We start from the raw sequence: 72,089 nt of genomic DNA, 5'->3' as shown, positions 1-72,089 counted from the left end.
CGGCATAGGCCCATGTCCTCATAGAACGGTTACCTCTGATTTTCGGTATTTTGAAGGCTGTGGCCTCAATACCACCCGAAATGGCTGAAATTTAGTATGCAGTCTTCGTTTCCTCCGGAAATTTGTCGGTATTGGTCAACGTCTTCATATAGCCCCTCCCGATTTTTGGTATTTTCAGGGTTTTAGCCTTAATATGCCACTGAAATGGCTGGAATTTAAAAATTAGTTTTCTTTGGGGATTAAAACTTTCCACCTGAAATTTGTCGGTATAAATCAATGTCTTAGTATAGCCTCCATAGAACAGTACCTCCCGATTTTCTGTATTTTGAAGGTTGTGTCTACAATATACTACTGAAATGGTTGAAATTTGGCATTTCATATTCGTTGGGGGTATAAAACATCCACCGGAAATTTATCGGTATAGGACAACGACTTCATATAGCCCCCCATAGAATGATAACTTCGGATTTTCGGTATTTTCACGGTTTTAGCTATAATATGCCACTGAAATGGCTGGAATTTGTTGTTTAGTCTTCGTTACGGGAAAACACTTTCCATCTGAAGTGTGTCTGTATAGGTCCACGTCTTCATATAGTCCCCATAGAACGGTAGCTTGCGATTTTCGGAATTTTGAAGGTTGTGGACTCAATATCCCCCGAAATGGCTGAAATTTCGTATGCAGTCTTCAGACAGTTCAACGTCTTTATATAGCCCCCACAGAATGGTACCTCCTGACTTTCGATATTTTCAGGGTTTTTGAATTAATATACCATTGAAATGGCTGGAATTTGGTATTTAGTCTTCGTTGAGGGTATATAACTTTTCACCTTTTCTTTCGCCGGTTTTCGGTATTTTGAAGGTTTTAGGCTCATTCGGTATTTAGAGTTCGTCGGAGGTGTTCAACTTTCCACCTGAAACTTGTCGGTATAGGTTAACGTTTTCATGTAGCCCCCTAGAACAGTAACTCCCGACTCTCGGTATTTTGAAGGTTGTGGTCTCAATACTCCACCGAAATGCCTAAAATTTGGTATTTAGTCTTTGTTCGGGGTATAAAACTAAAATTTGCCGGTATTGATCCACGCCTTCATCCCAATTCACATCTTTCGGTATTTTGAAGTGAGTGGTACCATCGAAATTACAGAAATTTGACATTTTGTCTTCGTGGAGGGTCAAAAACTTTCGACTTGAAATTTGTCGGTATATGTCTACATTTTTATATAGCGCCCATAGAGCGACACCTCCCGATTTTCGGTAGTATGAAGTTTGTGGCCTCAATATCCCTCCAAAATTGCTGATATTGGGTATTTAGTTTTCATTGTGGGTATAAAACTTACCATCAGAGATTTGTCGGTATAGCCCCACTAACCCCCATAGAACGGTTCCTCCCGATTTTCGGTATTTTCAATATATCACTGAAATGGGTGGAATTTGGTATTTAGTCTTCTTTGGGTGTATACAACTTTCCACCTGATATTCGGCGGTATAGGTCAACATCTTAATACAGTCCCCATAGAACGGTACCTTCCGATTTTCGGTATTTTCAGGGTTGTGACCGCAATATCCCTTGAAATAGCCGAAATTTAGTATTTAGCCTCCTTTCGGGGTATACAACTTTCATCCTGAAATTTGTCGGCCTCAACATCCCACCGAAATGGCTGAAATTTTGTATTTAGTCTTCGTTGGGTGTAGAAAACTTTCCATCAGAAATTTTGGTATTCTTTGCTTTCTGTGTTTAAGCATGTGGTCTAGATGAATATGGTTGTAGAGTCACCGGCATTTGCAGCTTTCATACTTTTAATTAAATTTTAGTTTGCCATTACAGTAATACGAATTCTAACTTTGACTATAAAATTGCCAACTTTACACTCGATCCTCGGTTTTGCTTTTATGTGATTGATATATATATATTATGGTGTAATTTTCCAAAAAGTGGATATTACAAGCCTATTGAAAACTGAGTTACACAAATTCGCCTATTTGCTATATACCTACGTAAAATGCCTAATTTTGCGGCTCGGAAAATCTTGCCATTATATGTATGTTAAAGGATGACAATGCTGAAATCCCGAATCCCGAAATCCCGCATTTTTGGGATTTCTCAAATCCCAAATTCCGGGATTTATTTTTTGCCGATCCCGGGATTTTTTAAGCTACTTTTTTAAGTAAGTTACCTATGAAAAAATAATCCTCTGTTAAATGAGTTGCTGAAATTATAATTGAAATATAATTGACCAATTACGCCACAAAGGGTATAATTTTAAAAACATATAGAACAGAGATAAGCACGGAGAGATTATTACTCTATGTTCGTGTATAGTGAGACTTAGTTTAAATGTTCCGTAAATAAATATGTTAAAGAGGGTTTCTTAAGACGAGTATTGTAAGTTTGAAAATAAATTGTTTGTTTTTTTTGCAGGAAATTTTTGCACAAAACTATTTTTTTGAAGCTTCAAAATTTTAATTTGGTTTTGCGCAGAATAATAAAAAACACTTAAAATCGACCGAAAATAATTTGTTTTCGGTAAATACCGTGAGTTGCCGTTAGTTGGTCAAATTTAGCACTTTTTTGTATAAAAATAAAAAAGATTTTGTGTTGTAAAATATACTCTTCTTGTTGTGTTGTTACATAAATATACAGAATTGAGACCAAAGTTATTATGAATCGCGAAGCTGATGGTGACTACTTTCATAATATTTAAAAAAAGAACGAAGAAATTTTTAAATTTAGCATAGTAAAATCATTGTTTGTATGTGTATTAAAATTATTTTTTACAAACATTTTTTAAATATATTTAAACTTTATAAAATGTCCAAATATGTCCACCGCTAAATCTATTTCGAAAACTAGCTGGGGTGTCTACTAATAAATTCAGCAGTCATTTCTTGCTCAAATTTGCCACAGTTAAAATAAAGTGATTTTTTGTATTTTAATATGGGAGATTTTTATAAATACCTGTTGTGATTGTATGTAGTAACCAATTGAAATATAACGGTAATACCCATATATATCAACCGATTTTCGTTCAAATTCATATCTAATGGTTTGAGCGTGTAGAAAAAGTCTGTGTAATTTTTTGAAAATATATCTACTTTTTGTCATAGCTTCCATATAACGGTACCACCCGATTTAAGATATTCTGGAGGTTTGTGCTATCATTTGGTATTTTTACGTCTTGGAAGGTAAAAATCCTTTGTACTAAAAATTACACTGTGCTACAAAAGTTGACAACATTTTTTGCAGGGGTTCTGATGCATATATTCAGTCCATGGAAGACGAAAATACTTTGGTTTCTTTGGGTCAATTCGTTTTTTGATTTTATAACGGCAAAGGAAGTGAAAAACTTGGTTTCTTGGATTTTCAATAACTTCTTTTTCAACAAAGGACTTTTACAGATTATTTTTTATTTAAAAGGTGAAAATCATGCCTTTCTAACAAGCCAAAAGCGCATTAAAAACAGGAAAATGCTTTCCCTCGTGCTCTAGGCTGCGTAGAAGACACCCAACTGCGTAATTATTTACTTTTATCAAGAAGGAAATTTAGTAAGCTTTACAAAATGGGGAAAGTAAATTATTGCCCAATTTGGTGGCTTCTACGCAGCCTAGAGCACGAGGAAAAGCATTTTCCTGTTTTTTAATGCGTTTTTGTCCCACTTAAATCACTATAAATTAACCATATGTTACACATTTTTAAAAATTATGGCTTGTTCGAAAGACTTTATTTTCACCTTTTAAATAATAAATAAGCTGTAAACGTCGGTTGTGGAAAACAGAAGCTATGTCCGTTTTAAATTGAAAATCCATGAAACCCCGTTATTTACAACATTTACCGTTCTAAAATCAAAAAACGAAGTGACCCAAAGAAACCAAAGGTATTTTCGTATTCCATGGACTCCCACAATACCGAATTTATGCATCAGAACCCCTTCAAATTTTCACTGTAGCACAGTGTTATTAAAATATGTCAATGATTTGGTTAAGACCCCATACAATGGGACCAACCTGTTCAACGAATTTTGACCATTTTTGGTAATGTTTGGTGAAAAATTGACTATCTCCGCTTCTATATGGGGCATATCAAAAGCAAAACCTGCTAATGAAAATAGAAAATATCGCCTTTGCAATGATGTTGTAAATATCACCTTTGCAACGATGTGAAGTATGTTGTCATAAGTGGTCAAACAACAGAGATATCGCAATAGTCGGTAATGCATCCCTTTTTCCATTTTTTGTGCAAACTCACTACAGGTCGGAATTTTTATCGGAACCTCACGAAATTTTGCGTGTTGATGGGGGTTTCACAGAGAAAGAAGCACATTAATGGTTGTCGTACATCCCACTTTTCCATTTTTTATTTGAGTTGTACTGACGATGCACTTGAATGCGTTTCAACAAAATTGACCTGTATTAATGAAGACATTCAGAGCAAAGGCGCTAAGCTATCCCAATTTTAATATTTTGAATTTTACCAGTCAAAAGCTTATGTACTGGGGTAGTGGTGTAGGGTATCACATAGTCGGCCCCGACCCGACTATAGCCTTGGCTCGCTTGTTTAATTATAATAATTCGTCTGTTTCAGAACTGCAAGAATATAGTAACTTTTTCAATTTTTTCGATATCATGAAAGAAAAATTTTTATCGTGGTAAAAATTTTGTTGATTCTTGCACGTTCTGGAACGGAAATACTATTTATTTTATTGTTTTAATTTATTTGCTTCAATTTATTTCATTTTTCAAAATATCCTATAGCGGCAAGTTCCGACAAACCCCGCAGTCCCGTTAAGGAATTTCAAAATCCCGAATCCCGGGATTTTTGAAAACCTGTCCCGTTCGATATCCCTAGTATGTTTTATCATTTCCATACTACAAAATAATTAACAACATTTTTATTGATAATATTTATTTTTAAAACTAGGTTTGAATCTTATCAACTAATCAACAACATGTTCGGTGCTCGTATCCATCGGCTTTTTTGCCTCTTCTGCAAATGAAGTTATTGTGCGGTATTAAACTCTACGAAAATCAGTGGTGGACAAAACCATGATAACCATGGCCGTAAATGCCACCAAAAGCTCCGGCTCCACTATAACCAGCAAATCCATTATTTACATTAGCTACTTTCACAACTTTGAAAATTTTGACATTATGTCCAGGATAACTGCCGGTAAAACTGCCATGACCACCAGCCAGCTCTGAATCTGCCTTAATAACTTTGAAAATCTTTACATCTGGAACACTGGAGGCAAATCCACTACCAAAACCACTGGAGTAACCACTGCCATAGCTGCCAGCGATCCCACCAGCATAGCTGTTGGCAAAACCACCATCAGCACTCTGAGAGATGACTTTGATAACTTTAACAGGCGCAACAACACCAAGGCCGCCGTTATAACCACCATTGAAGCTCCCACCAAAACCACTTCCAAAAGCGCCGTCATGGACACCATAAGGAGCGTATATACCACTTTTACCGAGAACATTTACTGCGGCGCCACTATTGGCGAATGCATTCGAACCGAAACCACCGCCGTAATCGCCACCGATTCCACCAGCACCACCGAATGCACCGGCATAGGCGTTAGAACTACTAACACCGCCACCGATGAAACCAGCATTAGCTACAGCTAATACAGTAACAAAGCAAACAAAAACCTGAAAGTATATAGAAGAAAAATATAGAGAGAGCGATAGAAACCAGAAGTAAATAAACAATTTTTTTAAGCACTCGCATTAGAAAATAAACATCACCGCCAAGGTTAGGTCAATGCCAACTCACCTTCATGATGCTGTTAGTTTAGTTTGGTGATTTCAAACACAAGGTATAATTTAGTTTAAAGTTTGTTGACCTACGGTTCTGAACTATGAGCTCAGTAGACTGACTGTTGATTGATAGGCGTAGAAACTTTGATATTTATACGATCTTCGTCAAATGATCTACGATGGTCCCCTTTACTGTCCCTTCAAATTAGACAATAGTTGAATGTAATGGGATTATTATGCGATTTGACAATTGATCTATATTTTCATAAGAAAATAAAATCCATCAAAATACGCAATTCGTTGATGGGTTAAGTGTGCAAAACTATTATCACATATTATTAAAGAAATGAACAAAATGTATAAATCACGCATCTCATTAATACAAAGGGACTTGTTTCCTATTGATATGAAAACATGGTTGTGTTTTTAAAGTTTATTTGTTCACAGAATTGTAAACCCAGTATAAAAACATTTTAGCAATCTATGTTTTTGGATGCAAAATACGCAATGGTTAGCAAGAAGGCCCTCCATAAGTATATTTGGGTAGCGGTAATTGAACCCCCCGCCACGACAACCATTGGGGAACAAACTATATAAAGTATACACTCGGCGAAGATAATATTTGTCTGTAATCAAACGATTCACCTCACAAATCCCTTTCTCTGTAACGCGGGATATTTGGTTGCAAATCGCCAACTTATTTTCGAAATTGTTGACGTCTGATAACGCATATTGGAAAACTGACACGAATATGTAGACGCTCGTAAAGACTCTCCGAGAAACTTCAACCAGCTAATGAGGGAAAATGTCAAGATTGCTTATTTTAAACTAATATTTGCTATCTTGAATATGTGCCTCTACCACAGGACGTTGACGCTAGTTAGACTATAGTTGGGCGGTGTCGACCTTTCAGCATCCGACACCATTACTTTTGGGCATTAACTTTCGGCGGATAAAAAAAAATATTTCAAAATACGTAAAAGCACCTTGTAAAAACTTTTAGATCATCATACAAGATAAGGCACTGTTTTTAATAATCTCAAGTCGAAAAAAATATTTGTCGATTTTTCAATCTTTTTTATTTATACAAAAAAATTTTACTTCATATCTCACTTCTAATTCAACGACAAGGGACGTTCGATCATTCAAAATATAAGATAAGAAATCTCAAGTCGAACAAGTAAAAAGGATCATTCGGCTTTGCCGACAGAGATATACACTCCGCCTACCTATGTGAATTGAAACTTTCATCTACGGTCACATCGAAAGTATTTATGGTCTTTTCATTATTTTGAGCCCTTTTTGGACATTTGAACTTGCCAACGAAGATATGGATTAGGATTAAAGTTCAAAAAGGGATGCAGATTAGGTACTTAAAGGAATGGACCGACATAGTCCATTATGGAAGTGGATCTTATTTTGGGAGTCATATATTTTCGATACATATCGCGCCCACTAGTCATTTCAGTTGGTCATTGTATAACTTTTGGGCCAGTATGCCAGGAAGCATGGACTTGTCCACGAAAACATAATACCGCTGTAAGCAGGACAACAACGAACAGCATCGGTATACATTTCCAAAGGATCTTCGAGCAGATCTAAAACTGCACATAGCCACAAATGTTGAACTTTTGTGGGGGAGGTACCTGAAGAAGTGGACCGATATTGCTTATGTTCGAACTTAAACTAAGTTTGGACAAAATATTATGAAGGCCAAATTTTGGATCGATTCGGCAGATCCGTTCGAGAGTTATCTTGCGCTCCAACCACTCCACACGGTGTCATAGGGGTTTTCTGCATCTTTCAGGTTATTTTCTCAGGAAGTATGGACTTGCCCCTAATGAGACATGTACCATACAAGTTGTTAAAACAAAAATCAGAGCGATTCGAGATTCAACCGATTTAAACAAATTCGCGAATTATATGGTTTTTAACTTCTATGTTTTTTCTTTGATTGTAATTTCAATATTACTCTCTACTTCTTATTTCTATTGCTTATCACAGAAAGCAAATATACTTTCACGATGACTAATTACTTTTCTCGTAGAAGTTTAAGCAAAATACTTCAGGATTTGGATCGAAATTTAGCGAAATAATAGAATAAATCCCAACATTTATTTTTCAAATTTTTCGTATTTAACCAATAATATATTTTTGAAATAATTTCCAACAATAAGTTTCCGTTCTTTGTTGTTTCTGTAATATGCAAGTTATAAACGCGATCTTTATAATTTTGGTCTCACATTTTTCTACGCGTTGTCTAGATTCTGTACGTATTTTTAAATTATTTTTTTAGAGATTTTTTGGACTCTGATTATAATAATAAAATAAATAAAATCTATATATATAAAAAAGGATGATGTTAGTTACTACGCTTATAACTCAAGAAAGGCTGAACAGATTTTGACAATTCGCACCAATTAGGAACGGTATCATGGCAGAAAAGGATAAAACCTAAAAAAATCGCGGAAATTTGCGAAAAATTTGCAAAAATATTTTTTCAAGAAAGTCAATTTTTCCCGAAATTTCTATCGAGCTTCGCGTTTTGAGTATACCTTGACACTTATTTGGACAGTTTTTGGCGAAGATTGTATATGCACCAACTGTGAGGCTCCATTGTACGCCTCTGTTTTGTCAATTTTTGAAAGTTGTATAGAATTTTTTATTCCGAATCAAATCGATTTTCATTTATTTTCAAGCGTCTTTTTAGGAAATTAAGAGCGATAAGGGTTAAAAGGATTCGTTCCATAGTTTTGAGGAATAAGGTACAAATCCACAAAATTGGTGGCTTATTTGAAAAATCAAGAGCTCCGAGGTAATTTTATTGAAAGTGAAGTTATGGCATATAAGTATACCTTTAAACTGTAAGTAAAAACATATTCGAAAGATCAACTTCCGATTTATGCGGTAAAAAATTTAAGCTGTATATTGATATTGTTCAGATCCTGTCATGATACTAAAACATGATGTATCCACTGGAAAGGCGTATGAATTCAATAAGTTTAGTTCCCGCAGAGCTGGAAGACAATTACAAATGGCCAAATACATACATATGTACACTGGTACTGTTGGTACACTGTATGTCTGTACATCGAAAAAGGATGATATTCAAAATTTTAAAGAAAAAAACAAGAAATCCGAGGTACTGGATATTTTTTGTTCGAATTATTTGACAAATATTCTTTATCAGGCGACATAAGTAGGTAAATACTTATTAAACGTTAATTAGTTTGTGATATTAATTTGACTATGTTATTCACGTCGGAAGTAAATATAGGGTGACGAAGTAATTGACAACAGTTACCAGAGCCATTGCATCTAATTCCGAACTTGCGATGCAAGTAGAATTCGGGAGATCACGTTAAACAGAGAAGTCAGAAAAAAGCAGATAACGATCGGATCCCTCTGCTCAAAATAGGTTAATTGATTAAAACGCAAATTTATAAAAGCACTATATTCAGCATTAAATTCAAATTCCTACGATGGCACTTGACCACGGCCACCTTTTATTTATGTTACATCTACAAAACTACTAAACCGATTTTCCTAAAATGTTCAGGGAATGTCCCCCGGTGAAAATAGGATATATATTTCCTTGAATTTCGAAGTTGGCAGGGTATTTCCAGATATTTAAAAAACCCTATATCTTTATGAATAAAAATCAAATGCCGTCATAACCCAACTTAGCTTTTTATGGAATAAAAATTGTATCACGTCCACTTTTTTCAACTGAACCGATTTTCCTGAAATTGTCAGGGAATGTACAGATTTTATTGAATTCCAGAGGGGGCGGGATAACTCCCCTATGCGATATTTTAAAAAAAACGATATTTTTGCAAAACTTACGCATGTATCGGTCAAATATTTATGGACTAATTTACAATCTAGGTACATTTTTGGGGCCTAAAGATCCGACCAAGCCAGCTTTTTTAATATTTTATATCACCAATAATATTGAAAAGTTTCCATTAAATATGCAGCAAAAGCTCATTGATTGCCGTTGGTATGTTTATTTTATGAATTTCCCCACGCCTTTCTTTTAAACGCTATATCTATAAGTCAAACTTATGATTATATAGGTTTCAGCATAAATTTTGGGAGGCAATGGGGTTGTGTGTGCCCTAGGTACATATTTGTAGCCAAAATAGCGGGCCACACCCACTTTTAAAATACTTTATATCGTAAAAAGTGATGATCACTCCCACTCTTTTCAATACATTTTTTTTTCAAAACTACTGAACCAAATTTCATGCAATTTTCAATGCAATACTATAAATTTGTAAACAATTTCGTTTGTTTTATAATCGCTATATTTGCTATACTTATGAGTGCATCGGCTTGCAAATTAATTTTCTACAGAGCGGCTGCTGCGCTCCCGGTCAAGAAAAACGATATATTTAAAAATTTCCTTAAATGGTGAGGTTCAACGGCCATGAAAAACTAACTTTTAACTTAACTTTTATAATTAGATCGCTTTAGGATAAAGACAGGGGACATGGACGATAATAAATCCTTAACAGCATCAATGGGCGAACAAATCCGACAAAGTCTGTGAGAAAGGTTACAGTCAAAATATGTTGAAAAATTTTAAATCCTCCTCGGTTTGGCAATTTACCAAAGAAGTAAGGTAGAAAATATGTCAAGCATAAAGTTCATAAAAATTGTCATTAAAGCTCATTACTACGGGCCAGCAACGCGGCCCGGGTCTGCTAGTAAATAATAAAATAAATAACAAATAAAATTTATTCCAAGATTTCTTCAATATTTTTTGATTTTTCGCGAAAATAAAAATAAATTTAGCAACTATTTTAGCATCTACGGATAGATATCAAATGCTGCTAACGATTCATATATACATGTTCTTATTACAACACAATAGGAATTTTTAAATATTTTTTCTTTACAAGAAAGTAAAACCGCATATAACTTTTGAGTGCAGCATTCAATTTTGTGAACGCGAACAAATTTGAAACCACGATTTTTTTCGTAACCCATGTACCAAAAATGGCGGATGTGCTCGTCAAAAAAGTTTTTAATTTTTTTCTATGTAATTGTAAAGGAAATTTGAAATTTACCATATACCCTCGCTAGCATAAATGCTGAGGGCATAAAAAAATATTTTTTTCGACTTTTATACCCTCAGCATTTAAGGTATATACACTTTCATACGGGCACAATGGGTCTCATCGAAATAATGGTTTTAGACCCCAAGTGTCTTAGAACGAAACCCGTTTCAGACAATTTGAAGTCGATTTAGCAATGTCCGTCCGTCTGTCTGGCTGGCTGGTGCGCACGATAACTCTCAAACGGATCAACCGATTCGAACCAAATTTTGGGTATCGTAATATTTTGCCTAAAGTTAGTTTGAGTTCGAAGATGGTCCATAGCTGTCCACTCCTTCGGGTACCTCCCCCACAAAAGTTCGAAAATGTTCGTAAAATTTGTTGGCACGATAACTCTTGAAGAGAGTAACCGATTTAGTCTATACTGTGCACATCATGAAATTTCTACCAGACTTAGATGAGGTTCCAATATGGACCCAATCGGTCCACTCCTTCGGGTACCTCCTACACAAAATTTCGTTTTTTTCAGGAGCAAGCCCACACTTCCTGACAAATGTTGCCAAAACCCCCTATGACACCGGGTGTAGTTGTTGGATCGCAATATAACACTCGAACGGATCTGCCAATTCGGTCCAACATTTGGCATTCGTAATATTTTGTCCTTTGTTTAAGTTCGAAGATTAGCCATATCAGTCCACTCCTTCAGGTACCTCCACCACAAAAGTTCAAAAATGTTCGGAAAAATTGTGCGCACTATAAATGTTGAAGGGAGTGACCGATTTGATTTAGTCCATACTTTACACATCCTAATATATCTACCAAGTATAGATCAGGTTCGAATATGGACTATATTTGTCCACTCCTTTCGGTACCTCCCACACAAAATTTCGGATAAATTCACTTGAAGACCTGCTCTCGAATCACTTTAATTTTTGTTTAATCAACTTGCATTCACTGATCTCTTTACGATGGTACAAGTTTTTTCAGGTGCAAGTGAATATTTTATTTATATGGCACCATGTGGGGTGGCTGGAGCACACTATAGCACTCGAACTGGTCAACGGATTTGGTCCGAAATTTGGCCTGCGTCATATTTTGTCAAAACTTAGTTTCAATTCGAAGATGAGCAATACCGGTCCAAATTTATTTTAACTTCTAAAATGGCCCATATTGGTCCTCTATTTAAGGTACCTCCCCCACAAAACGTTAACATTTTTGTTTAAGTACAGTTTAGGGTCTGTTCGAAGATCCTTTGGAAGTGTATACCGATGCTATTGGTTGTGGTCCTGTTTACAGCGATATTATGTTTTCCGTGGACAAGTTCGTGCTTCCTGGCATACTGGTCCGAATATTATACGATGACCCACTGAAATGACTAGTGGGTACGATATCTATCGAAAAGATATGACTCCCAAAATAAGATGCACTTTCCTAATGGACTATGTCGGTCCATTCATTCAAGTACCTCCTCCGCAACACTTTAATCCTAATCCACATTTTTGTCTGTATGTTCAAATGGGCCAAAAAATGCTGAAAAGACCCTAAATACATTCGATCTGTCCGTAGATGAAAGTTTCAATTCACATAGGCTGAGGGTATATCTCTGTCGGCAATGCCGACTGATACTGTTTTACTTTTTTCAATTAATTTTTATACCAATCAACACGATCTGGAAAGGGTATTATAAGTTTGTTTTTCCGAAAATTCATGTAACATCACGAAATAATCGGCCTAGACCCACGTGTGGTATACCAAAATTCAGATCTCGACGAGATAAAGCGATTTTGAGATGTGTGTCCGTCCAATAAAAATTGTAATCAAACTGCAGACTGTAATTATGGACCCTATAGTTATTTGGTGGGTAAAATGGACCAAAAACAAAAATTTTAACCGATTTTGTAGCGGCTCTGTAGGTCGCAATTATACACCGACTTCGAGTAATGTTTGAGTTTATGACAGAGAAGGAGGTTGCAATTTAACAGGATGACCAGATAATATTTAGCCGGTTAAATGTCCCGGCGATTTTTCCTATCACTTCAACTTTCGAGGTTATGGGCTCACAAAGGCTTGAGGCATTGATGTCAAAAGGGATCATGTTGTGGGGCTCATATCTTCTAAATCGCTGAGAATTTGGGTTTACTCGTTGAAGCAAAGTTGCGAACACATAAAATCTATTCAACATCATCTTCAAGGTCAAAATCTTCAAAGTCAAATTTCCCCTATAATTTTTTCTCGGATTTTAGGCTACAATATAAAACCGATCAGAATTCAAGCAAACAACCACCTACGAAAATGTACCTTAGGCCTCAATAAACAACTTTCTAGAACAAACGAACTCTGTAGAAACGGTTCTTAATGGCCAAATCAGCAATACAATTGCGATTTTTATCCTCTTTTATTAGTTTCTGCTCCATACGAGTAGATACTAGACCGCTGAAAATTCAAGAACAGAATTAAACACAATAATGTAGCAAATATATCAGTAAACAACTTATGAACTGTGTATGAACACTCCTTATTGGCGAAAATAGCGAAAAACTTTAGAAAATATTCGATTTTTATACTTTTTTCTCAGATTCTGGTCCATAGATACCAAACCGTCCAATATATAAGGATACCGTCAACCACAAATGTACCTAAGATCTTAATAAACAACTTCCTAGAACATATGAATATTCTAGGAAAGGTCCTTCAAGCTCAAAATTCGATCATTTTAAATCATTATTTCCTGTTCAGGTCCGTAAATAACACACCTATCAAATTTCCTTGAGTTTTGAACAGTTTGTTATTTTTAGACCTGAGCAGAGGAAACGTTAAAAATAATTCAATTGTTTGTACATTTCAGCTTAAACAATCATTCCTTGAAACTTCTTATGTTTTAAAAAGTTGTTGATTGTAATCTTAGGTACATTTTTGTAGTTGACGGTATCCTTTAATATTGGCCGGTTTGGTATCTATGGACCAGAATCTGAGAAAAAGTACAAAAATCGAATATTTTCAAAAGTTCTTCGCTATTTTCACCATTAAGGAGCGTTCATAGACTGTTCGTATGCTCCAGCAAGTTGTTAACTAATATTTTTGCTACATTAATGTGGTTAATTCTTTTCTTGAATTTCCAACGGTTTAGTATCTATGGAGCAGAAACTAATAAAAGAGGATAAAAATCGCAATTGTATTGTTGATTTGGCCATTAAGAACCGTTTCTATAGAGTTCGTATGTTCTAGAAAGTTGTTTATTGAGACCTAAGGTACATTTTCGTAGGTGGATTTTGCTTGAATTCTGATCGGTTTTATATCTGTAGCCTAAAATCCGAGAAAAAATTATAGGGGAAATTTGACCTTGAAGATTTTGACCTTGAAGATGATGTTGAATAGATTTTATGTGTTTACAATTATTATTTTCTAAGACGAGAGCTACAACTTTGCCTCCACGAGTAAACACAAATTCTCAGCGATTTAGAAGATATGAGCCCCACAATATGATCCCTTTTGACATCAATGCCTCAGGCCTTTGTGGGCATTTATGCTAACGAGGGTATATACACTTTCATACGGGAAAAATGTGCCTCATCGAAATAATGGTTTTAGACCCCAAGTATGTTTGGACGAAATGTGTTTCAGACAATTTGGAGTTGATTTAGCCATGTCCGTCCGTCTGTCTGCCTGGCTGGCTGGAGCGCAGGATAACTCTCGACGGATCTGCCGATTTGTTCCGAAATTTGGCCTTCGTAATATTTTGTGCAAACTTAGCTCGAAGATGGGTTATATCGGTACCTCCCCCACAAAAGTTCAAAAATGTTCGGAAACATTTTGCGCAAGATAACTCTTGAAGGCAGTGACCGATTTGGTCAATACTTTACACATCGCAATATACCTACCAGAAATAAATCAGGTTCGAATGTGGACTGTATTTGTCCACTCCTTCGGGTACCTCCACACAAAATTTTGGATAAATTCACTTTAAAACCTGCCCTCGAATCACTTTGATTTTTGTTGAAGCAACTTGCATTCGCTGCCTCAAATACGGCAGTAGATGTTTTTTCAGAGGCTTCTTGAGAAACACCCCGAAAGTTGTAAAAACCCCCTACGGCACCAAATGTAGTGGCTGGAGAGCTCGAACCGAACACTGCGTTCGTCCACACTTTGGATATCATAATATTTCTTCGAATATTAGATGAAATTCGAAGTGGTTGCTTATAGGTCCACCCCTTCCGGTACCTCCCCCACAAAAGTTCGAAAATATTCGTTAAAATGGTACGCGCGATATCTCATAAACGTAGCAACCGATTTGGTCCAAACTTTAGATTTCTAAATATTTTGTCCAAACTTAGTTTATGTTCAAATGTGGGCTCTATCGGTCCAATCCTTGGGGTATCACCCACACGAATGTTCAACATTTTTGTGTGGTTAAGGGTCTGTTCGAGGATGCTTTGGAGATTTTTACCGAATTTGTTTCTAGTGCCCCTGTTTACAGCAATATTATGTTTTTGTAGACAAGTATGGTATAAGAGCCCTATCTTTTGATATCCCCCACAAATTTTTGAGCTTTAATCCAATCCACATTTTGTCCAATCCACATTTTTGTCGGTTTTTTTTTTTTGGGAAAAAAGTGTTTCAAACCTCACATCTCTGTCAGCAAAGCCGACTGATACTTTTTAACTTGTTTTGATATAGACCAGGGTTTCGGAGTCGAGGTATTTTTGGCTCGACTCCGACTCTAGGCGAGTTTTTTTCACCACTCCGACTCCGGGTCGACTCCGAGAGTGAATTCCTATACCACTAAAAATGAGTAAAATGTGCACAAAATTGTATTTTTTTTTTCCTATATTTTGGCCTATATAGGCTACTGTGTTAGTTTTTCCTTACATATTCATTAGAAAGCGCATTCGTTCGAATACATTCTAACATATCAATACTGTTTCAGAATCTTACATTGAAAAATAGCAAAGTTAGAAAGTTTTCGGTTTTCCTTTTTTTTTGCACGAGTATATTCTGGACGGAATTCTTCCGAGGAGAAAATCTTTAAGCCTTCAAAATATGTGAAAATGATGGGGCAACACAAGTCGTTTGGACTACATGCAATAAAAATTATAAGCAATTCACGACCAAGTTTCAAATTGGATGTAAACCAACATTTTAATGTGCTTAGCCTCAAAAGGAGACCCCCAGTTGTAAAGCTCAATAAAAGCAATTTTTCATCATTTTTTTTTTTCGAAAACTTTTTGCCAGATTTTTTTCGATTGCTTGAGTGGAGTATTTTTTTTGTTTGTCACTACGTTTGTAACTACTCGAAATAATCATTGTAGACCCCACAAAGTATATATATTCTTGATCAGCGTGCAATTCTACATCGATATAGCCATGTCCGTCCGTCTGTCCGTCTGTCTGTCTGTCCGTCTGTCCGTCTGTGGAAATCACTCTCGCGTCCGAACGGATTGACGTAGGTTGATGAAATTTTGGGAAAATATGTTATATTTACGTAGGACTTTTGGTATTGAAAGCGGGCTATGTAGGTCCACGCTTTCGTATAGCCCCCATACAAAATGACGAGTGACGCGTCGTCGTTTTAAGGAATTTTTAAGATATTTGGCCCATTTTACCACCGAATTGGTTGTAATTTGGTACTTTGTGTCTCCAGAGGCCAAAAAATATTCCTACCAAAGTTGGGTTATATAGGTCCACGTTTTGGTATAGCCCCCATATAAGGCCCCATATAAAGTACGCGTCATTTTAATATATTTTGAATGTATTAGACCCATTTGACCACAGAATTGGTTGTAATTTGGTATTTTGTGTCTTCAGAGGCCAGAAAACATTCCTACCAAAGTTGGGTTATATAGGTCCACGTTTTGGTATAGTCCCCACATAAGACCCCTTATAAAGTACGCGTCATTTTAATATATTTTGAATGTATTAGACCCATTTGACCAAAGAATCGGTTGTAACTTTGTATTTTGTGTTTCCAGAGGCTAAGAAACATTTCTACCATAAAATGTTTATATAGGTCCACGTGTTGATATAGCTCGATATCTCCCGATTTTCGATATTTTGAACGTTTTAGCCTCATTATCACACCGATATGGCTGAAATTTGGTATTTAGTCTTCTTTAGGCGTATAAAACTTTCCCCCAGAAATTTGTAGGTATAGGTCCACGCCATCATATAGCCCCCATAGAACGGTACCTTCCGAATTTCGGTATTTTGAAGGTAGTGGCCACATTAATCCACCGAAATGGCTGAAATTTGTGGTGGAGGGTATAAAAAGTTCGGCCCGACCGAACTTAACGCTTTTCTTACTTGTTTCTTCATCTGAAAGAGAAAAATATTACCAAGTTTTGAGGTCGTTTACGAAACCTTGTTTTTATTAAAGCATTTTATTTTAAAGCATTTCTCTCGAAAACTAATAAACCAATTGTCATATTTTTTTGTGGCCGCTTTCGAGAAAAACACAGTTTATATGCTGCATACAAAATAAAATAAATAGTCCGGTCATAATAGACATGCGTATAAGGGGGAAATAGCAAAAATTCCCACAAAGCTGAATTTTGGTGGAGAGCTAGGGTTGGCCATTAGAAGCAACGTCCTAAAAGTCCCCATCGATCCCATGTGTGCAAAACAAGTTATTCGGGGTCAAAGGTCATTTTTGGAGGCATTATTCAGTTTTTTTAATTTTTCTCAAAAACGGTAAGACTTGGCAAAAGCCGGCTAAAGTAAAAGTTGTAGATTCAATAATTGTCTACAAGATTTGTCTTTATGATTCTTAAAAAAGATTTACCATTTTCGAGATATCGCGATCTAAAGGTCAACTAAAAAATTAGCCGCGTAAGTACATTTTGAGGCGAACCGGTTAAAGTAACGACGCTATGTGTTAGATACTTCCGTAAGCTTTCAAACGATATCCACTTTGCAGTAATCGGTTCAGTAGAACCGGGTCTAACCCGGTTCTTAAATTTGGCCTTTCGGGTCGAATAACCGGTGAACCGGATCAGTAAACGTATAAAATTATACATTTCCGTAGTCAGCGCAACAACCCCTACCTTCGGACAAAACTTGAAAAAAATCGGAGAGTTTTCGTTGGGGTCGTTCCCGTTGGGCTTTCGATTATACATGTGGGTTAAATGGGCTATTTTTGCATAAAATGATTCTAACATTGAATAACTCTACTAAACACGCTCCGATTTTGTTTTAGAAGATAGCTATAATTTCGCTCTTCATGAAAATATATATTTTTTGGGGGACAGACCCGATTACTTCGTTTATTTTAGCCGGTTCGTCTAAATAATTGCATATTTCCCTTGTAAGTGCATAAAAATCATGTGTTTTTTAGAACAGCTATATCTCAAGAATGGTTCCTTCTAGGAAAAAATTATAAAGGTCAAGCTTGTAGATAATTTGTCTGTCTACAATATTTACTTTAGTCACTTTTTGATTAGAACAACCGTTTGCAAAAAAATAAATCCGAAAACCTAAAAACCCTTAAAATTTGACCTTTGACCCCGAATATTTTTTTTGCACACATGGGATCGATGGGGACTTTTAGGACGTTGCTTCTAATGGCAAACCCTAGCTCTCCACCAAAATTCAGCTTTGTGGGAATTTTTGCTATTTCAATGTCTATTTTGACCGGACTAAAATTTTTCCCATCCAACGCTCATACTGATGTAATATTGTTCCGATCGACTTAAAAATTTGACCACCACCCATTTATAAGTAGGGATCACCCCTTAAACTAAAATTCAGCGCTCACATTTTGAAGTTTGGTGTGGTGTGGATAATTTTATTGAAATATTTGAGATATATTGTGTACACCACTCAGCACGTAGACAGATGGATGTTTTTTGGAACTGAAAAATTAGCAAACGATGAGATTTCTTGCATGAAAATATTCTACAAAAATCGGATATACATGAACTATATCTGTTCCTGGCGGACAGATCCGGTTATTTGAATGTCTACATCTAAAGCCCTCATTGAGTATATAATGAATCATGGAAGAAAGATTCGCCGTTTGTCAGACTTCTGAGTTATAGCGGGATGAATCTGTGGTTAACCAACAACGAATTAATGATGCCTAATTCAGATGCGTAACCATCCGAATTTGATATAGATCCGAATAGATTAAGCGAAATTTACCGAAATACATAAACATAGTGTTTTTTTTCAGAAAGTAACGGGTAAAACTGATAAAGGACAATGAAAACGTGACAATGTCGATTTCTTGGATATGGGAAACCTACATATAATTTTCGGTGGAACATTTTTGTAGAAAATTTTATTTTGTTTTACTTTTTGAGTTCAAGAACAAAAAGGACATGGAAGAAACTGAGGTAGAAGGACAGCATATTTGACAGAAAGGTTCCTCATTCCATTTAACTGAAAACATGTCATCTAAAAATGATGAAACAACATCTCCAAACAGAAATATAAAACTATTTTCTCAATAATTGATGGGGGTCAATCAAAAAAATCATTATGTCATGACTCAGAAATTTCAACTATGAAATCCTTTGGGGTTCTCATTCCCAAAAGTAATTTTCCTCCCCCAGATCTTAACTTCCATTTTGTGTCACAGGGTATTCAGTAAGACTTCCCATAGAGACCTCAATGTCTTTAATAGAAAACAAGGATGACTTCTCATAAAAAAAAAACAAGATGAGAATACCAATAGACCTTTGTGAGAAGACAAGTAAGACTTCTGACGAAAGAGGTTATAGGTCCAATCTTAATGCGATTGTCATAGAACTTTACTTTTGTTGGCAAAAATGTAACGAATCAACAACAAAGGATAGTAAATATCCTGCGAATTGTCCTTTAACTTAGTATAATATATAATTTGCATATATATTTTCTTACACCTTTCTTTTAAAATAAATAATGATTTTTAAAAAAAAGTTATTGTTCCAAATTTAATGTTATATTTCTATAACGTGGAAAAAAATTTTTACCTTAGTTAGGTATCCGTGGTCACAAAATTTTTCCACCTAAAATTGTGGGCAGGAAAGAAAATAATATTCCATATTTATTATCAGAATATTTTATGGTGCAGGGTATATAAAGTTCGGACCGGCCGAACTTAACTTAATTGTTATTTCTGGAAGAAACCTTCTGTCCACGTGTGTTGTTTTTAGAAGAGGAACCTGGTGTCAATTATATTCATGTACTTGATCATATAACAGAGTTACATCGTAGAATATACAGTTTTTATTGTGGGTAGTGTCTCAATAATCACGCTAGGGGTCGCAGGTATCGTTTAATATTGACAAAATTTTACACTACGTAAGAGTTTTGGTCAAGGAAACTGCCAACATTTTTGGATAATGATTAGATATATTTATCGGGCGAAATTGACCATAATGTGGAATCATGATAGAAGAATTTTCAAAGCATGATGGATAAATTCCAAGTTGTTTTTTTAATTTGATGCAAATTACAACGCGGTACGGGGTCTCGAAGTTTTTGTCCTAACTTTTGTAAGAAGTAATTTAATGCCTCGAAATACTGGTCGTTTATTCATGGTCGATAAAAATCGCCCAAATGCTATTTCTAAATGGCTTTTGATATTTTTGCTTTTTAAAACAAAAAGTTCCGGCTGTCCATTATAAAATAAGGAAAATTATGTACATATGTATGTGCAATATTTCTGATATGTTATCATGTATATCAACTCTGTATGTATGTATGTATTATCGGACGGCAAACATATTATGCAATCATTTTAAATATATTCCGTGAAAACTGGAGATGCCCGAAAGTAGTGTGATATGGTATCACATGGTCGGCATCGTCCGACTATAGCCATCTCTCCATTGTTTTATTTAAAAAAAAAACAACATATTTCATATCTCATTTCTAATTCAACGACAAAGACGTGCGATCATTCAAGATAGTTCCAATATTTTCTGTGGAAATATATGGTAGAGATATACAGTTTTAGTAATCTGTATCCGATAAGGAGTTTCTTGCAGTAAACAAATTTTTTCATGTGGAAAAAGTGCTAAAATCGTAGGAACCCCGATTTTATGCTAACTCTCTTGGCTGGGCTAACATTTAACTCTTTAAAATAATAAAAAACTTAAATTAATTTAACAATATCCAAATAACATTTTGCTAATATACTTAATAAAACATGACTCCAAAAATTTAACACAGTGTAATTATAGTAAATAAAATAAAATAAAAATGTTGTACAAAAGTCCAATGACAAGCCGATATCATTACCTTGAAAGACTTTATCTATATTTTCGAACTATAATTTGGCATATAGGGTTCCAAGTGGTCAACAAACTTCTCCATTAAAAATTATATGCAACCATTAGTGAGTGACTACTGTTTGAAAACTGTATCCGTTAGCTTCCTATTGATATTCGGATGGTGCTGTAACATGCTCTAAATTTCAGGAAAATCTGTACAAGAGTTCTTGAGTTTACATATATTCAAATAAGTGTTTTTTATTAGGTTAGAATACCGTATATGACTAATTAGCGAAATGTCAGACGTGTGAAGTGCAATCTACAAAGATCTCTTAATGTTGTTGACATACTCCAAAATGTATGTTCAATCATGGCAAAGACTTTCGTTTTCGTTTTTTTGGGTTACCTTCACTTTGAGCCAAATCAGCGATGATGATGTTCACCAAACAATTGCAAAGAGTAAAGATGTGTGTTTGGTGCGCGGCGTTATGCCCTGTTGCCCGAATTTTGTTGTGTGTGTTGTATGTGATTATGTATGTGGTTGATGATATTGCTGATGATCGTTTACAATGTTATGGCTATGTTGTTATCTCTCCCGTAATACCATCATTATTACAGACATCATCTATTTTTTGACTTTGGTTTTATTACCCAAATTTTTGGCAGTATAAAAGTTGTGGCCACTTTGCATTTGGCAGTTAGTTATCGAAATACACTTCGAAGCTAAGCTGCTCGGTTAACTTCGTCTACAAATTTTACGAGGAAACGCTTTTAAACTTAACGGACAACAAAATGAAGGTGAGTTGGTCATGCCCGAGACAAGGAGATGCAAATGATGAGTTTTACATTTCTGCTCATTTTAGGTCTTTGTGTGTGTTTTGGCAATGGTAGCAGCTGCCCAAGCTGGCATTTTGGGTATTGGTGGAGGCAGTTCCGGTGGCTATACAGGCAGTTACAGCAGTGGTGGGGGTTATAGCTACGGTAGTGGAGGTCACAGCGGTGGTCACTTTGGCGGTGGCAGTAGCCACTCATCTGCCGGCAGTGTTGTTAAAGTAATTCAAGAAGGCGGTATCGACCATGGTGGCTATGATGGTCGTTTCAGTGGAGGCCATGGTGGTTTTGATGCTGGCTTCAGTGGCGGCTTTGATGGTGGTTTAGATGCTGGCTATGCTGGAGGCCATGGAGCTGGAGCCGGTGGTGATGTTAAAATTATTAAAGTCATCTCTCAAGGATCTGCGGGTGGTCATGGTGGCAGCTTTGCCGGTGGTCATGGTGGTAGCTTTGCCGGAGGCCATGGTGGATACTCTGGTGGCTTCTCTTCTGGCGGCCACTCTTCTGGTGATGTCAAAATCATTAAAGTAATCCATGAAAATGCTGGAGTTTCTGGTGGTCATGATGCTGGTTTCTCGGCTGGCCATGCTGGTGGTTACTCTGGTGGTTTTTCAAGTGGTCACTCCAGCGGTGGAGATGTTAAAATCGTAAAGGTTATTAGCCAAGGTGGTGCTGGTGGCTACTCTGGTGGTTCTAGCAGTTACTCTGGTGCTAGCAGCTATGCCTCCGGCAGTGCTGGCGGTTATAGTTCTGGTGGTTGGTCTTCTGCTCCCAGCCATGGTTGGTAATTATCTTCGATTAGGTAATACGAAGTATTAGTCACAAACTCCACACCTATAATTCTTTTGTAATATATTTCTTCTTTGACTCATTTACCTACCATTGTCCTCTTGGCTCACATAAAAAATCATCTGGTATTTTGCTACCAGAAATTTTGTTGTTTTAGTTTTAAGCCTTAATTAGTAGACGTTGTTAATGTTGTTAAATTTTTTTTATTGTTGACCCAAAAAATAAAAATCCAAAAAAAAAAAAAAATAATTGCTTCTCTCTGGTATAATCTTTAATGCGATCAATCCATCGGATTTAAAGTGTTATGAAGTAACTCAAGTGGTTTGTTTCTGCAGATTACACATATTTGGAAGCTAATTTATAGAGTGGAAATGTTAAAGGTGTCAGAAAAAAATTGTGAAGGATTACATAAGAAAATGCTTGGTAATAAGGTAAGGGTAAGGGACTGTCATTCAAAACTGACAGTCAACGTACTTTTACGACGATTTTCTGACAAATAAAGACTTTTGTTTAGCTAAAAATGTTTAAAATACAGTATTTAAAGTCTTATTGAGAGATTAGGAAAGTAATTATTCAGCTAGACTTTGATATTAACGAAATAGACCTCGATGACTGTCAGTTTTGTTGGTCAGTGTGTACCATACTTAAGATAAGGTAAGCGAACAGTAAACGATGAAATTCGTTTACGTCTGTGGTTTATGTCATGGACGAGGCGGAAACTTCCAAACTAAAGTTATGTTCGAAAGTAAGAATTTCCTATTGCTACCTGTGGAGAAGGTTATGTATAAAGTAAATATCTGGGCATCTTAATACCCAATTTTGAGGATTTAATCAAAATGGTTTTGTATGAATTTTTTGAGTTGAATAATTATGAGAAGATATGTATGTAAAATACAAATCGATTATAATAGGAAAGAAATATGACTGAAGATAACTGGACAGAAATCTGCAGAAAGTGACATATTTACGAGCATTACGGTGTAGAGATGCACTTGCCATCAAATTTTGTAGATTTTTTCCGGAAACTAATTTGAAAGTTAAGTAGGGAAATTGCAGGCAGCGCCATCTACATTTGATTTTTGTCCCAGTTAATCGATTAACGCTTTAAGTTAGTATCATCCTTAGCTCTGCATTTTTGTTTTTATAACACGAATTGACTGGAAACTCGCTGGTTTTCATCAGCGAGAGATGGGTTTCGAGTCTTCATGACTTCTTAGCCTCTGCCATTTTGCTACTTACTTCATACCGGTAAAGTTTCACTTCAATGGTTTGTTTAACCTAATTTCTGTTCTGAGGAAATCAATATTCAAAAGTTGTTCGACATTTTTTTTGCTAAGTTTTATTGCGTATCAAGCTGGTGAGTTAGCAGGTGTAAAATTTCTTAATGTTTTAATGCAAACATCGATACACCGTTTAGATTCAGTGCGAAACATTGCAAAACCTTGTGATTGGAGAAGGCCTATTCGAATGATCTTTATGACTAATTGGGAATTATGTTGTAATCATCCTCTTTTGTCGTCACTAACTTTAATTATTAATTGAAGTGCCATCTCGTTTAATCGGTGAGTGTTTGATTCGGTTGTGTAACAGGGATTTTAGGAATTACAGCATTGTCTCTTTGCTCTTATTAGGATTGGCACCCAGCTTTAAATCAAATGTCATGTCGATGTGTGTGCACAACAACCAAAAGGGGCCATAAAAATACTGTTTTTTTGTTCACCGAAATCGAGCCAGTGAGACCAGCCAGCCTATCGATCATTTAGTTTGCCTATAGAACTGCGAAAACAGACAGCACATGTGTTTAAAAGTGGAATGCGAAAGAATATAAAACGGTAAAGAAGACCTGGAAATTTTAAGTTGTCCCCCAAACCGTGGTGATACAAAAGTTGCAGTCATATCAACAATTATTTTTATGATAAGTTGCAGATTGATGCATAAATAACAAAATCGTCGCTGAAACTCTCTTCGCCGCAAAAAAATTGATAATCATCTTGTGAGCATAATTGAAATGTACATATTTGTAAGTTAGTTTGGCATGGACGGAAAAAAAAAACTAAGTAATTGCTTTTTACCGGCGCGTCTAGTGAACTTTCTAACTCTTAATCGTGGTGCGGAGGCACTTAAAACTATTCAAATTTGTTGAGCATTACAAGATTGTTTGTAGCCCATCGACCGGCCTCAATCGATTTCCGACCGTGTCGAATGTTAGTGATCATGCGATTAATTCTACGTCATATTTGAGTTATATTATAAATGCGCTTAACTCCTTCTACTTCAGCTAATGAATGCGGTCATATTCCACGAGTGCAAACAAAATTTACGCAGGAATCTAGAAATTTTGTAAATTAATTATTTTTTTTTAGTTCTAAATTTTTGAGAACTAGAATTTTCTCGAGTAATTTATCTTTGCTTGTTTAACTACGCAATTATTTAAGTTCCATGTGATTCATCATAATCTGAACTAAGGTCTAAAATATTAAGAATTTAAATCTGAATAGTTTTAAGCACCACTGAAAGGAAATCTCTTGGTACCTTATTCTTTATTGTGCCTTTGCCTCGACCCATTAACAGCTAGAGAATCTGACAAACGCACATTCATACCGGGGTATCAGTTTCATACATAATTAATAAAGAAGGAGGAATAAAACATAAAGTACAGATTTTGTTGTTATGGGCTATCCCCCCACTTTTCTGGTATGTGCATTTTGTCATATTCTGCTGCTGCTAACAGAGCTGAGAGATCAGTACAAGCACTCTGTAATCATTGTCACATTTCAGATTTGTCTAGCTCAGCGAAATCAAATCTAAAGGAAAAGTAAATCAATTTTTTTTGTAATTTGTGTATGGCGATCTCCTAACATCATCTTCAACTACAGAAAGGCCTTTCATCGTTGGAGCTGCATGCCGGAGTTATAATGAGTAAGTGAGTACATATTTTTACTCTCTTTTTACCTCTTTTCCGTTATTTGTATCTTTACATTGAATTTTTGCCCCGATGGCAGATTAATCTGTTTGCTAAGCGAGGAAAAACATTAGAGTGGGTACCACAGGTTTTCTACATTGTAATATAATAATAATTTTAGGTGACTTTTGTTGAGTCATAGCTAGTTGTTTTCTTTAGTGTGTAATATCATTTGCTAAGAATTAATACAGTAAGAGTATAGCACATTTAATGCAGATGCAGGTTCTTAAGTATATTATTAAGCGAATTTTTATTGTAAAACTTACAATTAAGGCATCATGAATTTTGAAATAAATCACAACAAATCTAATATGGATTCTGAATAAGCTCTTTATATGTCCTGTTTGATTTTCCGATAATCTAGATAGAGGAGTCACCCTCGTTTTAGGGGTCATGGGGTCAATTTGTGTTTTTTTAGGTGACAGTGACTATGACCAGGCTGGGTGGGCAGCATGGACTAACACCACCTCAAAGTCCATGAATAAATAAGCCAATTACTTGCTTACCTTTCTTCTTTCCCCTTCAATGATTGATCTTTAGCACGTATAACTAAAATGATTTTTTTTGTAGCAAGAACATAGCTAGTATGACATCGAACCTACCCCTCCGACGTGCTAGTAGGCCGGAACCATATACGTGCGCTAGCCTTTAGTATACTATTCCTCAGAAATGTTGGTTGCATGCTACATATATAAATTATTTTTGGCGCCCAGACGTGAGGCCCGAACGAGATATAATTTTCTAAACCACCTTTTGATCCATTTCGGAATCAATATTAGTTGTTCGGCTCACTACAGTTATTTCTATTATTTGCTTTCCTGATCTTTTTTTTTCAATTTCCATTGAGTTTTTTGTAAAGTACGGAATATGCATAGGATCGAGAATTATAAATTCATTCCTTGTCATCCAGCTTTGACAGAAATCTCCCTTCAATAGTCTTTTATGGTGTTATTATTGTTGTTATTTTCTGGACGGAATGCAGCATCTGGAAATTTGTTTTGGATCTGACCACAGTTAAGATCGGAATAATAACACTATACATATTGACCAGAACCAGGATTTTGGAGAGAGATCTCATCCGGTCTGGTATACACTATTTGTTCCTGCAACTTTTTACTTCCGTTTCCTAGGTATTCAGTCATTGGCTATTTACTGTTAGGGTGACAAACCTATTCTAGTTATTGATGGGATCAAACAGGATATAGCACACATATATTTTTTTTATCAGTTAGAAACTTTTATCATTCCGTTACGGATATTTTTGGGGAAAACAAATATAACATACATATACATCGTATTAGGGATTTTTATTAATTTTCCGCAATTGGAATACCACTTGAACTCATGAACAAAAGACAGAGTATTACATTCTGATTTCATATGAAAATACTAAATTAGCAACAATTTCGGCTGTTAGATTGGATTTTAATTAACTTCGTCTTTTCGATTTTGATAAGTAATAAAGAGTATTATACTATATCTCTAGAGTACTCAACTGAAAGTTTCGTGGTTGAAATCCCTGGATGGGAAAAGTTCTACCTTAGTGACATTTATGTAGAAACTACAACAAACTTGATCCACTGAATGAGTATCGTCATACAATTTACCGCAGCTATATATTATATTCGGTAATACAACTTCATTTGAGATGTGCTTTTGAATTTTGTGTCCTTGTTGAACTATTATTTTGTATCGATGATGGTTTTTAACTACATTCTATTGGTGCTTGTTAATGCTACTGTTTTTTTTCATTAACTTTACTGAAATTGAATATACTATTGTGTGCGTTTAAGCTGACGATTGGTTATGATATTGTTGTTTTTGGATGGGAAAATTTTCTTCCGAAGTAATTATTAATCACTACACTGGAAAACGTTTTGTAGAATTTCCCTGATATCAGTGAATATAAGGTTTTGGTCGATAGTTTCATTTCGGTATCAAAAGTTCTGATTGTGTTTCTTTAGACACATCTGTCTACCAGTTCTGTTAGAATCTACAAAATATTGGTTCTCGTTTCCAATTTTCAAAGTAATTTTGCGATGGCTACTAATGGGAAAAATACGGTTTCTGCTACAACGGGAACAGACGACACAATTAAATGTAGTGCCTGCACGGAAACCATTACCTCGTCTGGTCAGAAAATTTCTTGTGGACACGTATTTCATAAAAGTTGTTTAGAGAAGTCTATCAAGACAAGACCTTATTGTCCAATATGCAATGTACGAATTGGGACCGACCCTTCCACCCCTAGCTCTTCTCAAGTGACTACTAGGTCACAATCAAAACAAGCTAATAGTCACACATCTTCTGGGGCTGATCATATTAATACCAATGAAAATTCTGGTAATAATTTTAACATTGCCGTGGAAATAGCACAGTCAGAACAAATCTCACAATTAGTTGCAGACAGTGTCTCGGCACAACAGGAACAAATGTTGGCTGCATTGAGTGTTCAAATGACTCAGTTAATTGAACATCAAGTTTCGGCGAGATTAGCCAGCTTAATGCCCTCAACTTCTCCCCACAATCGGTCTCAGCACCCTCCGCCATCTCCTCAGCAAATGCCAACTCTCCCGGCTGTTGAAGAGCAGACTTTGAGGGACCTTCTGGGTATTGGATCTCAGAGACAGCGATCAAATGGACCGCAGGAACGACCTCTTCCATCCGCGAATGGTCAGTCGTCTCTGAATGAGTCATCTAACACTAATTCCTCTTCATCTGATTTGAGTTCTCGTCCAGACAAGGTGCTGCAAATAATGTCTAACTGGAAACTCAAATTTAATGGTGGCCTCAATGGTCTCTCCGTAGGCAACTTTATTTATCGAGTGGAGGCTTTAACCTCTCAGACGCTTCATGGTAGCTATGATCTACTTTGTGGTAATGCCAGTTCGTTGTTTGATGGGAAGGCGAACGACTGGTTCTGGCGCTATCATCGTTCAGTAGATCATATTCGCTGGAATGATTTATGCCGAGCTCTTCGTGATCAGTACCAGGATTCAAGAACCGACGTAGACATACGAGAGTTGATCCGAGAGCGTAAGCAAAAGGCAAACGAGTCGTTCGATAGTTTTTACGACTCCATTGTAGCGCTAACCGATAGGCTGAAAGCGCCCTTGTCTGACGGAGAGTTGGTGGAGATTCTGAGGAGGAACTTACTCCCAGAGATCCAACACGAGATCTTAAATATTGAAATTAAGTCTCTGCAGGTACTTCGTGATACGTGTCGGCGGCGTGAATTTTTCATGCAGGACATGCGGCGCAAGCATGGCCTGACCGTTTCTAAGCCTGTTCCCCTGTCGAAGAGAATATTCGAGGTAGATATTGATGAGGTTGAATTCCCGGCAGACGTCGTTCCTCCTACCGAAGAGTTATCAGCCCTACATTTAGTTTGCTGGAACTGCGGCAAAGGTGGCCACCGTTACCAGGACTGTTTAGAAGAGAGAACAGTTTTCTGTTATGGCTGTGGAACACCAAAAGTGTATAAGCCAAATTGCGCTAAATGTTTGTCAAAAAACGGGAGAATGGGTGCACAAAAGAGTGCACAATCGTCTCTTCGAACACAGAACCCCGAGTAGAATTATTAAAAAGACCTCAGACTACATCATCCAAATTAGATGTTTTGAAGGATGATAGTTCCAAATTTACCGGCCATGACCTTTTTGAAAACAATTTATTCACAAATGCGAATGTAGATAAATCATTGAATTCCAATTTGTTTAGTTTTAAGCCACTCCATATCCGCGTTAGGGAGTATGAACTGGCTCGTAACAGGATTTTTAGCGAGAGCATAAGTATTGGGAAGAAAAAGACCCGATCGGCCAGCAGGCTGAAATTGTTTTGGGGTAAGGTGAAACAGCTTAAGAAGAAGTTAGTCTGTTCCATTCTAGATCAGTCGTCGGATGTTAGGCCTTATGCGGAAGTTACCCTTTTCGGGAAGAAAATGCTTGGTCTTTTGGACACGGGAGCTTCGATCACGTGCATTGGTTCTGACGCTGCTCAAAGGTTTCTGACATCTAATACTCATTTCCGGAAACTGAAATCCGCCGTCAGAACGGCAGATGGGAACAGTCAGGGTGTGGTAGGGTATGTGGAAACCCTGATCTCCTTCAAAGGAAGGGAGATGCCTATCACTGTCTTTATAGTCCCAACCTTAGACAGAGATCTATTCCTTGGAATAGATTTCTGGGAAACATTTAACTTATTGCCCGCAGAACTTCGAAGCAATAATATTTTGTCCTCTTCATGTGTGAATGGAATTTCTGTTCAAATTCCACTGACTAATAGCCAATTGCAGAGATTAAAGCATGTTATCTCGCTTTTTCCGTCGTACGCGAAGGAGGGATTGGGAAGAACCGATGTGTTGTGCCACAGCATCGACACCGGGCAGGCCAAACCGATTAAACAGCGCCATTTTCCCGTATCCCCGGCCATCGAAAAATTGATTTATGAGGAGTTAGACCGCATGATTTCCTTAGACGTCATTGAGGAATCAAATAGCGCCTGGTCTTCTCCAGTTGTTTTACACCGGAAACCAGGTAAAAATAGACTATGTCTCGATAGTCGCAAATTGAATGCGGTTACAATTGGTGACGCTTACCCCTTGCCCCAAATAGACGGTATCCTTAGCCGGTTACCTAAAGCCCAGTTTATCACGAGCTTAGATCTGAAGGATGCCTTTTGGCAGATTCCTTTGGATCAGAAATCACGAGAGAAGACAGCATTTACCGTCCCTGGGAGGCCGCTTTACCACTTTAAGGTAATGCCTTTCGGGCTATGTAACGCCCCCCAGACGATGTCCCGCCTAATGGACAGAGTCATTCCTGCGGACCTCAGGACGGAGGTGTTTGTCTATCTCGATGATCTTCTGGTCATATCGGAGTCTTTCAATAGGCATCTGGAGGTTCTAAGTCGTGTGGCTAGGAAGATTCGGGAGTCTGGCTTGACCATTAATGTCGAGAAGAGTCACTTTTGCGTCCCAGAAGTGAAGTACTTAGGGCATGTGGTTGGCCATGGGGTTATTCGGACTGATCCGGATAAAGTTTTGGCTATTACAGAATTCCCTGCTCCTAGGTCGGTGAAACAAGTTAGGAGATTTTTAGGCATGACAGGGTGGTATAGAAAGTTTATTAGGGACTATGCTTCGATTACCACGCCTATAACAGATTTGTTAAAAGGAAAAAAGAAATTTGTATGGACCGAAGAAGCCCAAAAGGCTTTTGAGGTTTTGAAGTCGCACTTGAGCTCAGCCCCTGTTTTACACAGCCCCAATTTCTCGCAGCCGTTCTTTATACACTGCGATGCTAGTAAAACAGGTATAGGAAGTGTATTGGTACAGAAGAATGCGGAGGGTGAAGAGGTTCCTATCGCCTTTATGTCGAGGAAACTCAACAAAGCCCAACGCAATTATTCAGTTACCGAACAAGAATGCTTAGCAGCAATGCTAAGTGTTAAAAAGTTCAGGCCATACGTCGAAGGACATGAGTTCACTATTATCACTGACCATGCGTCATTGAAGTGGCTCATGTCCCAGACTGACCTAAGTTCAAGGCTGGCTCGGTGGGCTTTAAAGCTGCAGGCGTACAAATTTCACATACAACATAGACGCGGTGTCTTGAACATAGTCCCTGATACGCTTTCTAGAGCCAACACAGAGGACCTGTCTTCATTTTGTTTGGCAAGTGTCTCCGAGGTGGATGAAGATGCGGGATCATTCATAGACTTAAACTCTGCCCATTTCAAGTCGGACGAGTATCTGCGGCTCTTGGAAAAGATTAGCAAGAATATTGACCAGATGCCTGACCTTAAGATAGTAGATGGATTTTTGTATCGAAGAACTGAACATGCGAATGGTGATAGGGTTCATGATGACATGGTTTGGAAACTTTGGGTTCCACAGGGCTTAGTCCCGGATGTGCTCAAGAAGGCACATGATCATCCACTATCATCACATTGTGGGATAAACAAGACCCTCGCTAGAATACGTCAATTTTTCTTTTGGCCGAATTTGGCAGTGGACGTCAAAGCATATGTAAACGGTTGCGAGATTTGTAAATCCGTGAAGCATCCCAATACGGTCCTTCGACCCCCCATGGGTCAGACCACTGAAGCGTGTCGTTTCTTTCAAAAGTTGTATGTGGATTTTTTGGGTCCCTATCCACGCTCAAAATCGGGACATATCGGAATATTTATAGCTCTCGATCATTTTTCTAAGTTCCCATTTTTAAAACCCATAAAAAAATTTACAGCGGAGGTGGTAGTTAACTACCTGGAATGTGATCTGTTTCACACCTTTGGGGTTCCGGAATCCATTGTATCGGACAATGGCTCCCAATTTAAGTCTACTATTTTCAATCATCTATTGAAAGGATATGGTATTAACCACGTCTACACTGCTGTGCATTCCCCCCAGGCTAACGCCTCCGAGCGGGTTAACCGTTCTGTATTAGCCGCTATCAAGTCGTATATTAAGCCCGATCAAAAGAATTGGGATGAACTACTTAGTAGTATTTGTTGCTCACTTCGTTCTTCCAAACACTCTGCAATAGGCACATCTCCGTATTATTTAGCGTTTGGTCAGAACATGATAACCCACGGGGCAATTTATCCTCTTTTACGGCAGCTGGAAATGCTTGAAGACCGCTCAGTTCAGTTTGACCGAAATGATTCGAGGGATATTGTGGCTAAAAGGGCGTCGGAAATTGTTCGGAAACAGTTCTTGCGAAATGAGAGAACCTATAACCTTCGTTCGAGGGAAGTGTGCTTTACGGAGGGACAGGAAGTCTTCCGTAGAAATTATAAACAGAGCTGTTTCGAACAAGGGTTTAATGCTAAACTCGCTCCCACGTTTATTAAAGCTCGTATCAAGAAGAAATTGGGTAACTCTTACTATGAGTTGACAGACCTCCAGGGCAATCCAGTTGGCACTTACCACGCCAAAGATATCCGCCAGTAGGCGACTTTAAGATGGTATGGTTTGGCAAGTGGTATCAGCTTTCGGGAACGTTATAGTCCCCGAAGTCTGATTTTGGCTGGGGGGGTGTGTAGAGATGCACTTGCCATCAAATTTTGTAGATTTTTTCCGGAAACTAATTTGAAAGTTAAGTAGGGAAATTGCAGGCAGCGCCATCTACATTTGATTTTTGTCCCAGTTAATCGATTAACGCTTTAAGTTAGTATCATCCTTAGCTCTGCATTTTTGTTTTTATAACACGAATTGACTGGAAACTCGCTGGTTTTCATCAGCGAGAGATGGGTTTCGAGTCTTCATGACTTCTTAGCCTCTGCCATTTTGCTACTTACTTCATACCGGTAAAGTTTCACTTCAATGGTTTGTTTAACCTAATTTCTGTTCTGAGGAAATCAATATTCAAAAGTTGTTCGACATTTTTTTTGCTAAGTTTTATTGCGTATCAAGCTGGTGAGTTAGCAGGTGTAAAATTTCTTAATGTTTTAATGCAAACATCGATACACCGTTTAGATTCAGTGCGAAACATTGCAAAACCTTGTGATTGGAGAAGGCCTATTCGAATGATCTTTATGACTAATTGGGAATTATGTTGTAATCATCCTCTTTTGTCGTCACTAACTTTAATTATTAATTGAAGTGCCATCTCGTTTAATCGGTGAGTGTTTGATTCGGTTGTGTAACAGGGATTTTAGGAATTACAGCATTGTCTCTTTGCTCTTATTAGGATTGGCACCCAGCTTTAAATCAAATGTCATGTCGATGTGTGTGCACAACAACCAAAAGGGGCCATAAAAATACTGTTTTTTTGTTCACCGAAATCGAGCCAGTGAGACCAGCCAGCCTATCGATCATTTAGTTTGCCTATAGAACTGCGAAAACAGACAGCACATGTGTTTAAAAGTGGAATGCGAAAGAATATAAAACGGTAAAGAAGACCTGGAAATTTTAAGTTGTCCCCCAAACCGTGGTGATACAAAAGTTGCAGTCATATCAACAATTATTTTTATGATAAGTTGCAGATTGATGCATAAATAACAAAATCGTCGCTGAAACTCTCTTCGCCGCAAAAAAATTGATAATCATCTTGTGAGCATAATTGAAATGTACATATTTGTAAGTTAGTTTGGCATGGACGGGAAAAAAAAAACTAAGTAATTGCTTTTTACCGGCGCGTCTAGTGAACTTTCTAACTCTTAATCGTGGTGCGGAGGCACTTAAAACTATTCAAATTTGTTGAGCATTACAAGATTGTTTGTAGCCCATCGACCGGCCTCAATCGATTTCCGACCGTGTCGAATGTTAGTGATCATGCGATTAATTCTACGTCATATTTGAGTTATATTATAAATGCGCTTAACTCCTTCTACTTCAGCTAATGAATGCGGTCATATTCCACGAGTGCAAACAAAATTTACGCAGGAATCTAGAAATTTTGTAAATTAATTATTTTTTTTTAGTTCTAAATTTTTGAGAACTAGAATTTTCTCGAGTAATTTATCTTTGCTTGTTTAACTACGCAATTATTTAAGTTCCATGTGATTCATCATAATCTGAACTAAGGTCTAAAATATTAAGAATTTAAATCTGAATAGTTTTAAGCACCACTGAAAGGAAATCTCTTGGTACCTTATTCTTTATTGTGCCTTTGCCTCAACCCATTAACAGCTAGAGAATCTGACAAACGCACATTCATACCGGGGTATCAGTTTCATACATAATTAATAAAGAAGGAGGAATAAAACATAAAGTACAGATTTTGTTGTTATGGGCTATCCCCCCACTTTTCTGGTATGTGCATTTTGTCATATTCTGCTGCTGCTAACAGAGCTGAGAGATCAGTACAAGCACTCTGTAATCATTGTCACATTTCAGATTTGTCTAGCTCAGCGAAATCAAATCTAAAGGAAAAGTAAATCAATTTTTTTTGTAATTTGTGTATGGCGATCTCCTAACATCATCTTCAACTACAGAAAGGCCTTTCATCGTTGGAGCTGCATGCCGGAGTTATAATGAGTAAGTGAGTACATATTTTTACTCTCTTTTTACCTCTTTTCCGTTATTTGTATCTTTACATTGAATTTTTGCCCCGATGGCAGATTAATCTGTTTGCTAAGCGAGGAAAAACATTAGAGTGGGTACCACAGGTTTTCTACATTGTAATATAATAATAATTTTAGGTGACTTTTGTTGAGTCATAGCTAGTTGTTTTCTTTAGTGTGTAATATCATTTGCTAAGAATTAATACAGTAAGAGTATAGCACATTTAATGCAGATGCAGGTTCTTAAGTATATTATTAAGCGAATTTTTATTGTAAAACTTACAATTAAGGCATCATGAATTTTGAAATAAATCACAACAAATCTAATATGGATTCTGAATAAGCTCTTTATATGTCCTGTTTGATTTTCCGATAATCTAGATAGAGGAGTCACCCTCGTTTTAGGGGTCATGGGGTCAATTTGTGTTTTTTTAGGTGACAGTGACTATGACCAGGCTGGGTGGGCAGCATGGACTAACACCACCTCAAAGTCCATGAATAAATAAGCCAATTACTTGCTTACCTTTCTTCTTTCCCCTTCAATGATTGATCTTTAGCACGTATAACTAAAATGATTTTTTTTGTAGCAAGAACATAGCTAGTATGACATCGAACCTACCCCTCCGACGTGCTAGTAGGCCGGAACCATATACGTGCGCTAGCCTTTAGTATACTATTCCTCAGAAATGTTGGTTGCATGCTACAGATATAAATTATTTTTGGCGCCCAGACGTGAGGCCCGAACGAGATATAATTTTCTAAACCACCTTTTGATCCATTTCGGAATCAATATTAGTTGTTCGGCTCACTACAGTTATTTCTATTATTTGCTTTCCTGATCTTTTTTTTTCAATTTCCATTGAGTTTTTTGTAAAGTACGGAATATGCATAGGATCGAGAATTATAAATTCATTCCTTGTCATCCAGCTTTGACAGAAATCTCCCTTCAATAGTCTTTTATGGTGTTATTATTGTTGTTATTTTCTGGACGGAATGCAGCATCTGGAAATTTGTTTTGGATCTGACCACAGTTAAGATCGGAATAATAACACTATACATATTGACCAGAACCAGGATTTTGGAGAGAGATCTCATCCGGTCTGGTATACACTATTTGTTCCTGCAACTTTTTACTTCCGTTTCCTAGGTATTCAGTCATTGGCTATTTACTGTTAGGGTGACAAACCTATTCTAGTTATTGATGGGATCAAACAGGATATAGCACACATATATTTTTTTTATCAGTTAGAAACTTTTATCATTCCGTTACGGATATTTTTGGGGAAAACAAATATAACATACATATACATCGTATTAGGGATTTTTATTAATTTTCCGCAATTGGAATACCACTTGAACTCATGAACAAAAGACAGAGTATTACATTCTGATTTCATATGAAAATACTAAATTAGCAACAATTTCGGCTGTTAGATTGGATTTTAATTAACTTCTTCTTTTCGATTTTGATAAGTAATAAAGAGTATTATACTATATCTCTAGAGTACTCAACTGAAAGTTTCGTGGTTGAAATCCCTGGATGGGAAAAGTTCTACCTTAGTGACATTTATGTAGAAACTACAACAAACTTGATCCACTGAATGAGTATCGTCATACAATTTACCGCAGCTATATATTATATTCGGTAATACAACTTCATTTGAGATGTGCTTTTGAATTTTGTGTCCTTGTTGAACTATTATTTTGTATCGATGATGGTTTTTAACTACATTCTATTGGTGCTTGTTAATGCTACTGTTTTTTTTCATTAACTTTACTGAAATTGAATATACTATTGTGTGCGTTTAAGCTGACGATTGGTTATGATATTGTTGTTTTTGGATGGGAAAATTTTCTTCCGAAGTAATTATTAATCACTACACTGGAAAACGTTTTGTAGAATTTCCCTGATATCAGTGAATATAAGGTTTTGGTCGATAGTTTCATTTCGGTATCAAAAGTTCTGATTGTGTTTCTTTAGACACATCTGTCTACCAGTTCTGTTAGAATCTACAAAATATTGGTTCTCGTTTCCAATTTTCAAAGTAATTTTGCGATGGCTACTAATGGGAAAAATACGGTTTCTGCTACAACGGGAACAGACGACACAATTAAATGTAGTGCCTGCACGGAAACCATTACCTCGTCTGGTCAGAAAATTTCTTGTGGACACGTATTTCATAAAAGTTGTTTAGAGAAGTCTATCAAGACAAGACCTTATTGTCCAATATGCAATGTACGAATTGGGACCGACCCTTCCACCCCTAGCTCTTCTCAAGTGACTACTAGGTCACAATCAAAACAAGCTAATAGTCACACATCTTCTGGGGCTGATCATATTAATACCAATGAAAATTCTGGTAATAATTTTAACATTGCCGTGGAAATAGCACAGTCAGAACAAATCTCACAATTAGTTGCAGACAGTGTCTCGGCACAACAGGAACAAATGTTGGCTGCATTGAGTGTTCAAATGACTCAGTTAATTGAACATCAAGTTTCGGCGAGATTAGCCAGCTTAATGCCCTCAACTTCTCCCCACAATCGGTCTCAGCACCCTCCGCCATCTCCTCAGCAAATGCCAACTCTCCCGGCTGTTGAAGAGCAGACTTTGAGGGACCTTCTGGGTATTGGATCTCAGAGACAGCGATCAAATGGACCGCAGGAACGACCTCTTCCATCCGCGAATGGTCAGTCGTCTCTGAATGAGTCATCTAACACTAATTCCTCTTCATCTGATTTGAGTTCTCGTCCAGACAAGGTGCTGCAAATAATGTCTAACTGGAAACTCAAATTTAATGGTGGCCTCAATGGTCTCTCCGTAGGCAACTTTATTTATCGAGTGGAGGCTTTAACCTCTCAGACGCTTCATGGTAGCTATGATCTACTTTGTGGTAATGCCAGTTCGTTGTTTGATGGGAAGGCGAACGACTGGTTCTGGCGCTATCATCGTTCAGTAGATCATATTCGCTGGAATGATTTATGCCGAGCTCTTCGTGATCAGTACCAGGATTCAAGAACCGACGTAGACATACGAGAGTTGATCCGAGAGCGTAAGCAAAAGGCAAACGAGTCGTTCGATAGTTTTTACGACTCCATTGTAGCGCTAACCGATAGACTGAAAGCGCCCTTGTCTGACGGAGAGTTGGTGGAGATTCTGAGGAGGAACTTACTCCCAGAGATCCAACACGAGATCTTAAATATTGAAATTAAGTCTCTGCAGGTACTTCGTGATACGTGTCGGCGGCGTGAATTTTTCATGCAGGACATGCGGCGCAAGCATGGCCTGACCGTTTCTAAGCCTGTTCCCCTGTCGAAGAGAATATTCGAGGTAGATATTGATGAGGTTGAATTCCCGGCAGACGTCGTTCCTCCTACCGAAGAGTTATCAGCCCTACATTTAGTTTGCTGGAACTGCGGCAAAGGTGGCCACCGTTACCAGGACTGTTTAGAAGAGAGAACAGTTTTCTGTTATGGCTGTGGAACACCAAAAGTGTATAAGCCAAATTGCGCTAAATGTTTGTCAAAAAACGGGAGAATGGGTGCACAAAAGAGTGCACAATCGTCTCTTCGAACACAGAACCCCGAGTAGAATTATTAAAAAGACCTCAGACTACATCATCCAAATTAGATGTTTTGAAGGATGATAGTTCCAAATTTACCGGCCATGACCTTTTTGAAAACAATTTATTCACAAATGCGAATGTAGATAAATCATTGAATTCCAATTTGTTTAGTTTTAAGCCACTCCATATCCGCGTTAGGGAGTATGAACTGGCTCGTAACAGGATTTTTAGCGAGAGCATAAGTATTGGGAAGAAAAAGACCCGATCGGCCAGCAGGCTGAAATTGTTTTGGGGTAAGGTGAAACAGCTTAAGAAGAAGTTAGTCTGTTCCATTCTAGATCAGTCGTCGGATGTTAGGCCTTATGCGGAAGTTACCCTTTTCGGGAAGAAAATGCTTGGTCTTTTGGACACGGGAGCTTCGATCACGTGCATTGGTTCTGACGCTGCTCAAAGGTTTCTGACATCTAATACTCATTTCCGGAAACTGAAATCCGCCGTCAGAACGGCAGATGGGAACAGTCAGGGTGTGGTAGGGTATGTGGAAACCCTGATCTCCTTCAAAGGAAGGGAGATGCCTATCACTGTCTTTATAGTCCCAACCTTAGACAGAGATCTATTCCTTGGAATAGATTTCTGGGAAACATTTAACTTATTGCCCGCAGAACTTCGAAGCAATAATATTTTGTCCTCTTCATGTGTGAATGGAATTTCTGTTCAAATTCCACTGACTAATAGCCAATTGCAGAGATTAAAGCATGTTATCTCGCTTTTTCCGTCGTACGCGAAGGAGGGATTGGGAAGAACCGATGTGTTGTGCCACAGCATCGACACCGGGCAGGCCAAACCGATTAAACAGCGCCATTTTCCCGTATCCCCGGCCATCGAAAAATTGATTTATGAGGAGTTAGACCGCATGATTTCCTTAGACGTCATTGAGGAATCAAATAGCGCCTGGTCTTCTCCAGTTGTTTTACACCGGAAACCAGGTAAAAATAGACTATGTCTCGATAGTCGCAAATTGAATGCGGTTACAATTGGTGACGCTTACCCCTTGCCCCAAATAGACGGTATCCTTAGCCGGTTACCTAAAGCCCAGTTTATCACGAGCTTAGATCTGAAGGATGCCTTTTGGCAGATTCCTTTGGATCAGAAATCACGAGAGATGACAGCATTTACCGTCCCTGGGAGGCCGCTTTACCACTTTAAGGTAATGCCTTTCGGGCTATGTAACGCCCCCCAGACGATGTCCCGCCTAATGGACAGAGTCATTCCTGCGGACCTCAGGACGGAGGTGTTTGTCTATCTCGATGATCTTCTGGTCATATCGGAGTCTTTCAATAGGCATCTGGAGGTTCTAAGTCGTGTGGCTAGGAAGATTCGGGAGTCTGGCTTGACCATTAATGTCGAGAAGAGTCACTTTTGCGTCCCAGAAGTGAAGTACTTAGGGCATGTGGTTGGCCATGGGGTTATTCGGACTGATCCGGATAAAGTTTTGGCTATTACAGAATTCCCTGCTCCTAGGTCGGTGAAACAAGTTAGGAGATTTTTAGGCATGACAGGGTGGTATAGAAAGTTTATTAGGGACTATGCTTCGATTACCACGCCTATAACAGATTTGTTAAAAGGAAAAAAGAAATTTGTATGGACCGAAGAAGCCCAAAAGGCTTTTGAGGTTTTGAAGTCGCACTTGAGCTCAGCCCCTGTTTTACACAGCCCCAATTTCTCGCAGCCGTTCTTTATACACTGCGATGCTAGTAAAACAGGTATAGGAAGTGTATTGGTACAGAAGAATGCGGAGGGTGAAGAGGTTCCTATCGCCTTTATGTCGAGGAAACTCAACAAAGCCCAACGCAATTATTCAGTTACCGAACAAGAATGCTTAGCAGCAATGCTAAGTGTTAAAAAGTTCAGGCCATACGTCGAAGGACATGAGTTCACTATTATCACTGACCATGCGTCATTGAAGTGGCTCATGTCCCAGACTGACCTAAGTTCAAGGCTGGCTCGGTGGGCTTTAAAGCTGCAGGCGTACAAATTTCACATACAACATAGACGCGGTGTCTTGAACATAGTCCCTGATACGCTTTCTAGAGCCAACACAGAGGACCTGTCTTCATTTTGTTTGGCAAGTGTCTCCGAGGTGGATGAAGATGCGGGATCATTCATAGACTTAAACTCTGCCCATTTCAAGTCGGACGAGTATCTGCGGCTCTTGGAAAAGATTAGCAAGAATATTGACCAGATGCCTGACCTTAAGATAGTAGATGGATTTTTGTATCGAAGAACTGAACATGCGAATGGTGATAGGGTTCATGATGACATGGTTTGGAAACTTTGGGTTCCACAGGGCTTAGTCCCGGATGTGCTCAAGAAGGCACATGATCATCCACTATCATCACATTGTGGGATAAACAAGACCCTCGCTAGAATACGTCAATTTTTCTTTTGGCCGAATTTGGCAGTGGACGTCAAAGCATATGTAAACGGTTGCGAGATTTGTAAATCCGTGAAGCATCCCAATACGGTCCTTCGACCCCCCATGGGTCAGACCACTGAAGCGTGTCGTTTCTTTCAAAAGTTGTATGTGGATTTTTTGGGTCCCTATCCACGCTCAAAATCGGGACATATCGGAATATTTATAGCTCTCGATCATTTTTCTAAGTTCCCATTTTTAAAACCCATAAAAAAATTTACAGCGGAGGTGGTAGTTAACTACCTGGAATGTGATCTGTTTCACACCTTTGGGGTTCCGGAATCCATTGTATCGGACAATGGCTCCCAATTTAAGTCTACTATTTTCAATAATCTATTGAAAGGATATGGTATTAACCACGTCTACACTGCTGTGCATTCCCCCCAGGCTAACGCCTCCGAGCGGGTTAACCGTTCTGTATTAGCCGCTATCAAGTCGTATATTAAGCCCGATCAAAAGAATTGGGATGAACTACTTAGTAGTATTTGTTGCTCACTTCGTTCTTCCAAACACTCTGCAATAGGCACATCTCCGTATTATTTAGCGTTTGGTCAGAACATGATAACCCACGGGGCAATTTATCCTCTTTTACGGCAGCTGGAAATGCTTGAAGACCGCTCAGTTCAGTTTGACCGAAATGATTCGAGGGATATTGTGGCTAAAAGGGCGTCGGAAATTGTTCGGAAACAGTTCTTGCGAAATGAGAGAACCTATAACCTTCGTTCGAGGGAAGTGTGCTTTACGGAGGGACAGGAAGTCTTCCGTAGAAATTATAAACAGAGCTGTTTCGAACAAGGGTTTAATGCTAAACTCGCTCCCACGTTTATTAAAGCTCGTATCAAGAAGAAATTGGGTAACTCTTACTATGAGTTGACAGACCTCCAGGGCAATCCAGTTGGCACTTACCACGCCAAAGATATCCGCCAGTAGGCGACTTTAAGATGGTATGGTTTGGCAAGTGGTATCAGCTTTCGGGAACGTTATAGTCCCCGAAGTCTGATTTTGGCTGGGGGGTGTGTAGAGATGCACTTGCCATCAAATTTTGTAGATTTTTTCCGGAAACTAATTTGAAAGTTAAGTAGGGAAATTGCAGGCAGCGCCATCTACATTTGATTTTTGTCCCAGTTAATCGATTAACGCTTTAAGTTAGTATCATCCTTAGCTCTGCATTTTTGTTTTTATAACACGAATTGACTGGAAACTCGCTGGTTTTCATCAGCGAGAGATGGGTTTCGAGTCTTCATGACTTCTTAGCCTCTGCCATTTTGCTACTTACTTCATACCGGTAAAGTTTCACTTCAATGGTTTGTTTAACCTAATTTCTGTTCTGAGGAAATCAATATTCAAAAGTTGTTCGACATTTTTTTTGCTAAGTTTTATTGCGTATCAAGCTGGTGAGTTAGCAGGTGTAAAATTTCTTAATGTTTTAATGCAAACATCGATACACCGTTTAGATTCAGTGCGAAACATTGCAAAACCTTGTGATTGGAGAAGGCCTATTCGAATGATCTTTATGACTAATTGGGAATTATGTTGTAATCATCCTCTTTTGTCGTCACTAACTTTAATTATTAATTGAAGTGCCATCTCGTTTAATCGGTGAGTGTTTGATTCGGTTGTGTAACAGGGATTTTAGGAATTACAGCATTGTCTCTTTGCTCTTATTAGGATTGGCACCCAGCTTTAAATCAAATGTCATGTCGATGTGTGTGCACAACAACCAAAAGGGACCATAAAAATACTGTTTTTTTGTTCACCGAAATCGAGCCAGTGAGACCAGCCAGCCTATCGATCATTTAGTTTGCCTATAGAACTGCGAAAACAGACAGCACATGTGTTTAAAAGTGGAATGCGAAAGAATATAAAACGGTAAAGAAGACCTGGAAATTTTAAGTTGTCCCCCAAACCGTGGTGATACAAAAGTTGCAGTCATATCAACAATTATTTTTATGATAAGTTGCAGATTGATGCATAAATAACAAAATCGTCGCTGAAACTCTCTTCGCCGCAAAAAAATTGATAATCATCTTGTGAGCATAATTGAAATGTACATATTTGTAAGTTAGTTTGGCATGGACGGGAAAAAAAAAACTAAGTAATTGCTTTTTACCGGCGCGTCTAGTGAACTTTCTAACTCTTAATCGTGGTGCGGAGGCACTTAAAACTATTCAAATTTGTTGAGCATTACAAGATTGTTTGTAGCCCATCGACCGGCCTCAATCGATTTCCGACCGTGTCGAATGTTAGTGATCATGCGATTAATTCTACGTCATATTTGAGTTATATTATAAATGCGCTTAACTCCTTCTACTTCAGCTAATGAATGCGGTCATATTCCACGAGTGCAAACAAAATTTACGCAGGAATCTAGAAATTTTGTAAATTAATTATTTTTTTTTAGTTCTAAATTTTTGAGAACTAGAATTTTCTCGAGTAATTTATCTTTGCTTGTTTAACTACGCAATTATTTAAGTTCCATGTGATTCATCATAATCTGAACTAAGGTCTAAAATATTAAGAATTTAAATCTGAATAGTTTTAAGCACCACTGAAAGGAAATCTCTTGGTACCTTATTCTTTATTGTGCCTTTGCCTCAACCCATTAACAGCTAGAGAATCTGACAAACGCACATTCATACCGGGGTATCAGTTTCATACATAATTAATAAAGAAGGAGGAATAAAACATAAAGTACAGATTTTGTTGTTATGGGCTATCCCCCCACTTTTCTGGTATGTGCATTTTGTCATATTCTGCTGCTGCTAACAGAGCTGAGAGATCAGTACAAGCACTCTGTAATCATTGTCACATTTCATATTTGTCTAGCTCAGCGAAATCAAATCTAAAGGAAAAGTAAATCAATTTTTTTTGTAATTTGTGTATGGCGATCTCCTAACATCATCTTCAACTACAGAAAGGCCTTTCATCGTTGGAGCTGCATGCCGGAGTTATAATGAGTAAGTGAGTACATATTTTTACTCTCTTTTTACCTCTTTTCCGTTATTTGTATCTTTACATTGAATTTTTGCCCCGATGGCAGATTAATCTGTTTGCTAAGCGAGGAAAAACATTAGAGTGGGTACCACAGGTTTTCTACATTGTAATATAATAATAATTTTAGGTGACTTTTGTTGAGTCATAGCTAGTTGTTTTCTTTAGTGTGTAATATCATTTGCTAAGAATTAATACAGTAAGAGTATAGCACATTTAATGCAGATGCAGGTTCTTAAGTATATTATTAAGCGAATTTTTATTGTAAAACTTACAATTAAGGCATCATGAATTTTGAAATAAATCACAACAAATCTAATATGGATTCTGAATAAGCTCTTTATATGTCCTGTTTGATTTTCCGATAATCTAGATAGAGGAGTCACCCTCGTTTTAGGGGTCATGGGGTCAATTTGTGTTTTTTTAGGTGACAGTGACTATGACCAGGCTGGGTGGGCAGCATGGACTAACACCACCTCAAAGTCCATGAATAAATAAGCCAATTACTTGCTTACCTTTCTTCTTTCCCCTTCAATGATTGATCTTTAGCACGTATAACTAAAATGATTTTTTTTGTAGCAAGAACATAGCTAGTATGACATCGAACCTACCCCTCCGACGTGCTAGTAGGCCAGAACCATATACGTGCGCTAGCCTTTAGTATACTATTCCTCAGAAATGTTGGTTGCATGCTACAACGGTCATCAATACCAGCAAAGGCTCCGATCCACATAGCCTTTTACTAACCCATAAAAAATATGATGAAAAATAATGCTCTACTTGATGAGATTGAAAAATCCCTCTCCCCACCAAAACGATAGTCAATATGTCAAAGGATATAGAAGAAACTTTGAAACAGAACAAATACTCAATCCAGAGAGCAAACATCTATATAAGATGGATATAAAATATGGAAGGTCTAACATAACGAAGAACAGACCAGACAAAACGAGCAAGCAACAAATGTAGAAGGACCTTTGAAATAATCCCAACTGTATCAATAATACTGTGGAAGAGAACGTCAAAGTAAGTTCGAACTTAAACAAGTACATGCATACATTACGATAGCTATGCTGTCTGGAGGGAGTGGAATTTCAAAGAGGTATTGGTTACACAGTTCCGGAGATATAACCCCGTCTTGAGGAACTCCCTCTACAGATGTTAAACTTCGGAATTCTACAAACGACTGGCGTTCACACTAGAACGGGACGATTTGTATGGAAGTAAAAACAACTTATGGGACTTTCGGGTACCTGATTCCTGGCATTGTACTGAGCAAAAAAGTCCGCTAAACCGTATGTCTCCGGTAAAAATCAAGCCTCCCGATTTTGACTTAAAGTTTTTTATTCACAAAACCAAAACTGCCTGAAGTAGCGTTGCAATGCTATTGCAATGTATTAGAGAGTTAGAGCTACAATTTTTGTATTAGTGTTGGATCGAAAATCTCAATAGTTTGGCCAAAATATTCAAAAAATGTGGATAAAAAATGTCAAGTCAAAATCGGGAGGTTCGATTTTCACCGTACACATATGGTCTAGTGGACTTTTTTGCTCAGTACAATCCCAGGAATCTTAAACGAGAAGGGCACAATAAGGTGTTCAGTTTATAATCCAACTTTTTAAACATGGCAGTAGGGAGGTTTTTTCTATGGCCTCGAACAGCATAACATGGTTGATGGTATCGAAGGCCCTCGGTGGGTCGGGTTCAGTTTGTGTGTATGTTGTTGCGTTACTGTGCATTTTCCGGAACACATGCCGATGTTGGGCCAAAGGGCACCGGGCTCATCCAGCTGCTTGATTATATCCATTAAGATTCCGTGTGTTGGGTCCTTGGATTATTTCGCCTTTTGGATGACCTCGGCTCAACTTAAATTGAGATGGTACCTTTTTGGCTGAGGGCTCTTATACGACGTAGCACGACAAAGCTTTTAAGTCCGTATCATTCTCGTTGTGCTCTTTAAACTGCCGGTTAAAATAACACGTACAACACTTCGAATTTGTCACTGTCATGACTTTGAAAGTAATATCCGTTCTATCATCTTGCTTTCCAGGATTCGAGAGTGATCTAACCGTTGCTCACAATTGACTTAATTCTGTTCCAATGTTGCATTGCTTCAGGTGGTCTTGACACTATTTATACCCCCTACCAAATTATGGGGGGAACCGTCGGATTTCAGGTATATTTACGTTTTTAGATACATTTTCAGATCGTATTAGATATAATTTGGAATTCTAGTTTGGTTTCCTAGTTGTAAAAAAACCTATATAATGAAATTGTGGACATAGGTTCATGTTTTGGAATAGTCCCCATATAACGGTATCACAAGATTTCGGGTATGTTGTCCTTTTATCTACGTTTTCAAACCGAATTAGCTACAGTTTGGCTTTTAAGATTCGAAGTGCTCACCAAACATATCCGTGGACATAGGTCCACTTTTTTGGAATAGCGCCCATATAACGGTAACGCCCGGTTTCAGGTATTTGTAAGGTTTTATCTACATTTTCGGTTTAAATTGGCTGTAAATAATTAAAAAAGTATCAGTCGGCTTTGCCGACAGAGATGTACTTCTTCAGCCTGTGAGAACGAAACTTTCATATATTGGCAATATCGAATCTAATACCGGCTACGCAGATTTTGTGGCCGTTTTTGAAAGTATGAACTTTTCGACAAAAAAATATTCGGTTTGAAGCTTAATAGTGCTGAGAAGGATGTACTCGAAGGAATGCGCCGACTAGATCTTATATATCTTAGTTTGAGAGTCATTCCTTTCGGTAGATATTGGACCACTATGTCAGGAAGCATGGACTTGCCCACGAAAAACGTAATGTCGTTTAAACAGGCATCGGTAATATTTTCCAAAGGCTCTTCGAACAGATCCTAAACTGCGCTTCAACAAAAATGTTGAAATTTTGTGGGGGAGGTACCGTAAGGAGATGACTGAAGAAAAAATATTAGGAGATCCAAAGTTTGGACAAAATCGGTTGCTCCGTTCAACAGATATAGCGCGTATTTAAGTGACATATTTTTAAATTTTGGAGAGAGGTACCGAATAGTGCGCAACAATAGCGTCTATCTTCAAATTAAAACTAAGTTTGGACACAATATTACGATGGCCAAATTTTGAACCGAATCGGCAGATCCATTCTAGAATTAGCCTGCGCTCCAGCCACTGCAAATGGTGTCATAGGGCCTTTTAAAACTTTCCGGGTGTTTTCTTAGGAAATAGGGACTTTCCGCTGAAAAAACTTGTAACGTTGTAATGGGGACAGCGAATGCAAGTTGATACAACAATAATCAAAGCGGTTCGAGCTTTTCTGAAATTTTCTGTGGGAGGTACCTGAAGGAGTTGACATATAGTCCATTTTCAAACCTGAACTATGTCTCGCAGAAATATTACAATGTGCAAAGTATGAACCAAATAGGTTACTGCCTTCGAGAGTTATCGTGCGCAATATTTTTTTGGAAACTTTTGAACTCATCTACGGACTTAAACTAAGTTCGGACTAAATATTACGATGACCAAATTTTTGACGAATCGGCGACGGATGTTCGAGAATTATAGTGCGCTCCAGCCACTGCAAATAGTGTCATAGTCGTTTTTACAACTTTCGGGCTGTTTTCTCAGGAAATATGGACTTTCCACTCAAAAAAAAACTTGTAACGTCGAAATGGGGACAGCGGATTCGAGATCAGGTCTCAAACTGAACTTTTCCGAGATTTTGTGAAGTAGGTACCCGAAAAAGTGGACCGAGAAAGTCCATTTTGGAACCTCATCTCTGTCTGGTGGATATTTTACGATGTGCAAAGTATGAACAAAATTGGCTAATGTATTTTGGCAGAAATTGGCATAGCGGCAACTCGTATAAACCCGTATAAAGATATAGTGAAGATAAATCATTGGTCTCATACAAATTACTTTACTTTTAAAGGCAAAATATGGAGGATGTAGATTTCAATATATTTTTTGGGACGGTCTAAAAGACATATATGCGAATATATATTTCCCACCAACATCACCAAGGTCTAGGGCGATTTATATTACCTCCATGATATGAGACATTCTTATAATAGTCATGTCCTAGCGGCGCACGGTGGTTCAGATCAAATAAATCATTGGGAATGGATAAATGGTAAATGACAATTTACCATATTTAAAACATAATGCGACATTTAAATATACCGCTCATTAAATCAGGGAGGCATGTTTTCAAAATATAAAAAACGTTCAAATAAATTTAGGTCCATAGCGTTCGAGCGCTTTGTGTATGGGTGCAAATTAAAATACATATGTATAAAAATATGCATATTTCTGCTTAGTCAAATAGGCACTAAACTCTTTTTATTACAAAAACATTAGTAACACAAATGTTTAGTTATTTGAATTGATGTTGTACAATCGAACCATTGTCTTGTTTGTCCGGAAATCCAATAACCTCATGATAAAGATCAACTCGAACTGTTTCTTACCCCACTTTTGACAGTATAAATGATATCGATATTTCAAAATGATTTGTTAGTTAAACGAATATCAATCAAAGTTTCACAGCTTAAATTTATTGACCAACTTAGCTCGAGTTTGTAAATATTGCAAGAGAATGAAGGTGATTTTATTTATATTTTATAATGTAAATTGTGCGAATTATTATAGAGAATATCTTTCATTGAATTTCGACAGGTGTTTGCATTTACATGTATATTGGCAATAATTCACTTAGACCATGCTGCAACGCGGAGAACGATATACACTAGCGGTCATCTGAATAGGTTTGATTTTTTTTCTTTTTATATGTTAAGTTATCTTCTGATGTGTTCGTATTACAGATCCATACTATTTAGCTTTTGAGAGTCCTATCCTATGCCAACATTCCCAAGAAAAAACTTGACGGTGTTGCCATATTTTCGGAAAATATCCCAATTATAATAAATAATGTACAAAAAAGTGTCCAATTTTTGCGGTCATCAGAATAGGTTTGAATCAAATAAAATTGAAAAATTGTACTACCCATGCAAATATTGCGCAAATTTTTGGTTTAGTTTAGTAAAATGGAACATTCTGATAAATCCTACAACAAATTTGACCCGCTTTATTAGGAACGTGGGTTCAATTCTCAACATGGAATAGTTACCGAGAACTTTCAGATAAAATCAAGAAATATTCAAACCAAAACGTTTTATAAACTTGCTTTAAATGACTTTTTGATTTCGTTAGATATTTTCTGAGCTTCGAAAATTGTCTGAAAGCAAATACCAAGTGTGACCATATTATTAGGATCGATAAATTAGAAAGGCCATTGAAAATAGTTGGTATTTTAGTTCAAGTTTCATTTTTTAACTATCGTTGCAGTACAAATTTAAGTATTATCATGGTCACAAATCCACCATAGTGGACCACATGTATCATTAATGTTCGAAAATTGGTCTGGAAGAATGTTTCTTCGACGACAATAAAGAAGAAAATTGTAACTCAAATTTAACTCAAATAGGCATTATATCGCCGACTTTTATAGTGCTGTAATACCTATATAGTCAGGTCAAAAAGTTTTTTTTCTGTTCACAAGTCATAAAACAAACACGAATAAGTACAAAAGAATGGACTACTGAAGTTATACAGCACTATAAAAGTCGGCGATATCATGCCCCTTTGAGTTAAATTTGAATTAAAATTTTCTTCTTTATTGTCGTCGAAGAAACATTCTTCCAGACCAATTTTCGAACATTAATGATACATGTGGTCCACTATGGTGGATTTGTGACCATGATAATACTTAAATTTGTACTGCAAGGATAGTTGAAAAATGAAACTTGAACTAAAATGCCAACTATTTTCAATGACCTTTCTAATTTATCGATCCTAATAATATGGTTACACTTGGTATTTGCTTTCAGATAATTTTCGAAGCTCAGAAGAGATCTTACGAAATCAAAAAGTCATTTAAAGCAAGTTTATAAAACGTTTTGGTTTGAATATTTCTTGATTTTATCTGAAAGTTCTCGGTAACTTTTCCATGTTGAGAATTGAACCCACGTTCCTAATAAAGCGGGTCAAATTTGTTGTAGGATTAATCAGAATGTTCCATTTTACTAAACTAAACCAAAAAATTGCGCAATATTTGCATGGGTAGTACAATTTTTCAATTTTATTTGATTCAAACCTATTCTGATGACCGCAAAAATTGGACACTTTTTTGTACATGTTTTATTATAATTGGGATATTTTCCGAAAATATGGCAACACTGTCAAGTTTTTTCTTGGGAATCTTGGCATAGGATAGGACTCTCAAAAACTAAATAGTATGGATCTGTAATACGAACACATCAGAAGATAACTTAACATATAAAAAGAAAAAAATTCAAACCTATTCAGATGACCGCTAGTGTATATATAGTAATGGCGGCTACAGTCCGGGAAGCAGCATAAGCTACTCAACTCATAATAACGGCCATGGATATACTACATATGACGGCTTGACTGGTGGATTTGGTGGCAGTCATACAGGAGTTTATGCAAATATTCCTAAAACACATCATCAGCAGACACATGTTAAAATTTATAAAGTTATTTCTCATGGTTCAAATGATGGATATAGAAATAGAAACTCTGGCATAATTACTGCTAACTACCCAGCTCCTAATGTAAGTGTTTACCAAGTTGTACATAAATATGTAGGATCTGCCCCTGGTAATGTTAAACCAGTTCCATATGTATTTAATTTTCCAAGTAGACAGCACAGCAGTGCTTTAAATCCAGTAGCCGATTTTCCCACATATACACATTCTGGGGGTTCTTCTAATGTTCATTATGGTGGTAACTATGGGGGTCAATCTGAAAATAAGATCGTCAGGGTTATAAGTCACATAAATACTGGTGGTTACAGTAAAAATACACATAATAGCTGGTCTGGGTAGTGGTGTAAATTTCAGCTGCCATGAAAATTATACTTTTATTTTCCATTCTTTCTATCCAAAACTCATCAATGCCATTTTGAACTTTATGAAACCAAAAAGTATGCCAATAAGTTTAAGTGTTAGAAATGTAAATCTATAAACGTAATAAATGTTAAATAAACAAATTAAAATAAAATATTTAAAGAGAATTTTTGTCCTCAAAACTAATAATATAAATTTCCACAGAAAATAATATCTTTATAATAATAGGTGTGTCTTTTTACGTGATACTTTGTAATAATTATTTCGAAATGTTACTAAATGCTGTATTTTATTTATTGATTATTTTATTAATATATAGTTTTTTATTAATTTTGCTTAAAATTGAAGAACTTTTTCATTGCTTTGGAGTTAGTTTTTCTTTCATGCATTGGCGCCAATGTTTTTGTTTTGGTTATCAACTGTTATCTTGCTAAAGTTTACTAAATGCTGTCTTTTTACTTTTTTTCTCTATTTTCGTATCAAGGAGTAAAATCTCTCTTACTCTCTGAAAAGAAGTTACTGAATAATTATTACTGAAAAAGTAAAAAGACACACCAAATGTTTCCTTATAATGTATAAGTTACGAGGAGAACTTGAAAACTTTGCGGTCTAAGCAATACGTAGTGTTGCCAAACGCCATTTGACATTTTTGGAAAGTTGGACAGTTTTTAGCCTAAACGTACTCAGGACAGTTTGACATCCGACCATGTGTTAAAGTGATTTGAAAAAATCGCTTTCAAATTTGGAATTTACTTGTAAACATTTTCGTCTGACTATTTTTCAAAATTTTCGATGTGTATAATCACGGCAAGAGTGCATAGATCAAATTAAATCTTTGTATGTAATTAAAGGGCCATCATATATTACTATAAATAAGTGAAAAGTCGTTAAGTTCGGCCTGGGCCGAACTTTTATACCCTTCATCATAAAATAAAATATTTTTCGGTATTTTGAGAATTTTAGCTTTATTTCTTGACCGAACTTGCGGTAATTTGACATTCTAAGCATCTTTTGCTCACAACACTTCTCCACCAAAAGTTGTCAATATAAGCCCATGTTTTGGTATAAGCCTATATAACAGTACCTCCCCATTTTCAGGGTTTTGACAACATTTTTGACGGAAATACCCGAACCTCAAATGGTTCAAATGTGTTCAATCAGGTGGTACCTTTATGTGGGGGTTATATCGAAGTGTGGACATATGTTGACAATTTTTGGTTGGAAAGTTTCATGACTGCAACCTTTTGAGTAACCAGACAGACCTATTTTCTACGTAAACTTTACTGCTTATGTTTTGGTTGGTTTCCTGGTTATGCCGCTAACGGTGTAGCCATCTGTTTAATCTAACAAACATTAAGCGTTCAATAATCATTCGCCTAAAAATATGCTCCGTATTAGAGGAACATCATGACGAGATTTAAACCTGGCTTAAAACACGTTCATTTGACATTTTAGTTATAGAACTAAACGCGCCGTTACCTATACGCTTGTATTATTGTAAACTGAAAGCATCTGTTGAAAACATCAAGATAGATCCATTATCACAATAAAAAAGATAGTGGGCCAACACACAAATCGATCCTCCTTAATCCTTGTCCGGAATCTATAAACTAGATAGTGAACTAGGTCGTTCAAATGAACTAGATTGTCACAACTCTACATGGAAGATAAATGCAGTTCTTTCCGAACCAACCACAAGAATAAAGGAAACCCACTTCTATGTATGTTAGATTATAGTTCCGTTATGTAACCGCTTTTTATATAATTTGCATCGAGGGAGAGGTTAAGAGTTGGTTTTAACGTCTCATTTACGTAATTTGTCGGAATATGTGCCCCAGAATGTAAAATATAGAATTAAATTTGGATATTTGGAAAATTACACTGTGCTACACGAGAAATATTCAAGGGTTCTGATGCAAAAATTCGATCGTGTTAGGGTCCATGGATAAAGAAAATACCTTTAGTTCCTTTGGGTCACTTCGTTTTTTTTTGGTTTTATAACGGTAAATGTAGTGAAAAACTTGTTTTCTAAGATTTTCAACTCTATTTTTCACAACGAATTTCTATTGCTTTTCTTTCCTTTCAAAGGGACAAAAAATATCTTTCGAACAAGACATTAAGTTTAGAAATCGGTTAAGTTATAGTGGCTAAGTTATAATGGTTGAAGTGCGCAAAAATCGTATCAAAAAACGGAAAAATGCGTTTTTTGTGCTCCAATCTATTTAGAGGATACCATACTGTATAATTATTTCTTTTTGCCAAAAAAGTAATTAACTTAACTTCCAAAAACCTAATGAAATCGATTGAAAAGGAGATAAGTTATGAAATTTTTTGTTTTTTTTTTATTTTTTCTTTTTTTTATGCAAGACCGTCACTCCGTCCGTCTTTGGTAATTGTTCTAGCATCCACAAAAATTGAGATAGGAAGCTGCAATTTTGGAAATATGGGTCTTTGGTTTCGGGACAGTTCATGTTCGACGATGAACTACATCGGTACCGCCAAATTTCAGGCATTTTCACGATTTTAAATACATTTTCGGACCGAATAAGCTATAATTTGGCATTTAAGGTTCGAAGGGTCCAAGAAACTTCTCCACCAAAAATTATGGACATAGGTTTACGTTTTCATTTGGCCCCCATATAAAGGTTTATAAAGGTTTATAAAGTTGTTAGCTGCATTTAGGGACCAAATTAGCAAAAATTTTACATTTAAGGTTTGATGTGGCCATAAAACTTCTGATGTACAGAGGTCTATGTTATGTTATAGGCCCCATATAACGGTGCCTTCCGATTTTAGATGTTTTTAGCTATGTTTTCCGACCAAATTATTTATAATTTGACAGTTAGGGTTCTCCATGATCAAAAAAACGTCCCCACAAAAAATTATGGGCAAGGGTCCACATTGTGTCCAAAAAAAGTCGAAATAACTGAAATCGGGCGGTATAGTTATATGGGGGCTAGAACAAAACGTGGACCTATGTCCATAATTTTTTGTAGAGAAGTAGAAGAAGAAGTTTCTTGATCACTGGAAACCTCAACTTATAGTAAATTTGGTCCGAAAATGTTGCTAAAATCTTCAAAATAGCTGAAATGGGGGCTATACCAAATCGTGGACCGATATAGTCTATCTTCGAACATGATCTGCCTGCAAACAAAATACATATCTTCTCAAAATTTCAACGTTCTATCTCAATTTTTGTGAATGCTAGAGAGATTAACTCAGACGGACGGAGGGACGGACTTCCATAAAAAACCCAAAAGCAAAAACACAAAAAATTGCATAACCTATCTATTTTTCAACCGATTACATTAGTTTTTCCGCTTTTTGAAATCTAAGTTAATAAAGAAATAATTATACTGTTTGGTATTTTCTAAATAGGCTGGAGCACAAGAAAAAGCGTTTTCCCGTTTTTTGATGCGATTTTTTGCACTTAAACCACTATAACTTGGCCATTTCTTAGCCGATTTCAAAATCCGTTGTGAAAAATAGAAGTTTCGCCTGTTTAAAGTTGAAAATATTAGAAACCCTGTTCTTCACTACATTTACCGTTAAAAAATAAAATAACTAATTGACCCAAAGGAACCAAAAATATTTCAGAACGCTTGAATATTTATTTAGTCAACTTTTGTAGCACAGTGTGCAACATTTTTAAGGCAATCTTGTGCAAACAATTTGAGCTGAAGATTTTTTGAAAGTCCAGACCCAAACGACAAAAACCCTATTTGGAGTTTGTTGTGTCAGATCCAGCTTGGATTTTATGGCCGCATCTAAACATGGTTAAATATTGACTTTTTAGAGCAATTCTGGTTCTCTGAAACCTATGTGAATTTTCATTTGACCTCTGAAGCAAATTTGATAGATAAATGCAAGTGTAAAAAATTTGCAGAAATAATTAACTCGAAGACCTACACTTATTGCCTCAAATTTTATAAAATATCGAAAATTCCTTAATTTGTATGCATTTCGCACAATATCTCCAAAACCGCTAATTTTTTCTTAATGTTTTCTTTTGGAAAAATGTTCGCTAGAATTAGTACACAACTTTTCTGAACATACCTTACTTACTTACTTTACTTAGCTGGCCCATTACAGAACATTTGTTCTATAGGCCGAACTAAGAAGAGATCTCCATTCCTCTCTATTTGTTGCTTTGCACTCTGGAATACCGCGCCTTTTCATCTCATCATCCACTTGTTTGCGCCATCTATTCCTTGGCCTGCCAATTCTGCGTGCACCGCCATGTGGCATGTATTCATACGCCTTTTTAGCGGGTTCATCATCGCTCATTCTTATGATATGGCCTAGCCAACGCAATCGCTGCATGTCGATACGTTTAACTATATTGATGTCGTTGTATAGCAGATACAGCTCGTGGTTCATGCGACGTCGATATTCACCGTCAACGCAGATTGGTCCGTAGATCTTTCGAAGAATTTTTCTCTCAAACACACCAAGCACTGCCATGTCTGCTTGCGCAAGTACCCAGGCTTCGGAGCCATACATCAGCACGGGTAGTATCAGTGTTTTGTAGAGCGTTATTTTTGTTTGACGAGATGTGGCTTTGTTTTTAAACTGCTTACTTAAACCAAAGTAGCATCTGTTGGCCAATACAATTCTTCTTTTTATTTCACAACTGATGTCGTTTGTTGTGTTTACGGAGGTGTAGACGAAGTCTTTTACTACCTCAAAATTATAGGAACCAACTTCCGAGCTCAATGGACGCATTGCGCGTCGACACCATTAACTTGGTCTTCTCACGGTTTACCGCCATACCCACTTTAGCAGATTCTCCTTCGACCTTCATGAAGGTATCAGTTACTTCTTTTACTGATCGGCCCATGATGTCTATATCATCAGCATAAGCAAGTAACATGTGACTATTGGTGTAGATTGTGCCATTTCTTTTGACGCTTGCCTCTCGTATAACCTTTTCTAGCAGGATGTTGAAGAGGTCACACGAAAGGCTGTCTCCTTGTCTGAAACCTCTTTTGGTACCAAACTCTTCGGAGAGGTTCTTTCCTATTTTAACTGAGGACCTCGTGTCAGTTAAAGTCATTTTACAAAGCCGGATGAGCTTTGCGGGAATACCAAATTCAGACATGGCTTGGAATACCTTTGAACGCAGCGGGCTGTCGAAGGCTGCTTTATAATCGACAAAAAGGTGGTAGGTGTCGATCTGCATCTCTTGGGTCTTCTCCAGGATTTGCCGCAGGGTAAATATCTGGTCAATGGTGGACTTGCCAGGTCTAAAGCCGCATTGGTACGGTCCAATTATCTCGTTGACCATAGGCTTTAGTCGTTCGCACAATATCCCTGACACGATATTGTAGGCAATAGGGAGTAGACTTATGCCCCTAGAGTTAGAGCATACAGTCTTATCTCCCTTCTTGTGGACGGGGCACAGGATACTCAGGTTCCAATCGTCGGGTACTCGTTCTTCCTGCCAGATGGTGCTAACTAGCTGATGAATACACCTTATCAGCGAGTCGCCTCCGGTTTTGAACAGCTCGGCTGGTAAGCCATCGGCCCCTGCTGCCTTATTATTCTTCAGCCGATTTATTGCTGTCTTTACCTCATCTTGGCTGGGCGGTATACATTCAATACCATCTTCTGGGATTGGGACTGTGGTATCTTCGTCGTCTTCGCTGCTATTGGATACCAACAGATTTGAAAAATGTTCTTTCCATATCCTGAGTACACTATCTGTATCAGTTACCAAATTACCTTGCTGGTCTCTACAGGAGGATGTGCCTGTACCAAAGCCATCAGTTTGATGCTTGACTCTTTGGTAGAATTTTCGGACTTCATTCTGGCTCCTGTACATCTCGATTTTTTCACACTCCCGCTTTTCCATCTCTCTCTTTTTCCTGCGGAAAAGACGTTTCTCCTCTCTCCCTGTATCTCTCTCGTGCGCTACGCGTTGCTACGGATTGTAAAGTAGCCTTATATGCCGCATTTTTCTCTTCGACGGCAGCACGACACTCCTCATCATACCATGGATTCCTTGGTGGAGGTCTCTGATATCCAAGTATGGATTTTGCGGCTGTTTGCATGGAGTGGGCAATGCTTTGCCATTGCGCTGATATGTTATCGGGATGAGGAGTGCTTTGATTAAGCAATTGGGCTAGTTGAGTGGAAAATGCTGTGGCTATCTGTTGTGATTGCAGCTTACCGATGTCTAACTTTCGTGTTGTGTCTGTTCGTACTTTGTTTGCTACTTTTAAGCGGGTGCGTACCTTTGCTGCAACAAGGCAGTGGCCCGAATCAATGTTTGCGCCTCGGAACGATCGTACATCCAACACGCTCGATGAATGTCTTCCATCTATCACAACATGATCAATTTGAACGCGCGGCACATGTTAGCTCACTACCTTTAACGGGTGTTAAAGGCAGTTCCCCAGGTGACACCACGGGGAGGTCAGTGTCCACTTGAGATGAAAGAGGGACCAAGATAAATCCTGGGCTTTGCCATGTTAAAACCGGTCAGGACCGTTGCTTGGTATCTTCCATCCCCTACGTCACCCTGAACATACCATTGTTGTAAAATGCCTCTGTGACGTTGTTTTTAGTATTTTTTTCAACGACGATTTAAACTGTTGGTGTGGACTGTGTTTGAAATACGTGTTGTAAAATATATGATGCAAAATACCGCTGAAACCACATGAAGTAAGCATTTTGAGTTTCAGAATGTTCTGAAGAATTGCTGAGAACTTTCTTTGGAATATTTTTGCAAACGGTTATTTGGTTCAACTCCCAAAAGTTTAGCAATTATGTAAAATTGTCTATATTTTATAGATTTTGATGCCCTAGATAGAGTTTTTCTTATGTGGTATGTTCAAGAAATAAGTTCTACTAGTTTAGGGCTACAATATTGCCAAAGACAGCAAGGCCAAATTCCTAATTGTTTCTGAGAAAAAGTCCGATAAATGCAAAAAAAACTGTAGTTTTAGCCCGATTTAGATGAGGCCATAATCTGACAGGACGAACTGAATCTGACAGGACAAAACCCTACTAGGGTTTTTGTAGTCTCAATATGTACTTTCAAAAAATGCATACTAGAAGTTGTTTGCATTTTCAGTGTTGCATAGTAAACACAACCCTTACTGGTACAAAAACGGATAAAAATTTTGTTTTTGGTCCATTTCACCCCCAAAATATTTCACGATCGCCACCAAAACCTATAGGTGTCTATTCTGCTACGAAAATCACCTTCATACAACATTTCGTGACGATTGGTCCATAATTGCGGCCTGGAGTTTGGCTACAATTTTTAATGGACGGACGGACGCCCACCTCAAAATCGCTTTATCTCGTCGAGATATGAATTTTGGTAAACCACATGACGAGTCTATGGCGAATATTTCGCGGTGTTACGTACATTTTTCGAAAAACAAACTTATAATACCCTTTCTACATTGTTATGTAGGGTATAAAAAAACATTTTTTTCAACCTGTTGGTATTCAGCAGCAGGGATGATGATGACTCCGCAGCACCAATCCCTGAAAATGCTAGTGAATGTATACGGCACACAGTGGTTCACAAGTCGGACAGGGCCGACAATGTGATACCCTACTCCACTACCTGCACGCAGAGAAAAAATATTTTTCGCTTTTGTTGGAACAAAAATATCAATTTTTGTTCCAAAATTGTATTTGTTTTGTTCAAGCATTGCATTGCAAATCCAAAAATACAATATTTTGCTCCAAACATAAAAAACAAAAACAACTTTCGGAATTCCGCAATATTGTAAAAATCATTAACAATACCGATTGATAGGAACTATCAAAATCTAGAATTTTTACAAAAAATATTGTCTTTTAAAAAAATCGCTTTTGTTGTAGTTTTAAATACGTATTGTTATTTTGTTTTTTTCAGTAGATACACAATTTTGGATAGAAAATGTATATTATTAGTTCAAAAATACATATTTTTGACTATACTCTCTCCCATTAACTTGTTGAGTATTTGCTCTAGATTCTAGTCGCTGCATTCTTGTTTTGCTCTCTTTAGTTTATGTGTGGCAGCCGGTGAAGTTATTTGTGTTTGCGCGTTCTTTGTCCCTAATTAGTTTTTGTTTGGCAGTCAAAGAAAGTGGATCAAAAAATGTAAAACATTAGTGATTATAAACTCAGAAAAACAACATTCCAAGACAAAAATGCAAAAAAAATCTAATAATAAAAGTGTCATACATTATTAAATCTATTGAATTCTTTATTATTTTAAAACTGTCGGTGTTTTCTTTTTTATGGCGTTATCTACTTTTGTCATGTAGTTTTTGTTTTGTTTTTGGTTTTCTCATGTGTTTTTGTGAAGCGGTAAATATAAAAGTGGTGGTTGAAGCAGAATTTGCGTTGCAAGGAGATATTAAAGAAGAATTCCGATAATTCATACATCTTTGACACAATAAATTAAATTTTCTTGAAAACGTCAATCCCTTTTGGGTTCTTTTTGTACTGAATAATGTTTACAACACGCGTTTGTAGTTTTGACCAAAACTATTGTAAATATAGATAATTTTACCTCAACTGTTCTTAATTCTAACAATATTTATTGTCCATTTTACCAATACTATTTTTCATTGTTGTTTGACACCACCTCTTTTGAATCTCTTCTTCTACTATCGTATGTAAGTTGTTATGTGTGTGTATTTTGTGGAGAGCTAAAAACAAAAAAGGTGGTTGAAACTTATTATACGAAGACAAAATAGAAATAGTTTTTTTCCTAAATTTGAGTTTTTGTGAACGAATTGTCGGAATTCTATTTTAATTTAAAATATAAAGAGCGAGTTGCAACAGTCTAATAATTTTTGCAATGCATGCTCAATGAAAACCAAAGAAAAGACTATTGCTGACACTTGTATTTTATTGCGTAGTTTTGTGTGTCTTTTTTTGAACTAACTTCATGAACTTCATATTTAGCGGGTTAAGGAGTGTTTTGCCGCAGACTTTTTAAATTTAGTTAAGAAAACATAAAACTAATCAACGACAGCTGAAGTGAACATACCACCGTGGTGCAATGGTATGCACGCCCGCCTTGCACGCAGAAGGTCGGTGGTTCGATTCCCCGGCCAGGCAACATCAAACATTTTTCAACGGTGGCAAAATACCCCTCAGTAATGTTAGCGACATTTCCTGAGTATTTCAGCCTTGAAAAACTTCTCCACAAGTGGTGTCTTATGACACGCCGTTCGGACTCGGCGATAAACAGTAGGTCCCATGTCATTGAGCTAAATATGAATTGGGGTGCACTCATTGATATGAGAGAAGTCTCCCTTGTCCCGTATCGGATGTTGTGGAACAATGTTTATGTACTCTCTAAACCAGTTATATTCAGTAATTTGGTGCAACAATACATTTCTTCAACCGATTTTGTTTTGGGCATAAAATTAATTAGTAAGTATCTTCTTTTTGTACTTTTACTAAGCGATATTTCTAACATATTTTCTTTTTTTTTATTTAGCTTCAAATTGTACTAACGACTTGGATTCACAATTTTCCTGACCGAATAAATCACAATAAATAGTTTACCAACATGCTTTATTTGCACATCAATCTTTGTTAAACTAAATAAAATTAGCGTCAATTGAAATTAAAATTATCTCATATCAGGTTTTTTTAAAATTTTTAAAAATCATATATGAAATAAATAATAAAATGAAACTTTTTATATTTTTTAAATGTAACACATTAAAAAGGTAGGTATGCAATTTTTATTCCAACCATTTCGCATTGCAACAATAAGTATTGTTACTTCTGACCAAAACTATTGTGAATTGAAAAAATAAATATTGTAACTTCTGACCAAAACTATTGTGAATTGCAAAAATAAATATTGTTACTTCTGACCGAAACTATTGTAAGTTCTAACAATATTTATTGTCCATTTTGACTAAAACTATTGTGAATTGCAATAATAAATATTGTTACTTCTGACCGAAAATATTGTAAGTTCTAACAATATTTATTGTCCATTTTGACAAAAACTATTGTTAATTGCAACAATAAATATTGTTACTTCTGACCAAAACTATTGTAAGTTCTAACTATATTTATTGTCTATTCTGAACAAAACTATTGTAAGTTGCAACAATAAATATTGTTAATTCTGACCAAAACAAATGTAAGTTCTAACAATATTTATTGTCCACTTGGACCAAAACTATTGTGAATTGTAACAACATATATTGTTACCTCTAACCAAAACTATCGTACTTACATGTTTGGTCCAAAGCGTTATAGTGTCAAAGTGACAATACATATTTATATTTAGAACACATAATATAGTCCAGTGTGACAATAACGATTGTTGGATTGACAATACTACATAAGGAATCCAACAATATGTTAACAATATATAGTTTGCTCTTGGAATATTGTTGGATCAAACATATTTTTTTCTCTGCGTGTGTTGGCACTAGTTTACCACGGAATTTTGTCGGTATGATTGCGACGTATTTTAGCCGTCCGGTCATATACAATTTTTTCAGATTCAGATTTTCCATATATATAAAATAAATATGTTTCCAATAATGACGGCGTATATATGTGATATATCTCTGGTATGTTATCATATATATATATGGTAAATTTCAAATTTCCTTTACAATTACATAGAAAAAAAAATTAAAAACTTTTTTGGCGAGCACATCCGCCATTTTTGGTACATGGGTTACGAAAAAAATCGTGGTTTCAAATCTGTTCGCGTTCACAAAATTGGATGCTGCACTCAGAAGTTATATGCGATTTTACTCTCTTGTAAAGAAAAAATATTTAAAAATTCCTATTGTGTTGTATTAAGAACATGTATATATGAATAGTTAGCAGCATTTGATGTCTATCCGTAGATGCTAAAATAGTTGCTAAATTTATTTTTATTTTCGCGGAAAATCAAGAAATATTGAAGAAATCTTGGAATAAATTTTATTTATTCTAAATCAGAGTCCAAAAAATCTCTAAAAAAATAATTTAAAAATACGTACAGAATCTAGACAACGCGTAGAAAAATGTGAGACCAAAATCATAAAGATCGCGTTTATAACTTGCATATTACAGCAACAACAAAGAACGGAAACTTATTGTTGGAAATTATTTCAAAAATATATTTTTGGTTAAATATGAAAAATTTGAAAAATAAATGTTGGGAGTTATTCTATTATTTCGCTAAATTTCCATACAAAACCTTAAGTATTTTGCTAAAACTTCTTCGAGGAAAATAGTTTGTCATCGTGAAAGTATATTTGCTTAGAATGATAAGCAATAGAGTTAAGAAGTACAGAGTAATATTGAAATCACAATCAAAGAAAAAACACAAAAGTTAAAAAGCGTGTAATTCGCGAATCCGTTTAAATCAGTTGAGGTGCATGTGCTTTTCGGATACAGGGAGTCCATGTCTATCAATATGCATGGATTTTCCCATGTTTCATTCAGCGGCCAAAGTGTGCCATCAGTTGCATCTTACTATTCAAAAAACCTTCAAGTGGGCAAAAATTACGCGATGTGCATATGATTATAAGGTGCATCCGATTTCAATGGCCCCCTATTAAAAATACGTCAATATAAATGATTTTAGACAGATTCGTCAAGAACTGCGGATGTGCCACCACATCCTACTTTGGGATAAACTAGGGATTTTACTCCTGAATCTTTGTAATTTGTGACAACTCTTTTTGGCAAATATTATAATCGCGTATAAAGGGTTACATTTATGTAAAAATAATCAAAGAAAATCGCGGTTCAATTCGCGGAATTGTCAAAATATATTTTTGCAGATTTTCCTATTTTCAAGGTATCTATATCCGGCGTTTTAGTGGATGGATTCGACCGCGGAAGAGCTCATTAGATCCGGCACGTAAAAAAACTAAAACCACGCGGGGTTCAGGGGTGCCTGTACGACAGTTGTAAATTTTAAAGCCAAAAAATAGGTTTTTTCAAAAAATTTACGCACCAAATTTTCGCCTTTGGACTCCTATTACTAGGAAGCTGTACGGAGCACACTCATGAGATATACATCGAACGACGTGGAATCGCGAGTTCTACAATCCTATAAACTAGTTTGGATTATTATCTAGTTGCACCCACTATTTATAAGAAAAATTCGAAAAACCCAGTTTTCAAAACTTCAAAATGTCAGCATCGATTTTAGGGGGATGCAGTGTATATATCGAAAAGTCATACATTAGAACCATGTTGCCCAAAGGGTATTCTTCAATTCTTTCTTTGAGCTAATGTCTGAATTTTCCGTGGTTTGACCAGAAATCAAGAAAGAACACAAAAAAACTTGTAAACTTCAACACATTTTTACCCATTTTTTATATTACCACCAATGCAGCTTCCACGAAAATTATTTGTTATGGTCCATATTATGAGATCGTGGCTAAAACACTTCAATTAATATAAATATATTCATATTTTATAAAATATATTAACAGTTCGCGATTTATTAAATGGTGAACCTCAACTTCAACGATTGAAAAACTTTTTTGAATATTACCATATGGACAATCTGAACATTAGAGTGGTTTTACAAAATCGATGTCGGATTTTTTTATGAGGCACCCTCCTTAAATCTTTAGTTTTGTTAAAAATTAAGATTACCAAAGTTTGAGCTCAATCGGAATATGTTAATACGTGCCACTGGAGCCTCAAAGTTTCCATGGGCCCTTTATATAGCTAATATTAAAATCTGACCCGATTTTCAAAATTTTTTGTAGGATTACTTGTTTAGTCACTGCAAAGAACTGGTAAACTGTTTTCATCGATTGAACTATAAATGTGGTCTGTAGAGCGATTTCTTTAAAATTTGTATGGGGCAAAAATACCGATCTAGCGCGCCAAAAGTAAAAAAATCACATACGCCAATTCAAAAATTATTAGTGCAGTATTGACCTAAGGTGTCCACTGAATCTAACGGAAGTTAAAATAATTTGTTTTCCATCAGTCAGAGCGGAATAACGGTTCATTTTTCGTTGAAAATGTATGAACTGGTTGTCATAATATATTTTAGTAGTAAATTGGCGATCGTCTCTTGCAGTCTTCCTACAAAGTAATTTCAAAGCTTTATTGTATTCAATATTTCTTGAATACAGGTGAATTAAAATATATTGAATATAAGATGTTATTTATTTTAACTTGGATTTTACACTTAAAACATGTGATATCCAATTTTTTTCAATTGGAGTACTTTGTTAAAGCTATAACTAGGAAGTGTCGCAGGATGGCGCCTAGATTTTTTATTTTATTTTTAGAACACACAGGTCTTAACAAATTTGCAAAATTTTAGCTGCAACAAACTACAACATATTTTTTTATAATCATTTTTAGAAAACATGTCAATTATGTCATTATTTTGTATATTTCGCACCATATCTCCAAAACTGTTGCATTTTTCATTGACTTTCCTTCAGAAGAAATATCCGCTTTACTGTAATTCATAACTCTTCAGAACATTCCATTCTTGTAAAATGCCTATATCACGTGGTTTTTGACACAATTTGATAAATATATCAACAATGCATTGATATCTCAAATATGCAAATAAAAAGCCTGTGAACATTACTTGAAATATGTTTTGCATAAACTATGATATGAAATACCGCCTAAACAACATGAAATAAATATTTCAGAGTTTCAGAATGGTCTAAAGAATTATTGAGCACATTATTTTAAAAATTTTTGCTAAAGGTTACTTGTTTGAAGTCCCAATAGTTTAGCTGCTACTGACCATAATTTCAGAAATAAGATAAACTTTCGTATATTTTATCTATTATATAATAAAAATTGCAATATATATTAATAAATGAACAAAAATAATCCTTTTTGAACTAAATTTATCCCAATCATGGATAAACATACGATAAAATATTGATTTTTTACTTTTGGCGCGCTAAATCGGTACTTTTTTCCACTGTGCGACCTCCATTCAAAATTTCGTGATGATCGGTCCAAATTTGCGGCCTGGAGTTTGATTACAATTTATAGTGGACAGACGGACGGACACACATCGCTAGAGATATGAAAAATCGTGTACCACATTGGGCGTCTGCATGCATTTTTAGCAAAACAAACTTATAATACCGTTCAAACATTGTGGAGTAGGGTATAATTAGATAAAAAATTTGGAAGGTGTAGGCGTGGCGTGCTCTTAATGACGAATAATGTTTCCAAATTTTGGAAAATACGTAATTTTTGCAGCTATTTCTCAGAAACTATAACAGATATTATGTTCATTGTTTTTTTGTTGTTGAGTATGTAGGATTGTAAACTTTAAGAGTCGTTTTAATAAATTACCGTAGCGTTTACACCTAGCCAGCTATTTTATTTTTCTTCAGATACTAAATATTAGTGAAATTCTAAGTTTAGCGGACTAGAACTATTAGGGAACAGCTTGGAACAATGTCGCGTTTTCACAGAATTATGCCGAGAGTGTCCTCTTTCAGCCCATGTATATTTTTGTACACGTACCGCCCCGTCTGTTTAACACTTTTTCAATTTTTTGAAATAACATGGGTAAAAATGTGTGTTTTTCCATACCGTTTCCCATATAAATTGTAGCTTTTTCACACAATTTGACATTTTTTTAAAATACGGGGGCGGTTCGGAAACTTCTTAGCCTATCAATGAAAGAGAATAGTTAGTTTTTCGAAAATATTTTTATTTTTCAATATAATCTCCTGAAACTTCAATACACTTAGTCCAACGCTTTTCTAGCAATTCTATGCCTTGATTAAAATAGTTTTCCTCAAGGTCTTCAAAATAGTGGTTTACAACTGTAATTGCATCTTCATTTGAGGTAAAACGCTTGCCAGCAAGGAATTTTGTTAGATTTGGGAACAAGTAAAAGTCACTGGGAGCTAAATCAGGAGAATAAGGTGGGTGGTCAAGCAACTCGTACTTTAATTCGTTGATTTTAGCCATTAGGGGTGTCTTTTTACTTACTAAATGTTGCTGAAACATTTTTTTCAGCAACTTTTCCTTTATACAACTGTCAAAATTTGCAACATTAGTAATAATTATTACTAATTATCATGTAAAAAGACACAGCTATTGTTAAAACACTCTTGCGCGCTGGTGCGTTGTCTTGATGAAAAATTATTTTTCTGTGTTGTAAGCCAGGATGTTTTTCTCGAATTTGTACATTTAATTGATCCAAAAGTTTGCAATAGTACTCTGAATTTATTGTTTTACCCTTTTGCAGATAGTCAATCAATAAAATACCTTTGAAGTCCCAAAAACCCGTTGCCATAACCTTACCAGCCGATTGAATTGTTTTTGCCTTCTTTGGGGCACTTCCTCCAACTTCAGACCATTGTTTGGATTGTTCTTTTGTCTCTGAATTATAGTGGTGGATCCATGTCTCATCAACAGTTATGAAACGACGCTTAAAATCCATTTTATTTCGCTTAAAACGATCCAAACAGGCTTGAGAAATGTTCATTCTTATGCGTTTTTGCTCGACTGTTAACAAATGCGGCACCCATCTTGCAGAAAGCTTTTTCATCTGTAGTTCTTCATGCAAAATTCAATGGACTCGATCATTTGAGATGCCCATAATACTAGCAATTTCACGCACTTTTATTCGTCGATCATTTAATACCATATCATGCACTTTGGCTACAATTTCTGTTGTTGTTGCTGTTTTTGGACGTCCACTACGTGGTTCATCTTCAATGCTTGTACGACCACGTTTTAAAAGGAGCACTTTCACCTAACACATTCACCATATCATTATGAATTTCTTGTCCCGATAAACCATTTTATGTAAATATTTAATGACAGCACGCATTTCTAATTTTTCCATTGTAAAAAAATTGCGGATGCGTCTTTTTTGAACACCTGTTTCTATATGAAGGAGTTGCCAGATCGAAACAAAATTTAACATGTGTTCATAACAGAGATGGAAGTTTCCAAAACACTTAACTTTTTTCTGTTTATACCGCGCTTTTTGTGCTGGGCTAAGAAGTTTCCGAACTGCCCTCGTATGAGTTTTTATAAGAGTTATAAGAGTTTTATGAAAAACCAAGGAGTATTTTTATACCCTACACCACTATGTGGGGAGGGTACTATAAGTTGGTTTTGGCCAAAAAGTTTGTAACGTATCGAAATATTGGTCGTAGACCCATACTTATATATACCAAAATGAATGTCTCGACGAGCTGAGTCGATCTGGCTATGTGTGTCCGTCCGTCAGTCCGTCTGCCCATCTAAACCTTGTAATCACGCTACAGGTCGCAATTTTGTTCGGATCGTCACGAAATTTTGGATGTTGATGGGGGTCCCGGAGGGGAAGAAGCCTATTGATTTTGGTGATGGTCGGATAATATTTAGGGGTCAGAATGGGCAAAAAACGTATGTGGATAAAAAGACAACGTTTTTTCCAAAGCGAATATCTCAGCTTCTATACGGGGTATACCATAAGCAAAACCTGAGAATAAAAGTAGAAAATATCACCTTTATAATGATGTAAAGTAGGTTCTCGTAGGTGATCAAACAACGAAGATATCACAATAGTAGAAAATAAAACCCAAATTTTAATTTTTGCGATTTTAATTATAATGACGAATATCACAGCTTCGGTTGGGTATTTTCCAAAAGCAAAGCCTGGCTATGAAAGTAGAAGATCCCATCTTTACAATGATGTAAACTAGGTCGGCGTAGGTGGCCACATAACGGAGATATCGCAATAGTCGGTAATACATCCCATTTTTCCACTTTTTTGGAAATCACGCTACAGGTCGCAATTTTGATCGGATCGGCACAAAATTTTGGGGGCTAATGGGGATCCTACAGAGAAAGAAGCCTTTTGATTTTGGTGATGGTCGGATATTATTCAGGGGTCGGAATGTGAAAAAAAAAATATTTAGAAATAAGACCAACGTTTTATTTCAAAGTTAATACCTCCCTTCTGTAGGAGGTATATCGAAAGCAAAACCTGGCAAAGAAAGTAGAAAATATCACCTTTACAACGATGTGAAGTAGGTTGTCATAGGTGGTCAAACAAAAGAGAAGACATTCAGAGCAAAGGCGCTAAGCTATCCCAATTTTAATATTTTGAATTTTATTAGTCAAAAGCTTATGAACTGGGGTAGTGGTGTAGGGTATCACATAGTCGGCCCCGACCCGACTATAGCCTTGGCTCACTTGTTTTAATTTAAAAAAAGTAAAAAAAAAGTGAAAAAAAAATTTACAAAGTTTTTTTCCAAAAAAATTGTTTTTTAATTTCTAGTATTTTTATGGGTTGTTTATTGTTGTTTGACTTTTTTAAATAATTAGAACATATGAAAAACACAAAAAACACGCATATTTTGATGCAAAATATGAAACAACTCAAATTATATACGTAATATGGACAAATTGATACAATGCATTATGTCACATAGGAGAAAAACTTGTTCGAATCGATACCTCAATCTTATTGCAAGAATTCCAAATTTTATTATTATATCTTATTTTTATTGTTGAACCGTTAAGAAAGACATTAAATGAATTCTCAGGACTGTATATAAGCAATATGTATGACAAAAAGTGTACTAGTATCAAGCTTAGGTGCAACAATGAAGGTATGTTTAAATTAGTTAATTCGTCTTAAAAAACAGTAGTAAATATATTGTATGGATTTTAGGGATACGTTATAGTTTTGGCTTTAGCGTGCCTAGTGGCTATGGCCCAGGCAGGCTTTTTATTCGGTGGAGGGCACGGAGGAGGATATGGTGGTGGTTACGGAGGTGGATATAGTGGAGGTTATGGCGGGGGATATGGTGGAGGACACGGCGGCGGCCATGTTGACATTTATAAAATTATAAGCTATGGCAGCGGAGGAGGCTTCGGTGGAGGTTATGGTGGTGGTCACGGAGGATGGAGTGGTGGCGGTGGATATGGTGGTGGCTACGGAGGCGGATATGGTGGTGGACATGGAGGGTGGAATGGCGGTGCCGGTGGTTGGGGAGGATGGGATAAATAAACCAAATATAGTCCAATAATTTAATCAAAAAACACCAAAATAAAATAACAGATTTAGTCTTCATTAAACTCTTATTTGTTTTTAAAAAAGTAAGAAAATGCACAAACAAAACAAAAAGTGAAAGTGAAATAACGTAATATCAAAATTGTCACCAATCAGGCAATTATTCAAGCTACTAATCTGTTTTGAGATCATTTTACAGTCAAAAACACATTGGATATTTAGAAATTTCGCCTTTCATAAAACTCGTCTTTTATTTATATTTGAAAATAAATCTGTGACGGTGAGTTCTCAGATCAACGAAACAATTCTGGCTAACGTACAAAGAATAGTTCCTCGTACAATAGGCCAAACCGACAATCTCCAGCAAATACTCTACACTAATTTTCTTGTATAGGCAACATCATACAATAACTGTAATACAACTTGTGATTGAGTCCCGTGGATATGTGAGCACTGCGGAAGAGCAGTCGAAGAACCTCAAATTTATAATGAACATGTTAATTAACAAGGTGTCGAATGATATACTGTTCAATTCAATTTATTTTCATAAATGGGAACCAAGCCCATAGGGCCAATAGCCGTTCAAAAACTACAAAACATGTGCTATCGATGCACCTTTTGGCGAGATTGCGGACATTACAACCTTTTTCGGAGAAGTGGTACACTTATGCATGTAAGGAAAAATAATATTTGTGGCCTGACTTATCAACGGTTTACATCAAAGAAAGATCCAACAAGTAAAGGCGTCAAAATAACCTATTGAAATTTACGATAAGATATCCAAGGACGGGCAAATTACAGCTCTGTGGTGGGATTCTTTAACGTACATATATGAATGAGAAGAACTACTCAAATTTGAGAATAATGTTGTTAACGGTAGAACTTAGCAACACCTTTATTTTGGTTCTTAACTTACCGACAAATTTCGTTGATTAGCGAAATTGTTAGGAACAATTTTATTTTGGTTGTTAACTTACCGACAAATTTCGTTAATTAGCGAAATTCTAAGCATTTTAATTTTAACGATTTTTGTCGGTAACTAAAAAATGCGTTAGAGAATCCCACTACTGCTCTGCTTAACACTGTCAAATTACACGTCTAAGAACGTCACAATTACTTTTTTATACCCCCTACCATAATATGGAGGGTATAATTAAATTTGTCATTCCGTTTGTAACACATCTTGATAAGCATTAAATTCTAAGTCGATATAACCATGTCCGTCCATCTGTGCTCGCAATTTTTTAAGGTAGAGCTTCATAATTCCGTATATGAGTTGCTATTACAACTTGGATTTTTCGTACGTCTTCATATAGCCCCTATAGAACGGTATCTTCCTAGTTTCTGTATTTTGAAGGTTTTAGCCTCATTATCACATCGAAATGACTGAAATTAGATATTTAGAATTATAGACCCCATAGAGCGGTACCTCCCGATTTTCGGTATTTTGAAGGTTTTGGCCTCAATATCCCACCGATATGGCAGAAATTTGGTATTCAGGCTTTGTTGGGTGTATAGAACTTTCTACTTGAAACTGGTCGGTATAGGCTTACTCTTTCATATATCCCCATAGAACAGTACCTCCCGATTTGCTGTATTTTGAAGGTTGTGGCCTCAATATCCCACTGAATGGCTTAAATTTGGTATTTAGTCTTCGTTAAAACTATAACACTTTCCACTTTCGGCGAATCGATCGTTAATTACATTTTTGTGTTTCCAGAAGATAGAAAACTTACTTGCAAACAAACTGTCCCTATTTATCCAGGTTTAAGTCTAGCCGGTATTGCAAAATTTATTTATTTCGAGGTTTTATTTGTCAAATTTTCGAATCCAATTTTCTGTAGTTTAATATTGTGTGTTGCCAGGAGTTCAAAAGCTCGATTCGCTAAATTGTAAATATTGATCCATGTTTTGGAAAGAACTACGATGACGCCCCACGCTCCTTTGAGGGAGGAAGTATTATCAGTTGAGATATACTACTACTGCAATAAGAGGAAGAGCTAAGTACTTTCATAAACGAAAGGAAAGTAACTGTTCTTATTGACTTCAATACAGTTAGTGGTGGAGGATATAAAAAGTACGGTCCGACCGAACTTAACGCAGTTCGTACTTGTTTCTAAATCCGCAATCAATTTTTTGAATAAGTTAACCATCTTCAAAACAGCCAAACATAATCTGATTTATTTTTACTTTTCTGCAAGCGAACAAAAACAAATGAATAAAATTTAACAAACATTTACGGGTAATTCCATAACAACAGATAAAAGTTGAGAATTCCTCTGACTTGTTTTGTAATTATTCTTTGGTAATAGAATAAGTACGATTAGGCCAACAACCAAAACTTGTTCCGATTGATACATATTGAATTGATGTCAAAATTGTTATTATATTTATTTTTATTGATGAACCGTTAAGAGAAGAAAAAATTGAATGAATTGTCAGGACCGTATATAAGCAATTCGGATGGCAAATAGGGTACTAGTTTCAAGTTTAAGTCCAACAATGAAAGTAAGTTAAAATTAGTTAATTCATCTTTTCAAAAAACAGGATTAAAATATGTCGTTTGGATTTTAGGGATACGTTAAAGTTTTGGCTTTGGCGTGCCTAGTGGCTACGACCCAGGCAGGCTTCTTATTCGGAGGAGGCCACGGTGGAGGATTTGGAGGAGGTTATGGCGGAGGATATGGTGGAGGTTACGGTGGCGGATATGGCGGACATGGAGGCGGTCATGTTGACACCTATAAAATTATAACCTATGGAAGTGGAGGAGGCTACGGTGGAGGTTATGGTGGTGGTCACGGAGGATGGAGTGGTGGCGGTGGATATGGTGGTGGCTACGGAGGCGGATATGGTGGTGGACACGGTGGTGGCGCTCATGTTGATACCTACAAAATTATAACCTATAGTACCGGGGGAGGCGGTGGTGGTTATGGTGGTGGCCACGGAGGTTGGGGTGGCGGTGGCTGGGGAGGATGGGATAAAAAATAAAAATCACAAAATAAAATAATAATAAAACGTTTCGTTTCCTTTTAAACAATTAAAGAAAATTTTTCTGAAAATATCGAAAGTTTACTTTTACGGATATGCAGTATTACTAACATGAGTCCTAGATATTCATAGTCATTATAAAAAAATATTTTAGAATTTGATGTGAACGTGAAATAACAAAATATTTTAAAATTGTCACCAATCTAGAAATTATTCAAGTTATTAATAGGCATGTTGTTTATTCTGAAATCATTTTACGGTCTTGAAGCATTGGAAATGTAGAAATTACGCCGACAGCAGAACAAGTTTGGACGTCTATTCGCAAATCTACGTTTTTTCTTTGGAAACATACAGCTATTTCATAAGTGTAATCAATTTGTCGTTAGGCACTCATTATGGTACAATAAGCCTGGAAAGTTGCAAGGGTGGTCCCGCTACTGAAGCCAGGCAATGATGTCAGCAGAGGATAATCGTTTTCCCACCTGTCGCCAGTAGTCAAGATTATAGAGACACTATTCCTCCCCATGATGAGAAAAAGTTTCCCAATTGCCAAACATAAAAATTGATTTTAGAAAAGGCACAGTACC

At 36.6% G+C, this 72,089-nt stretch overlaps 2 protein-coding genes and 2 long non-coding RNA genes across 7 annotated transcripts; all 4 read left to right on the top strand.

Moving 5' to 3' along the window:
• The first annotated feature begins 21,690 nt into the window (after window positions 1-21,690).
• Window positions 21,691-22,629, top strand: LOC141398292 (uncharacterized). The gene is made up of 2 exons (XM_073975572.1): window positions 21,691-21,808; window positions 21,874-22,629. Exons 1-2 carry the CDS (start codon window positions 21,803-21,805, stop codon window positions 22,627-22,629), a joined length of 762 nt encoding a protein of 253 aa, XP_073831673.1. The 5' UTR covers window positions 21,691-21,802.
• A 984-nt stretch (window positions 22,630-23,613) lies between these two features.
• Window positions 23,614-30,191, top strand: LOC141399993 (uncharacterized). Of its 2 annotated transcripts, none has more exons than XM_073979384.1 (4): window positions 23,614-23,987; window positions 24,048-24,192; window positions 24,262-24,623; window positions 25,409-30,191. In XM_073979384.1, the coding sequence occupies exon 4, from the start codon at window positions 27,632-27,634 to the stop codon at window positions 29,165-29,167; it is 1,536 nt and encodes a 511-aa protein (XP_073835485.1). In that variant the 5' UTR covers window positions 23,614-23,987; window positions 24,048-24,192; window positions 24,262-24,623; window positions 25,409-27,631; the 3' UTR covers window positions 29,168-30,191. The 2 variants fall into 2 exon arrangements, with proteins under 2 accessions (XP_073835485.1, XP_073835483.1); XM_073979382.1 differs by having other exon boundaries at window positions 24,262-24,650.
• A 2,478-nt stretch (window positions 30,192-32,669) lies between these two features.
• LOC141397618 (uncharacterized) lies at window positions 32,670-34,537 on the top strand. Of its 3 annotated transcripts, none has more exons than XR_012411452.1 (4): window positions 32,670-33,009; window positions 33,070-33,214; window positions 33,284-33,672; window positions 34,432-34,537. It is a non-coding gene; the product is annotated as an uncharacterized lncRNA (long non-coding RNA). The 3 variants fall into 3 exon arrangements; XR_012411451.1 differs by having other exon boundaries at window positions 33,284-33,645; window positions 34,432-34,522; XR_012411450.1 differs by lacking the exon at window positions 34,432-34,537 and having other exon boundaries at window positions 33,284-33,691.
• Window positions 34,538-41,615: 7,078 nt separating this feature from the next.
• Window positions 41,616-42,366, top strand: LOC141397620 (uncharacterized). Its single transcript, XR_012411453.1, has 3 exons — window positions 41,616-42,031; window positions 42,092-42,236; window positions 42,306-42,366. It is a non-coding gene; the product is annotated as an uncharacterized lncRNA (long non-coding RNA).
• The last annotated feature ends 29,723 nt before the right edge of the window (window positions 42,367-72,089 follow it).

The sequence above is a fragment of the Musca autumnalis genome, unplaced genomic scaffold, assembly GCF_047663935.1.
Source record: "Musca autumnalis isolate F117 unplaced genomic scaffold, ASM4766393v1 scaffold_3, whole genome shotgun sequence".
Taxonomy (NCBI): domain Eukaryota; kingdom Metazoa; phylum Arthropoda; class Insecta; order Diptera; family Muscidae; genus Musca; species Musca autumnalis.
This window is presented reverse-complemented; position numbering and strand designations above follow the sequence as displayed.

What these genes read in the sequence shown, in the direction of transcription:
- LOC141399993 (XM_073979384.1), top strand. Translation starts at nt 27,632, where the DNA reads ATGGCTACTAATGGGAAAAATACGGTTTCTGCTACAACGGGAACAGAC.